Source organism: Rana temporaria, chromosome 7 (assembly GCF_905171775.1).
Source record: "Rana temporaria chromosome 7, aRanTem1.1, whole genome shotgun sequence".
NCBI classification, from domain to species: Eukaryota; Metazoa; Chordata; class Amphibia; order Anura; family Ranidae; genus Rana; species Rana temporaria.
This window is the reverse complement of record NC_053495.1, coordinates 60618243-60690331: the sequence shown is the minus strand read 5'-3', so window position 1 is coordinate 60690331 and position 72089 is coordinate 60618243. Positions and strand designations below refer to the sequence as shown.

At 44.4% G+C, this 72089-nt stretch overlaps 1 protein-coding gene across 1 annotated transcript; it reads left to right on the top strand.

Annotated features, from left to right (window-relative positions):
- Window positions 1-19511: 19511 nt before the first annotated feature.
- Window positions 19512-30667, top strand: LOC120946188 (neural Wiskott-Aldrich syndrome protein-like). Its single transcript, XM_040361009.1, has 6 exons — window positions 19512-19516; window positions 19809-19851; window positions 21709-21856; window positions 24574-25493; window positions 29882-29984; window positions 30506-30667. The coding sequence occupies exons 1-6, from the start codon at window positions 19512-19514 to the stop codon at window positions 30538-30540; spliced, it is 1254 nt and encodes a 417-aa protein (XP_040216943.1). The 3' UTR covers window positions 30541-30667.
- Window positions 30668-72089: the final 41422 nt, after the last annotated feature.

Here is a 72089-nt window from a genome sequence, read left to right as displayed (position 1 = left end):
TTCGGCGGTTAAGGACGTGACAATAGGGTCGATTACTTGGTCTGACCACGCTCCGATAACGATGGTGTATGCCTTGACGGAAGCACAGGCGACCCAAAAACGGCCCTGGCGACTTAATGAAAGTCTTCTGCAAGATGCGGATACCATGGCGGAGGTGATCAGCGAAGTAAGGCACTATTTTGAATCTAACAATACCCAAGACAGCGACGCGGGGGTGGTCTGGGAAGCTCATAAGGCGGAGGTGAGAGGGATCCTCATTAAACACGGGGCCCGACTGAAAAGAGCGAGAACGGAACAACTTAATAAACTGCTGGCCAAACTACAGATTTTAGAATCCCAACACAAACGATCCCAGACACCCCAAGTGAGCTCTGACTTGAACACCACTCGCACGCAGATTACAGACCTGCTACATTACAAGGCCAAAGCGGCGATGCAAATTTGCAGAAGACATGTATACGAATCGGGCAACAAATGCGGGAGAATGTTGGCGCAAGCACTCCGCACACAAAACGCGGCATCGTACATACCACATAGTTACGCGCGAGGGACATAAGGTCTCCACCCCCCAACAGATCTCTCAGGAATTCAAGGACTTCTACACTAACCTTTACAATCTCCCCTCCCCACATTCAAACATTGACTCAGACCGGGCAATTGAATACCTGACTACTTCCAACATGCCGACCTTAACGGCAGAAATGAGAGAGGAGTTAGAAGGGCCAATTACCCTCACGGAGATCCAGACGGCACTAAAAACTTCTAAACCCGGCAAGTCCCCGGGCCCAGACGGGCTTACAGCCACCTACTATAAAACTCTATTGCCGTCCCTGGGGAGCCACCTGGTGAACTTGTTCAATACTTTGGGGACGGAGGGCGCGTTTCACATATCCACCCTACAGGCGCAGATAGCGGTGATCCACAAGGACGGTAAAGATCCTAGTCAGTGTGGCAGCTATCGCCCCATCTCACTGTTAAACACTGACATCAAATTGTTTACGAAAGTGATTGCCTCAAGGATTCAACGGTATCTCCCTGGTCTCGTTCATCTGGACCAAGTGGGCTTTGTCCCGACCAGAGAGGCCAGGGACAATACGACCAAGGTATTGAACTTGCTTCATGTAGCTAACAAGACGAAAACATCCTGTGTCTTTGTAGGGACAGACGCCGAGAAGGCTTTTGACCGGGTGAGCTGGCAGTTCCTGTTCGCCACCTTGAGTCATGTGGGACTGGGACAGAGAATGATGCGGTGGATAACGGCAGCCTACACGAATCCAACAGCTAGAGTGAGAGCGAATGGGGTACTTTCGGCCCCATTCCCGATTACTAACGGGACTAGACAAGGTTGCCCGCTGTCACCCCTCCTGTTCGCACTGACTCTAGAGCCCTTCCTGCGACAAGTGAGGCGGAACCCGAACATCATGGGTTTAACGGTCGGAAACAGCCAATATAAAGTCTCGGCCTATGCGGACGACATGCTGTTCTCCCTGACGAACCCGACGTCGTCCCTCCCAAACTTGATGCGGGAATTCGACACCTACGGGAAAATCTCAAACTTGAAAATTAATCTATCGAAGTCAGAGGCCATGGGGGTGGGAATTCCTCACACACAACTGACCCGACTTAAACAAGGCTTTCATCTAAAATGGACGGACATAGCACTAACATACCTGGGCACACGAATCCCACCGCGTCTGTCTGGCATCTTTAAACTAAACTTCCCCCCACTAAAGACAGTCCAGCAGCTGTTAAGTCGTTGGACCGCCGGGCTACACTCCTGGTTCGGCAGATGCAACATCTTGAAGATGTCCATCCTGCCCAAGTTCATATACTTATTACAAGCTCTACCCATACATATTCCGGCGGAATATTTTAAACAAACGCAGACTATGTTCGGGTCATTCGTATGGGCGGGGAAGCGTTCTCGAGTAAATAAGGCAGTACTCTCCCTCCCCAAATTAAGCGGGGGCCTAGCCATGCCAAACGTGCGAACGTACTATCAGGCGGCGCAGTTGAACAGGCTTATAGACTGGTGCCGACACGGGACGATTAAACTTTGGCCACAATTGGAGCAGGCGCAATGTGATGTTATTCTGCAACGTGCCCCGTGGTGCCGCGATATACGACAGGAGGATGTACTCCACCACCCGCTGATCGGAAACACCATTAAGGTATGCGCTAGACTACTAGAACAGAACCACCTGATATCAGAGTCCTCACCGCTCCGCCCGATTTTGGGCAATCCACGCTTTGAACCAGGTCTTAGACATCAAATTTGTCGCCTTGCGCGAGTCGGGGACCTTTCAGGCCTCCCATTTCAGTGAGTCGGGCCGCTGGAAGACGTCAGCACAACTGATGGACCGAGAAGGCCAGTACCAACTGGACTTTATGAGGACCAGTCAGCTGGGCCACTTCCTCAGGACCATCACTCCCCCGCCCGCCGGTCATACCCCTACGGCTCTGGAGGAGCTATGTCTGGAGACGAGTGCGCTACCCCACGCCTTATCATTACTACACACACTCCTGGTGGCACCACCGGAGGGATATCGGATACCGAGCCTAGACAAATGGGAACGGGATCTGGGATACCAGCTTACCCCCGCTAAGAGACAGCGTATTCTCACATTCACGCATAAATCATCCATTTGCACAAGGGTCCAAGAGACCAACTATAAACTGCTGACAAGATGGTACATGACCCCAGCCCTACTGAATAAATTGTTTCCGGCAACTTCAGACCTTTGCTGGAGATGCCAATCAGACAAAGGTACGCTACTGCATATTTTTTGGTCCTGCCCACACCTTAAACCTTTTTGGGATGAGGTCAGACGAATCACACAATTTTACGGAGCGCAAGGTACCAGACGATCCGGCGTTCTGCCTTCTCCACGCAACCAACACCCCGACACATGTATACAAAAAGTCGATCGTAAGACACCTGTTGGATGCGGCCAAGGCCTGCATCCCGTTATGCTGGAAATCCCCACACCCGCCGACGGTAGCCATGTGGCTGCGGAAGGTGGATGAGGTGGGCTGGATGGAGGATTTGGTTCTATCCAAACAAGACAGGAGCGAGCTCTACTCTCAGACCTGGCAAATGTGGACAATGTTCCGATACTCAGAGGAGGGCCAGGCCCTCAGGGGACAGCTGCCACCCCCCCCCCTAGTCAATGTCCGCGCCCCCCCCCCCCTCCACTGGATGATTAGCCCTGATAACGGGGAATACCCGGAGGAAGAGAGCCGCTAGAAGGCGGTGAGGGTCCATGCTCGCGAACACCCCACACCCCTCCCCCAACACCCCATATATCTCCTCTTTAACCCACCTCTCCCCTCTTTTTTCCTCCCAGCTTTCTCCCCTTCTCTCTCTTACCGCGGGACTGCTCGCGGAGCAGTGCCCGGAGTCCTTCTTCTAATCTTTAAACTCACATACACTTAGAAAAGGGAAAATATGGGAGGCTGGGCTGCGGCACCATGAAACCCAGAGGCAGATGATGCCACAGGAATAAGGTCTGGGATGCTGACTTTGGAGATGGAGACGGGGGTGCGGGGCGGATGACAGTATGTAGTCTGTGACCCGCACTACCGTACCTACATGTAAGCTTAACCTGAATGCATTACTTTACGGCTCCGGCCGTACACTACATGTTACTGCCATTCCAATGTGTGTATCTACCTGTGACTACAGTTGTACTGTATTTTCTTGTACAGTGGTCCGTGTGGGCCAGTCTCCTGTTCTGTGTAAATAAACAATTTAAAAAAAAAAAAAAAAAAAAAAACATGCTGCAGCAAAAATTAAATTTCTAAAAGAGTCCAATCACATTTTGAATAGACTCGGTCGCTTTAAAAAAAAAAGCAAAAAAAATCCCAGTTTATACCAGCACCCACGGCTCTACCCCCCCCACCCCAAAGCATCACAACCCCCCTGCATGCCACCACAACCACCAGTCAGGGTAAGATGGGGAAATCCAGAATCTGAAGCCCCCAAAGTGTGTGTGTGTGTGTGTGTGTGTGTGTGTGTGTGTGTTTTCTGGCAGCTTATTTTTTTATTTAGCTCTCAGCGGGAAAGCCTATTGATGGCTGAAGACTCATCAGTTGTTATGGGTGCAGGCTTTTCAAGCCCCACTCTCTCATTGGGTGGCTGTGTCGGTTTCATTCGGGACACTGTATTGTCCTGGAATGAAGGTGCCTGAGACAGAACTGCAAAATGCGGGACTGTCCTGGGCAATCCAGGACACGTGGTCACCCTAGTTGGATGGGTATTGGCCTATAGGACATACCCCTCCTTCTTTTTTTTCATGCGTTTTTGGGGAGAGTAGCTTGAAGGATGTGGCCATGGATTCAGGCCACTGCAGGGTAAGTTATAGGGCCATATAAACTGTAGTATATTTGCTGTGCTCCATTTGATGTATTGCTAAATCCTGTTGGTACCGTAAAGTATCTTGCATATTTTTATTTCAAATAAAAGTGTGTGTGTGTGTGTGTGTGTGTGTGTGTGTGTGTGTGTGTATTTTTTTTTTTTTCAGTAAAAAGAATTATGACAGATGTAGAAGAGTAACTCGATAGCTAGTCAAGCCTATGCTGAACAAGGAACCACAAAACTTGTGTTTGTGGTGGTTTTTGTTAATTGGCTTTGCTTTTCTAAAACGGGAAATATCTGCTACCGAATTGAAAAGCAATTCTAGCAAAATAGCGGGTAAAATTATTGAACACGTCACCATTTTTCTAGGCAAATATATTTCTAAAGATGCTATTGCCATGACATTTTCACCACATGTTTGTAACAACCCTTGCAATCCACACAAACAAAGAAACCAAAACAATTACGTTCAGAAATGAAGGTGTGTGTAATAAAATGGCATGACACAGGGGAAAATATCCAAACGCATGAAGAAAAGGAGGTGCAAAAAATGCATTGAAGGGCAAGACACCAGCTAAAATCTATTGGTTTATAGAAGGCAATCCTGACCCTTGTCAGTGCAAATTAATATTTGCTGGTTCAGTCAACTGATGGCCTATAAATAGGTGTCCCCTTGTCAAGGTGTCGCACAAACCTCTTATGATGGGTAAAAGCAAAAGGCACTCAAGACCTCTGCAACCTTGTTGCAAAAAATACTGATGGCATTGGTTACAGAAGGATTTTTAAACTTCTGACTGTTCCAGTGAGCACTGTTGGGGCCATGAATGTTATGTGACAGGGGTTGTGGTGCTGTCCATTGATTGATAATGTAGGTTGCTGTGTCCAATCCTATATAGGTCATATGGCAAAGTGCAAATAAAATGTTGATGCTCCCACAGCTATATGATGAAAAATGTAATAAATTATGTCAGGTAGCCACTGGTGGGTGAGCTTATATAATGTATAAGTCCCCGTGGATGAACCTTAGGAGGTTGTGGAATAGGTATCTGCTGTCAGATGGTGTACCCTGTTGCTGAGCAGCAATAAATTGGCCAATCATTCTTTCCATGGTACATTTCTGTCAGATGGGGTGCTGTAAAAGTGAAGTGACTAATGTGGAAAAGATGATCCTCCTAGAAAGAGTGGAATTGGTATGGAGTATCAAACTCCTATATGAGTGAATGTGGTGAGACTTAAATCAAATGTGTTACCAGCTGCTGAACAGTGTTGTAAGGTTCTTATTAATCTGTGAATGCTATGATTGAGAACTGAATAATCAATTGGATCCTCCCAGCATAAACAAGAAAAGAATAAACAATCCTGGACAATGCACAGCCTGGAGGATAGGTAACCAATGTGCAAATGTGCTGTTAGTGCTATGTCCCAAAGATATAAAAAAAATTATTATGCTCAATAAAGAAAATTATTAGCTCAATAGAAAAAATTGTGACGTTATCCTAAAATGCAATAGTAGAGTGCCTCATGCTCATAGTAAATAACACAAAAAATTGATCTCAAGCTATATCAATATGTCCACACAGTGTAAGTAAAGAAGTGACTTCTGTGAGTTCAATTGCTAATCTTCTGATATGGTGACTTGCGTGCTCCCCCCTGTAGTTCCCAACTTGCCAGAACTGTATCCCCCTACAGGGGTGGTGGTCTCAAAAGGAGTGGGATAGATGAATGGATCTCCTCAACTGCTCTCCTGTTCCTCCACCGCTCAGCTTCCGAATAGGTTTTTTTCACCCAGAGCCGGAATTACACTTGGGCAGGTGAAGGAACGGAAGCCCACATGGTGTATTACCGTTTAAAAAATTAAAGCTTTATTCTATAAAAGGGTGTCTTGCTAAAATGCAAGATATAAATAAAAGTAAAAGTGAAACCAAATGATTCCGTCCACGCTGGGGATAACAAGTGCCGACTGCATGCGATTCCACAGCTGCCTGCGTGCGCTCCACAGCCGAACTAGAGATCAGGTTTCATGGAAGCTGTGCCGTTGATTCCCACTGAACTTGAACGTCAGGCCTAGCAATGTCCACATACGCATGAATGACATGACAAGAAGGGTCCCCGATCTACCTTAATTGGCTGTGGCCAACCGTCCGAAAAGAAAAAATAAAGTTGCTGCCAGTATTGAGTATATAACTGAACAGTGACAAATAAACTCATCCGAGGGCCAATCACTCACGTCAAAGCTGGCCATAAAGCCGACTGGCAGCGGCGTCTGAAAACACTCTGGAAGACCTGCTCATTGGTAGTGGAATGAACCTGACGACGCCATTACAGACCCACCTGAACCAGTCCCCAGGGGCATATCTAGTGGAAATGGCGCCTATGGCAAGCACCAAAAATGCCCCCCTGTCAAAACATTCATTCACCACAGTTGTGTAGTAGTGTATCCTCCTCTTCCCAATTCACCCCCCCACAGTAGTGTAGTGTTCTGACCTTTGTTGTGGGGGAGTGCCACTGCCTTAGAGCCGCCGAGACAGTCAGAGTACTTTGCCTCCATCACGCCATCCCTCCTGTCGCCATCCCTCTGGCCTCAATGATCCATCCCTCCTGTCACCATCACAACATCCCTCCTGTCACCATCACATCACACCATCCCTCCTGCCTCCATGATCCATCCCTCCTGTCGCCATCACACCATTCCTTTCCGCCTCCATGATCCATCCCTCCTGACACCATCCATCCTGTCACCATCCATCTTTCCTCCATGAGCCATCCCTTCTGTCACCATCACACCATCCCTCCCATGATCCATCCCTCCTGCCTCCAACACCTCCTTAAAGTGTGCCTGCCCTGCCTGGGCTGGTCCGTTTGTGCTGTGGATGCCTGGGCTGTCACGCTGTCCCCAACAATCTGGATCGTCAGGAAAATACTCAGACCACTACGATGGCTCCTATGTTCCGCCTGCACAGCTCGCCTACTCCTGCTGACTGATTTTCAATTCTGGCGCACCATGAGTGACATCACTCGCCTTGCCACCAGTAGTAGCGCCTCAGTCAGTTCTCCACCTCAGCGACTTCACGACGTGACTGTGACGTCACCGGCGCGCACAGGGAGAAGATGAAGCTGTGCTGCGAAGAGGGTAGGCGGAGCTTTAGGCTCCACCAGTTAGCCTAAAGACAGTCTGGTCGGTCACACTGAGACAAGCATGGGGGGCGCCCGCAACTGTCATGCTCCTACATTATACAGCCAAGGTACTTGCAAGTGAATTGCCGTGCCGCCATCAGCACTGGGGCTATAGAGGTGGCCGCAGGAAAATAGGTGGGAATTATTTTCATGCAGGGATTTTTTTTTTTTTGGCACCCCCCCCCCCCATGGCGCCCATGGCTGTCGTACCTTGGATACGCCACTGCCAGTTCCCCATGCTTTGATCAGCTTGTGCATTTGCTAGTGACCGGACAACCGAGTCAGGCTTGATGCAGGAAAAGGAGGGTCAGTAACCTAAAACAAAACTCTACCCCTAGTGGAATGCATCTCATGGCATGAGGCAAAATCGTAACGTTCACACCATGCCATTGCAGGAGGGCGGGACTGATGGGGAAATGGCTTGAACACATTGGATATCAGCTTGGATAGCCAAGACCCCCCTGCCTAATTGTAGAATGTGCTGGACAACCAGACCAACGGACGAGTATTGCAATTAACGTTCTTCCAAAGGAATGGGTAATTAAGGTTAGGAATGTGCGATTTGAATGAGGCGCAGATAAATGGCAAATAATTGCCACCCCCGATGGGCCTGATCCTCCACATGCAGAAAGATGGTGAAAGACCCAGACCAACCACGAATCCCTTGAAAACTTCTGGCCTTCAGTAAAATCGACAATGAAAGCTTGACTGACTACTGAAGCCCATCCACTATATTCAAAAGACTAACCGATGTGATGAGGCCCATGTGAAAGCCTACTGAAAATCCAAGTTGGGCTGATGACTGACAGTTGGGACACATGGATTTCTGGTTGGCAGAACAGTTGCATATCAAAGATTCTCCAAGATGTCACCACCTGGACTTATGCCCAAGTGGCCACCATCTTTGCAAAACCTATGATCCCATGGAAAATGAACCCACTGTGCATGTGTACCAAGTCCACCACTTAAGTGTAGAGTAAGTATGGATCTGGATCTGGATCTGGATCTGACTCTAACCTCTACCAGGACTGACAGAACAGACGATATCTCTGAAAATACTGAATGCTAGAATAAAATTCTGCCACACCAAGTTTGCAGCTAAGCCTGGGATCCTTGGCTTCAAGCACCACCGAGACCTCCCCGCAAGCAAAAAACTTTGCTCTCCGGAAGTGTCCTGACATGCTATAGGAAGAGACCAGAATGTCCTACCTGATATCGGCAGAGATGAAATGGGCCGAGGACCTTGACGGTTACACCGCTACAGCTGAAGGAGCTGCCATGGGTAAAGAAATTCAACATTGCCTGCAGACGCACTGAGAAGAGCTGGAGCTGGGGTGCTGCTGACACCTCGGCTAAAGCCGAGCGGGTTTTGATCACCTCCATACTGTCTAGCAATTGTAGCATGGGCGTTAAGAGCATATTAAGTACCGCATGAATCGAAGTTAAAGAATTGTGCACAGAAACATGCTCTGCGCTGGCGGATGGAATTGGGAAATGATGATCTATACGAGTACTACGTCACCTGCTGTGGCCAGGAAAGGGATGCCCCAGTGATTAATCTTGGCTATGAGCTTATAGTCCAACTCCTTAATGACAGTGCTAACACGCTCTGCCCCCCCCCCCCCATGCAGAGATGACAAGACCAACAGTGCGTGAATATGAACTGAATGACAACACCACCCTAGTGTATGCTGTAACTGAGCTTGAGTAACCTGAAGCGCAGAGACGGACAAACGAACACTCAGGGTAGTAGTAACTGGACCTACCTGTACACCCACCAACAATGGCAGCCGTAGGATGCTGATGACACCTCCCCTTCACGCCTAAAGGTAATTGAATAAAGCTGTGGGCCCCCACATCTCCTCAACCATGGGAAACACCTGCAACCCCCCCCCCCCCCCAAAACCACTGCGGTCCTGACAACCCTCAAGACTGCTGAATAACAAATCCAGCAGCTCCTGCGGGGGTAGTGCTACACCAATATTTTTCGCTATAATATCCCCAAAAGTCTTCCGTTAAGCCCCAGGCAGCACAATGTCTTGGGCAGGCCCCGATTGTAGTCCATTGTGTATCTAGCTGTTTTTTGCCTGGTGTTTCACTTTAAAATGGCATAAACAGAGGCCAGTCTTCATGCTATCTTGGTATACCCATGCTATGGACACTAACAGTAGTGCTATACATTTAATTCTAAACATATATTGGGGCTGCAGCTGTAAAGTAGGTTATTAGAAACCCTATTGTATTGATCCAAAGAACTACAATGCTGCCACTATCACCTATCTGTGTGCCAATAAAATGATTTATGTGTAAATAACATTGGTGCTTTAATACTTTCCCTTTAGAACTATAATGTGGGTAAATTCATCATTCTTAAACAAATTATTTAAAAGTCAAACGTCATATAGGTGAACAATAAATATAGCGGATGGTTGCTACTAGTTGCTAACATCCACCATGTCGCCCTGCTGCCAGACCTCATATCACTCTCAGACAAGTGTTTTTTTTTTTTTTTTTTTTTTTTTTTTTGGGCTTTTGTTTGTTTGGGGGATATGATTTGGTTGGGGGGGGAGGGTTATGGGGTGCCCATAGAACAGATCACTTTGCCATTGTGGTGGAATCAATTCTACTGTCAACAAATGATGGACATTAACATTTTACAGTCTCTCCTCTGCACCATTTCCTGCAGACTGTTGCTCCCAGGACTCTTCTTCTGCAAAAAACTTTACTGTAACCTGTTAGTCTCTCCGTCCCATCATCTTTACAATACACCAGGGGTCACTTGCTGAAAACTGATAGGCCAGGGGCCTGCAGTACCCCTTGGCGGCCTAGTAGTTTTAGCAGTTTGAGTGAGTTACCCATGCTATGCCCAACTTGCAAATCCTGTGCCAGCAGGCCACATCGATTTAACACAAAACCCCCCAGTCTCTCCTCTGGCCTTGCACCCAGTTCCCCTGGCATGCCTCCTCCAGATATCCGTGCCTCACTCGCCAAACTTCTCCTTCCCTGGGTCCTTGGTGAATTTACCCGGACTGCTTCTCTAGCTCCTGTTTCAGGACACATCCATGATGTGCGAGGATGAGGCTCCCGAGCTCCTCCACTGAGGCATGCACCCCCCCCCCAGATGGGGATGGGCCTCCTGCTGCAGTCTAAAACTCCATTCTTCACTTCTCCCAGCTGACAACTGCCCTCCTGTGGGCTGGACCTGAGGTCTGCCATCTGCCAATTGCAATTGGGGATTGGTTAGGGCTCCTCACATGAACTCCCTCTCACTCCAATTCCCAGCCCTGTCCCTCTTCCAGAACCTTCTCCCTGGAAGCAGGGGAGGCGCCCAAGAACTGAAGTTGCAGCATAGACCTGCCTAAATTTACTTGCCTGGCAGCTACCACAAACAAATTATCAATTCTGACACCTATAGTAGAGGGTGCTACATCAATGTTTAAAAATGAATCTGTATAAAGCAGTGTCCATCTCAGTTCATATAGTCCATGCACATCTAAAGTGCTCCGTGCAATATTCAAATGTGGGGGGTTCTTAATTCGGTAAGATTGCAGTGGTGTGCTCCTTTTTTGTTGCGCCCCCCAACTCGCCAAAAACAGATGACTTAGTCAAACAAGCACTCTCCTTATGCAATCTCCGATTCCATGCATGCTGCCATTGTATGCTATTCATAACATAGGGAAGGATGATGGAGATCTCCATAGTGTAGTATTAGACTTTGTAAGTGCAATTACTTAATATTTTAAAATTTTATTTAAATGTTTGCATATAAACTAAACCGCCATGTGAAAATATATACTGCAAATTATATATAAACAAGTGTTCATAAGTGGTCATCCATAACCCACACCTAGAAGTGTGGAAAAAAATCAAGTCCATAAATTGTAGTGTGTGTTCCAAGCGTTTCAAACTTTAAACATGCAATCTTATCAAAACAACTTGATATAATTTTTCCACCACACCATTGTGTTTCTGTGACTCTGCACCCTTAAAGATTTGCACTCACCGCAAGAATGTGCCTTGCATTCGCATGTTCGGCATTAAAGCTTGGTAAAACCCTCCAAGGTTTCCAGGCACTTCCAACAGTGTTCAGTAAACCAGTGTTCTCCACATTTTAAGAATAAATAAGGGATTCGAGGGAACCGGAACCGCAGAGTGTCTCCTCTTTCCTTCAACGGCGTCTCCAAGATTGGTGACTCCACAGCCAGGACCCAATATATATAATTTTTTTTATTTATTTCTGGAAAAGCTCTTTTGGTTTGGACATTTAACCCCGCCATATTGGGTCCTGGCTGTGCAGTCACCAATCTTGGAGGAGACACCGTTACTGGAAAGCGGAGACACTCTGCGTTTCCGGTTCCCTCGAATCCCTGATTGGGATCCACCACTGTAGGGTGAGTTGGATCCATACTGGAGGGTAAGGGTATTCATTTCTTTACCCCCACATCCCAAAGGTGAAGGCACTCCCCGGTGATATCTCAGAATAGCATACCATCTTGCTCACATATAGTCCGGTTAAAGTCTGCGATCATCTTTTTGCATAGACTTGGGAATTCCCATTTTTTGGATATCTATTGATGATCCTATGGTGACGGCTGTCACAGAATTTATTTTGGACTGTGTCTATACATTATAATTTATTTCAGTGACTATTCAATGATCATTTTGATTCACTTTATTGTGTTCACCATATATATTTTTTATTTACACAAAAAATTGTTTATGCTGTTCAGCAAATATTTGGGTTTCGCTAGTATTTGTTATTTACACACATATATAATATGTTTTAGTGTGCATACACTAACAACTTTCTTCAATGTTATAGAGCGGAGTATCCTATCTCTTTATATTTAGCGCTACTCTGTACTACCCTTACATTATTTACAATATTTCTCCTTTTGTTGTGTTAGCAGCTTATCACACTTTTTTTCACTTTTGGCGCAGTGTTACATATATTTTAAGAATAAATAAGTGCTTGCAATAGTAAAGTACTGTAAAAAAATTAACGGCACACAATCTCCAAATGTTGCACTCACATCCTTCTAAGATAATCAAGGCACTTCAAACAAAATCCTTTTTTCAGAAGCAAGAGACTAACAGCGGTGCATGCGATTATATAGCGGTCACGGCAGACACGGAGCTGAACCTACTGATCTCGCCCTCGCTTGCTTGTCTCTCTGCTCCTAGAATGATTTCACACACCGTGATCAGTAAATTCAGATGCTAAAACACCAGTTGATTGCCGTGTAGCTCAGCTCAGACGTGTTTCATCACTGATTTCTTCAATGTGATTGGCTACACGGCATAGCTGCATTTACTTTATACCCCGCCCACCACTTGAATGAATGAAAAACTTATATAGCGCGGCACATGCGAACTGAATCGCCTCTGGGCGCTGGTTGTTCGTGTCTCATGACATCAGAAGAGCAGAGTTTTGATCTGTCTTCTGAAAGTCAGGTGGTTTTCCTCCAACCGAATGCTGGTTGGTAAAGCATTCCACAGTCTAGGACCTTGAAAAGCAAACCACCTTTCTCCTTTGGACTTGTATTTTGGTTTTTGGAACCTTGACCAGATTTTGGTCGGTGGATCGCAGAATGCGGTTGGAATTGTGAGGTTCTATCTTGTCGCAAAGATATTGCGGAGCCTTCCCATGGATGCACTTATGTGTCAGACAGAGTGCTTTGAATGCAATTCTGTCCTTTACTGGCAGCCAGTGAAGGGTTCTCAGTGAAGGTGAGATTGATTCCCATGTTTTTTTCCCAGTCACAAGTCTGGCGGCCGTATTCTGTACGACTTGCAGACGAGCGATTTGGTACTTTGGGAGCCCGAGGTAAAGGGCATTTGCATAGTCCAGAATTCACGATTGTTCCCACCACGACTGCTATGTCTTCTTTGGGGATAAATGGAATAAGTCTGCGTAGTAGGCGCAACAGATGGTGCGATCCGCTGACTACTGACCCTATTTGTGCGTCCATTGTCATGAAGGTGTCAAAAGTGACTCCTAGACTTTTGACTTTGGAGCTAGGGGAGATGATTTGGCCCAGAATAGGCGGTGGTGTCCAAGTTGTTGCCAGTTGACTCTTTCGGCTGGCGTGAAACATAAGTTCTGTTTTGGAACTGTTGAGTTTAAGATAACTCTTAGTCATCCAGTTTTCTATTGAAGAGACATTTCTCTAAACTGAGATGATGATCCTTTTTGTTGCAGATAAGAAAATACAGTTGCGTGTCGTCTGCATAGGAGTGATAGAGTAGTTCTTGGCTACTGATAATATCAAAGAGAGGACGAAGATAGATGTTGAACAGCACTGGTGACAGGGGGGATTCTTGGGACTCCACATGGCACCGTGCGTTTTTCCGACGTGAAAGATCCCAGTTTCACTGTTTGTGATCGGTTTCCAAGAAAGGAGGAAAACCATGGTAAATCACCTTCTTGGTGTGGAATTCTTGAGACTGTGCCTGCGAGCGGGGTATAAAGGGGCGCGTATCCTTAACCAGAGTTTCACTATTCAGCTGTTTTAGTTACGACTCCAAAAATCAGCTGTATCTGCCAAGCGCAACCTGTATAGACATACATTTGGGGGTAGGGGAGAGAGAATGGGGACAGTATTGGGTGTGGGGAAGAGGGAAAGAAGAAAGAAGGTGAGAAACAGACATTGAAAGTTCAGGTGTACCTGCAGTCTTGTGGGGAGCTGCGTACTTCTCCACGCCGAGCCCGGCACGTCAGGGTCAATCCCTCCAGGTGTCTCATTCTCTTGTGTGTAGCCGACTATAGGGGAACGATGTTATCTCATAATTGTTCAGTAGTCTGCGGGCCTTAAGGGTGGGATCTGATAATTCTAGTAAAGCGACATCTAGGCTGGACGGGACAAAGGTAGGGTCAGAAGTGTAATCCGACCAGGGAGCCCATATGCTGTTGAATCGGTCTCTAGTGCCTCGACAGGTCGCTATCCAGTCCTCGGCTTCCCTGACTGCGTTCACCCCAATGATCCACTCTTCGAGTGGGGATTCTGGATTTTTTTCCAGTGGATTGGAAGTAGGCGTCTCGCCGCGTTGAGCAGGTGAGGCAGCACACTTTTCTTATAATATTGGAGGGGGATCGAGGGGATATGCAGCAGGAAATGCTTTGGAGACAAAGGAATCTCCACCCCGGTCACTACCTTAATTTGTTCACGTACGTCTTCCCAGAAAGGTTTGATTAGGGGGCAGTCCCACCATGTGTACCTCTAAGTTTGTAACCCCGCCAACACAGCGGTGACGCAGAGGGGTACATTTGGGCCATGTCTGCCGGGACCCTATACCAACGGGACAAGATTTTAAAATTTGTTTCCTGCGTTCTTGAGTCAATAGAGGACAAGTGGGTCAGTTGCGCGTCTGAACTCTGTCCCAAGGTCGGACATGGTTTTCGGCGAAGCCGAGTTAAGTCGGTACAGTTCTGACACTATGTGGGGAGTGGGGGTGTCGTCTGTGAACAAGCGTTCAAACGGGGTGAGGAATGAGGGGTCTGTGATCCTGCGACCATGAGTCTCAAAGAAGTGGTGTGTATTTGTCTATTTCCAAAAGTTCATGCGAGAGCCCTGGCGGCCAACTGGGAGAGCCTCATAGCTCAGGAGTCTACCATCTTTCATGAGTTTCCCACAGCTGGCGTTCCCATCATCAACCCATGATTCAAAGAAGGCCATTTACTCGCCTGGGGGAAACCATTGGAAGCCGCCCAAGGGAGCCAACGGGGACACAGAGGGAGCCAAGTTTAACTCGACATTGGTCTTGTCCCAAACAGACCGTGCATAGGACGTCAGAGGGGAGGTAGTTTCGGACAGTCCCCTTTGCTCTCGTGACAACCACGGTGCATAAGACAAGTTCCTACCCGCCAGGCTCTTCTCCAGGGGTACCCAGAGTTTTGAATGACTATGGAAACGCCAGTTGAGGATCCTCTGCAAAGCTATTGCTCGGTAGTATTGTCGAACATCTGGGACCCCCAATCTCTGACTTCGTTAAGTTAATTTTGATATTGGAAAAGGTCTCAAAGAGCTTCAATTCGTTCATCAAGTTGGGCAGTGATATCAGCAGGTTCGATAGGTGGAAAAGGACATCGTCGTCGTATGCCGGGAGCTTGTTCCGTATTTCCAACCCTCAGGCCCCTAATATCCTGATTGGCCTGCACGGTACAAAGCAGGGGCTCCAAAACTAGAGCAAACAGGGGTGTCCCCCATCACCGCTTTTGTCTCGTACCATTCCTAATGGGGAACCTAGAAGAGGGCACCATTCACCTTGACTTGTGCACAAGGTGTGGAATTTAGGGCCAGGATTGTCGCCATTATTCGCTGGCCCAGACCGATCGATTGCAGTACCTTCGTCATGTACGGCCAGTCCACGCGATCGAAGGCCTTTTCGGTGTCTGTTGAAAGGATAATGTAAGATGGGGGGGTTTGGGCAGGTACGGGCCCAGTGGATAAGCTGGGCCCTTGGCTTCTCTACCCACTATGAAGCCTGTTTGGTCAGGGTGCACAATCCCAGGTAGTAGGTGTTTAAGCCTTTTCGCTTAAATTTTCGCCAGAAGTTTTATGTCCAAGTTGAGAAGGGAGATGGGGCGATGGCTCTGGGGAACGGTGGGGTCCTTGCCCTCTTTAGGGATCACAGTAATGTGAGCCAGCAGGGCTTCCGTGGGGATGCTTTTGCCCCCTGCCAAAGAATTAAAGTATTTGCACATAGGAGCCGCCAGGTGACAAAGGAAGGTCTTGTAGTACGCCTTAGTGAGCCCATCAGGGCCAGGGCTCTTCCCATTAGGCAAGGATTCCACCGTGGCCCCAAGCTCGGTGGCAGTGATCAGGAGCTCTAGCGCCACGGACTGGTCATCTGTGAGAGGGGGGTAGGCCCACTGAATTAAGGTAGTCCCGGATCGCCTGTTGTCTGGCGTTGTGTACTAGGGGAGAGGTCTGAGCTCAAGTTATAGAGACCAGCGTAGTAGTCCCTAAACCCTGAGGCTATCTTGGAGTGCACTGTCAGTTCTCCCGAGGAGGAGCGCAATTTCTGAACGTGGGACAGGGCATGTTGCTTTCTAATTGCACGCATCCGTCCGCTTTTGTTCCTGTGTTCATAGAATTTGTGGGCCGTATAGCGGAATTGTTTACAGGTTTGGCGGTCTAATAAGCGCAGGAAAAGCTCTCGCAACTCTGTCGGCTCCCTCAGGGCCTCAGGAGTCCCGTTCGTCTTATGTTTTAACTCAGCCTTCCCCAGGGCGGTGTGTACCCTGAGAGTCTGCCCCGCGCTCCCGTTTAAGTCTAGCACCCTTGGATATCAGCTCCCCCCCCCCCCTCGGACTACTGCTTTGTGGGCCTCCCATATCAGGCCGTCCATTCCATCAACCGAGTTTTCAGCAAAGTAGTGGGACAGTGTGTCCGACACCCCCTTCACTGCTCCCAAATCGTCTAATAGATTGTTGTTTAGCCTCCACGTCCAAGCCTTACACAGGCCCGACTGCAGGTCTAGAGCAATCGTGACCGGGGCGTGGTCTGAGATAGAGATGTTGCCAATGGTTGCGGTCTGGAGACGGTCTAGTGTTTTTAGATCCACATATAGGTGATCTATGCGGGTATAAACATTGTGTACTTTGGAGTAGTAGCTAAAGTCGCGACCCGCGGGGTGCAGTGTTCGCCAGCAATCAGTGAGGAGGTGAGACTGAAACGTTTTACGAAAATGTTTGAGAAAAGCGTAAGAATGCAGGGATTTTGCATGGGAAGTATCGAGTAGGGGATCAGGGCTGACGTTTAAGTCTCCTCCCAAAATCAGGAGGCCCTCTCTAAAGTCTGCTAGTCAGTCTAGGGTGGAATCCATTAAAGTGAGTTGGTCTGTGTTTGGGACATAAATCGTCGCGAATGTATACATCTGGCCAGCAATACTACCCTTGAACACATACCTACCCCGGGGGTCTATGTCATTACCCGAGGGCTGGAAGGGACAGGATTTGTGTATTGCGATAGCTGTCCCCCTAGACTTGGATGTCGGAATTGCTGAGGAACCACTGGTTAAAGAGGTGAGTGGGCAGCTTGGGGAGGGACTGGGGCATAAAGTGGGTCTCCTGGAGAAAGAGCACCTGTGTTTTCAACCGCTTTAGTTTCCACCAAAATTTACTACGTTTGTGGGGGGGGCAAAGCCCCCTGACATATGTGCTTACCTGGAGCGTGGCCATAAGGAGGTTGGGGATGGACGGATCCTGCTGATTGGTGACGTGCTCTGCGCGGGAGGTCGGACAGCAAGGCACACCTGGGAGAAGCGAAAGGAGGGAGAGCAAGGGCAGAGTTGAGAGAAAAAGGTAGGGAGAGAGGGGGAGGGAAACACACAAGGTAAGTAAATAAGACATCAGGTAAAACAGTATGGCTAAAGCCACTATTTTCAAAACCACAACTAAAGGCCACGTCCAGGGCCCCACCCCCTATAGGGGGGGGGGGGGGGGGTCCCGAGCCTCGGCCTGTGATCCCAGCAGGGATCATCACCCCAAGAAGGGTGGCCTATTGGGGGTATGTGAACCAACATGGGGAAAAGACGGGAAGACTCCCAGCCCCGCCCACCCCACCTAACATGGTGCGATGGCAAGGGGGGTTGCCAACCAGGGGGACCAGCTTAAGGGGTAGTAGGGTTCGGCGTTTGTGGCCAAAGCCAGGGCAGCGGGCCGAGTCACACCCCACAATGTCCTTTATGGGAGCACATAAGGCTAATCAGGATGGCTGGGCAGAAGGGGGGGACAGGGCACATGTGGCCCTAGTGCAACAAAAATGGGAAAGTCTGTATCTCCTCAATCAGGGGAGCATCACAGTGGGCAGCATCAGCGTGGGCAGCATCAGCGTGGAGCAACAGTGCTGACAGTCATTCAGGGGGCCTGGTCTGCTGTAGGGTCAGTGGGACGGTGTCCGCGGTCTCCTACGGTTCCTGCGTGTGGTTGATTGCCACGGCTGAGATTGCGGCAATCTTGGTGCGAACAGGTCAGGCGAGCCCCTCCAGTCGGAAGTCCACCGGGTCCAGGGAGGACAGGAAGTTCGGGAGGTCATCCTTAGTGCGGAGTGTCACAGTCCTGCCTTCTTTAGTGACTTGAAGGTAGGGGAATCCCCAGTGATACGCCAGGCCTGCGTCCTGAATAGCCGCCAGGAGGGGGGCAGAGTGCCCTGCGCTGCATAAGAGTGCGCCTGGAAATATCCTGGTAGAAGGCCAGGTGTGCGCCATCAAAATCAAAAAAGGGCCTTCCGCGCATTTTCTGCATTATGCGATCTTTAAGTGTGTACTTATGAAGTTTGCAAATGATGTCCCTGGGGTTGTTCACATCTTGGGAGGGGGGGGGCTTCAGGGCCCTATGTGCCCAGTCTATCTCAATGGTGGCCGTCGCTGGCAGTCCCAAAATTTCCTTAGACACCTTCCAGGGTAGGGATAATGTCCCTTGCACCAGTAGCTTCTGGCAGGCCACGGACCCTTATGTTGGCCCTACGGCTGCGGTTCTCCATGTCATCAAGCTCTCGATCTGGTGGTCCTGGAGATGACAGGGAGGGAGTGCTCAAACCTCTGCTTCAGGGACTCCAACCTCCCCTCTAGATGTGTGGTGTCAGCTTTGAGCTGTGCTATGTCTTCCTTAAGGGCCTTCTCTACCCTTTCTGCAAAACGCTCCAGGTCAGCCTTAGTGGGGAGGGACCAGATATGGCGCCTAATGTCTATGTCCTCCAGGGGGTCGGATGCCGCCAGATCTTCCTCCCTGAGCACGAGGGAGTCCCGGGGGAGAGATTCACTCACCGACCCTGGTGATGGCATCTGGGACTCCTCCAGCGTCTGCGATCGGGTGTGCTGGGAGGCCTTTGGGGTTTTTGAGGCCTTCGTTGTCGGCGCCATCTTTGGAGCCTTGCGGCCGCGTGTGCTGCTCCCGGCGAAGAAATCCAGCTGTCCCTGCCTGGTCCGGTCAGTCCTCGGTGGCTGGGAGGTGGGACCGGGACATCGTAGGCGTTGGATGGGGTAAGATTGTCCCCTTCAGTTATGATAAAGTGCGGAGGTGAGACGGAGCTGAGGAGATGCACATTCTCGCTCCTCCATAGCCAGGACACACCCCCCCTCCATGGATTGCTTTTAATTTATGAAATGGTAGATGAGTAATCATAAGATTTGCTGCAAAGCCATCGACCTCTTCAATGCTTTTGGCCTTTTTTTTAACACTTCAATTTTTACTGTAATGCTGTAGGTAAGAAATGGGTTTTGCTGCAAGTGTTGTACTATAAATGTGTTTTTTATTTTATTTTTTTTTCTGCAGGCACATTACCCATGTTGGTTTTAGCTCTACGTCTGGTCTAAATGTAAGTTCAAATCTCAAATTATTAGTAACTTTGAAGCATGTAGCATTTTGTTTCATCTTTCACCAGTTACAGAACATTTGGTCATGGCTTTCCTCCTTTTCACTGAGAACTTTTTGATGTGCTAAACTCTGGTTTTTTTTTCGCCCCCTCCACCCATTTCTCACTGCTTGGCTAGGTGAGGGCAATGTACAGTCAGCCAAATGCTGTGCTGGTAATGGTTCTTCATTAATAGAACAGAGTCTGCCCAGCACAAGCCTAGGTCCTTGCACCAATAACTCTAGGTAATGTATTTTTGGAATTGCTTGAGGAACTTTAAACAGAGGGGTTAGGCCATGGAATACTCCAAAACCCTGCACAGTAACAAGAGGACACTCAAGGTTCCCATTCCAGGATTCTGTTGACTGGTAAATAGCCAATACTAAGAGCATTTTGTGCTGTCTCAGACAGGTGCACACCTTCCAGCTTCTTTGAGATAGTCTAGTGAGGTAGACCATCCTTCTCCAGACCCAATCTCTGTAGTCCCTTAACAGGCTCCACTGGAAAATAACTCCCAGGCCCTCGGCCCTGACACCTCGGCAGCCTCAAGAACAGTCCACAGGCTACCTCAGAGGGGCAGCAGTTCCCCCTAAAGGCTCGAAACCCTACTGGGGAGAGAGCAGTTTTAGGAGGCTTCAGACTATTTTGTACCTCCCTGCCACCTTCCGGACACTCTTTCAGGGATTGGCCAGGTCGTTATAATCCCTTTTACTATTGAAGGAACCAAAAACGACATTTTGCATAGCAGTCTAAACTATGGAGGTGTTACGAAGAAAATTTACATTACACCTCCTAAAGGGCTGCAAGTCATGTAAATGTCATGCATTACTAGGGCCTATAATTAACAAAAAACCTACCCCTATGGTTTCTGAAGCGAATGCAGTTCTTAGAACAGCAAATTCAGGATTTTCATATTCACCACACAAAGTCCTTTTAGTGGAGTTTGTGAAAGGTAAACATGGCAGACCACCTGAACCTCATAACACAAGTTACCTTTTTTTTTTTTTTTTTTTTTTTTTAAGTTATTGCTAATCTTTGAAAATCCATTTAAATATCTAGAAACACCCCCCCAGAGATGGGATCTTGTCCCAGGAGAAATGCTCAATTTCTACACTTAAACACTTTTTTTGCACATGAGCCTGTGGGTTCAAGAGTCAAACATTTACTCCCTGTTAGAGAACCTGTCCTCACTAGTATTGGCAAACTCTCAAACACTTTATGGAATTAATTCATCTTTTCGCCTTACCCCTATGATGGCTGTGCGACATTCTGTCCTTTTAAACCCTCTACTCTTCATAAAATGGGGAATTTTTAATGAAAGCCTAACTGCATTAGAATTAGAATATGCCCAAATTTCCATTCAACTGGCATCCTGGTGCTAAAAATCTAGAAAATCCGCTTTCCTTCTCAGCATAGAAGTTTAAAAAATTTGTCTTGCTAGGACCTATTAAAAAGTCACAGGATCAATTTTAACACTTTAACCAGCCATACAACTAGTATTTTCAGAAATTGTAGTCCCCATTCTAATACGGGTTTCCTTTAAGAAACAATGGAAGTTCTAGGCTGTTGGATTCAAGGTACAACTTTTGGATTTTTCAATTCCAGAAGTTTTAATATAAAAACGTTTTTTTTTTTTTTTTTTTTTTTTAATGTGAGTAGAAGTTCTTATTGATCCTATACCAACTAGACTGCTACTGTAGATGTCGAAAGGAAGCTTTTAATATGGAAAATATGTCTATACCCCTGTAGTAATTTTATTCTGTAGTTCACTGAGCATCACGTGTATTTTCTCCATGTCCTCACTTAATATTTTTTGTACAGCTGGACTCTGATGTAGACATGAAGGCACTAATCAGTCTGGCAGGTGTCCAGGAGGAGCATCTTGACAAGGAGAGTTCTCATACAATCTTCAATATACTAAAAAAGGAAGGTACCATGGAGCACGCCCAGAAAATGCCAGGAAAGATGAGTATGTCTATAGGATATTTAATTGGATTGCCACTGTCATGTTACCCTGAGGTGTGTGTCTGTATCTGGGGGGGGGGGGGGGGTTATCTGAATCTAACAACCAATTCATGGCCAGCCTAAAGGTGTTAACCCAGATAGGTAACTCAATGCCAGCTCCTCTATTAGAGCTAGGCATAGCACACTGTACCTGCTTACCTGCTTTTTATAAAAAAAAATGTAAATACCTGTTAAGCGTGATCTTCATGCCGGTCACATGACTCGTGGCCGCTGTATACCTCCTGGATGGCTTCTGCAGGAGGTGCAGCGAAGACCCAGACATGGAGCTGAACGGCGTTGAGAGCGTTGAGGGAGGGGCATGCACTGACCATGGTGGTTATGGCTCAGTAGCCTTTATTCTCGTGGTCAGCGCATAGGGGCATACAGGAAGTTGCAGGTACAGGGTTGTTGTTTTTTTTTCTTCACCCAGGCAGTGATTGGACAAAACTTATAACCAGTTTTTGGTTACTGCCTTAGAAGTAAAACAAGGCCTGAATGATTACAAAAGTTCCCTTGCAACTAGGGCGAACAGACCTGACTAGATGTATAACCTTTTTGGCAGTAATTACAGCCTCATGTCTTTTGGGGTATGACACAACAAGCTTTGCACACCTGGTTTGGGGCATTTTCTGCCATTCTTTGTGGATCCCCTCAAGCTGGCAGGTTTTCAATTTCTCCAGAGATGTTCAAGTCAGGGCTCTGGCTGGGCCACCCTAGGGCATTCAGGGTTGTGCCTAAGCCACTCCTGTGTCTTGGATGTGCTTAGGATCGATATCTTGGCTGGTGAACCTTTTTGGTCCAGTCTTTTTTTTTTTTCATTGAGGATATCTCTGTACTTTTTTCTCTATTTACCTTTCCGTCAACCTGGAGCAGTTTTCCAGTCCCTGCGGCTGAAAAACACCCCCACAGCATGATGCTGCCACCACCTTGCTTCACTGTTGGGATGATATTGAGTGGCGTCTGGTTTCCTCCAGACATAATGCTTAAAGTGAGGCCAAACCGTTCACGCTTGTTCAGTCTGAGTCCTTCAGGTCTTTTTTGCAAACTAAAAGCGGGCTTTCATGTTTGTGTTTAGCCACTCTGCAATAAAGACCTTATTGGTGAAGGCCTGCAGGGATTGTCCTTCTGGAATTTTGTCCCATCTCCACACAGGATTTGTAGAGCGCAGTCAGTGACCATAAAGTGTCACCTTACTAAGAACCTTCTCTCACTTGCTCAGTTTGACACAACCAGGACTCTTCCAAGAGCTGGTCATCCTGCCAAACTTCTTCTATTGGAGAATTATGGAGGCCACTGTGCTCCTGGAAACCTTTTAGTGCAGCAGATTTTTTATATATATATATATATATATATATATATATATATATATATATATATATATATATATATATTTTATTAGGTTTGTCACTTTCCAAATCATGTCCAATCTCACAGGTGGAAATGACAGATCGTGGTTCCTAGTTATTGGTCTCTTGATCCGTCTCTCCTCACAAAACAGGGATGCGTTTTGACCACTAGTCACGAGCGTGGGCACCCCCACAATGCAGCGCGCGCACGCCTGCTATCCCGCTTAGAGACAAACTTGCAGCTACGACGGTTCGATCTTGCCGACCTGCTGTAGTATGACGGCAGCTGGTCTGCGAGTGGTTGTAAACCCTAGATTAAGGCTTACCTGTAGGTGCTCGAAATATCGCCTAGACCTTCACAGTTTAGATCTTTACAATGACGCCGTAGACAACAGCGCACTTTAGAAATGGCAACGTGCAGTTTCTAAAGGAGGCTGTGCCGTGACTGGTGACTGGTGCGGGAGTGATGTCATTGCGGCTCTGGCCAATCGAGGAAGCAACTCCTGGGAGAGATGTCGGCCGCTGAGCGGTGTACGATGACTGCGGGGGCTTCGATCTGAGATGAGTATTGCATAGTGAGCTAGTATGCTATGCATACTAGCTAATTTTTTAAAAGTGGGGTTACAAACGCTTTAATTCTCGTGCTTGCCGATTTTAAATCGGCGTGCAGTGAGATTCGTTTTAGCCCTATGAGCAAGTCTGCTGAATGAAACCTGTCAGAGCGTAATCGCATGCAGACTGGAAGTGATGTAGGCTTTCTAGCCCAAATGTGATGTTGCTGCGAGGTGGTGAGACACATGTATTACAGCTCACTGACAGGGAGCAGGTCGATTGATGGGTACTGGACGGTCCTGGTGTGTGTGATATATATATATATATATATATATATATATATATATATATATATATATATATATTATATATATATTATACATATACACTATGTATGTATTTTTATTTATTTATTTCTCAGAAGTGAATTTATTTTTGTAAAGTTATCTTTTTTTGCAGATCATGTAATTGTGAGTCTGAGTGAGCCTTTGTCGCGCTTTTGGGAGTGGTGATAACTTGTGCACACACATTGTGTTTTTTTTTTTTAAATTGTGCATTTTGCGTTTTCACTTTGTTATTATGGGGTACGAAGTGTAGATTGAAGGGGGTGAAATGTTTTAAAACAATTGCATCGGGCTGCAACCTAAAAGTGGAAGGGGTCTGAATACTGTCTGAATACTGTATCTTGTATACAGTACTTTAAATATGCTTCAAACACAATACAGTATTTTTATATAGTCATTGATTGAATCTAAATCCTACATTTTTGTATTTTGCTTTCCAGCATCTGTGGAAAAGCCCAATGCACGCGCCAGACTCCGATCTTTGTCATCTTCTAGTATTACACCATCCAAAAAGAGGAAGAGTCCTAATAAACGGTTTCCACATGCAACTAAAATCGCAAAAGCACTACCGGACCATACACCTTTCAACTACATTCAGTCACTGAGCCAAGTCCCTCCATCCTCTTCTGCTCCATCTTCCAGCCACTTCTCATCAATGAGAAGCCTCCCATCTACGCCTACGCCTCCTTATCTAAAAGAGTTGTCCAAGACTTTTTCCTGTATACCTTCTGTTCATCCTCCATCTAAGGATAAACCTGTGTTACCACCTCATCCCCAATTTATTTATGGAATAAATTCCAAAAACCTTGGACTCCATCCTATGTCATCGAGTAACAAAAAAACTCCTGCAATGGCTGGTTATTCCTTGCCTCCTAATCCAAATGGCACTGCAACTGAAGAGGAGTCTTTGCTACATTATAAACATTCTTCCCCTCAGTTTGAGAGAGATTTTACTGCCTCCCTTTCTCATATACCCAGTAATGAGTCTTCTGTTGTAAAATATGAAAACATTCCACCTCTTCCTGATTCCCCTGTGTTTGTTAAAGGTGTCCATTCAGAAACAGTTGACACTCCTCTCTTGTCTTCAGAATCTCAACTGAGAATAGAGATTGCTCATAGAACTGTACCATCTGCTCCTTATATTCCATTTATGTTGCAATTTCACAATAACCAGACTCTACAGTCCTCCGAAGAACAATTATTGTGTAAGCGCTTGGACCCACCACTGAATCTTCAGGCTGAGAATCTCAACAATGGCTCTGCTTCAGGAGAACTGGTGGTTGCTAGTAAATATCTTGGTCAACAAAATGAACAAACATTCTTCTTGGACCAAATCAGACAGGGTGTACAGCTGAAATCAGTAAGGGTTTTAGTGTGTGTGTGTGTGTGTGTGTGTGTGTGTGTGTGTGTGTGTGTGTGTGTGTGTGTAAACTGCATCTATATTCATGTATATTCGAAAGTGTGTGCACAATCTGCTCTTCCTCCCCCCTGCCTAAAAAAAAAAAACTCCCCCTCAGCTTATACTTGAGTGAGCTGTACCTTTCATTACTAAAACAGCGTGTCTCCTGCTGTGTAATGCATTCTGTTGGTCCATTGTAACAAAGCCTCCTTGTCTGTGATAGGTGGCACCCCCACCTGTGATAGGCAGAACACTGATGCAGTTTCCCAGCATCGTATCAGTGTTACTCTATCACGGGCGAGGAGGAGGCGGGGCTTTGTTTCAATGGATGGCCGAACAGACTGCATTACACAGGAGACGCACGCTGTTTTAGAAATGAAAGGTACAGCTGCAAATGGCCACAGTGAGACTACACATGCATTACACAGCTGGAGACGCATGCTGTTTTGGTAATGAAAGGTAGGGCTGCAAGTGGGCACAGTGAGGCTGCAGATGGGCATGGTTTACCCAGTAGCTGCTGCATTTTCCCACCCTAGGCTTGTACTCTCGTCTGTTTTCCCAGTATTTTGTGGTAAAATTGGGTGCCTCGGCTTATATTTGGGTCGGCTTATACGTGTATATGTGTGTGTGTGTGTGTGTGTATATGTGTGTATATGTGTGTATATATGTGTATATATGTGTATATATATATATATATATATATATATATATATATATATATATATATATATATATATATATATATATATATATATATATATATATATATATATTAGTATTTTTGTTTAAAACAATTTGCAAAATGCAATATGAGGAAACCCCAAAAAAATCTAACGCAAATCAATATTTGGTGTAACACTTTGGCTTCAAACCAACATAATTTCTAGGTATACTTGCACACAATTTTTGAAGGCACTTGGCAAGTAGGTGGTTCAAACATCATGGAGAACTAATCACAAACTTCTGTGGATGTAGGCTGCCTCAAATATTTCACTTCATATAATCCAACATACTCTGTTGATCATGGCTCTTTTGGGGGGTCAAACATTTTAAGGACTCCTTGTTCATCATTGCGCTATAGTTCTTAATGACATTGGCTGTATGTTTGGGTCTATTGTCCTGCTGCAGTATACATTTGGGTCCCATTATGCGTCTCCCTGATAGTCATGGGCGTCCACTCCATAGGGCAAGGGGGGTCAATTGACTCCCCCCTGGAATCTTAAGAAGGTGTTTAATTGTAGCTGAGAAGCGTCACACTGCAGCAGCTCTTGCAGTGCTGACTGAACAGTATACTGAACTTTTCAGATGCTCCCTTGCTAACCCCTCCCATATAGGGAGTGTGGCCGGGAAAGTCTGCTTCAGGGCACTGTGTGGAAAGATTGTATTTCCATATGTCCCTCCTGCTGGGCGGGGGCTGGGGCTAGGACGAGCTATGCACGGGTCTCATGTGAGTGTGGTGGTGATGATGCTGCTGGCTCTGTGGCTCAGGACGCTGAGTGCAGAAAGTGTGCTATTGGGCATGAAACAGGGAAGGTAAGGGTAAAGAAAGCAACATGCCCATGCATTCTACTCATGGCACTGTGTACACTACACTACTGCACTGCCACAAACTCCTAATATTATAAATACTTAGTTGCTGCTCACCATCAAATGTGTTCTCACATTCTACAACTTGATATATAAAGATTAATGGTGTTGCACTACCCTTTAACCATGTGCAGAAACCTATTTTAAATAAATTGTATAAAAGAAAGTGATGATTAAATACACAATCCCAGTGCAATAAATATGCCAAAAAGTATTCTCCAAAATATTACCACATATGTTGAAATATTATAAATAAATTGCATAAAAAATGATAATTGAATACATAATAACAATGCTGCAAATCTACTGATTAGAATATACCAAGAAGTCACTTTTAACCCCCGCTAGTGGTCGACCGCGTTAAATGCGACGCGTGTATCGCTGCTGAAGCCCCCCCCCCCGAAAAAAATTCAGCGGACGCCCATGCTGATAGTATGGAACTATGGATAAATATCTGCATGCATTTCTCATCTTTGAAGACCATAGACAGTGGTTAGCCAAGGAAACAATGCAGCAGATGAAACCCTTCATGCTTGCTTCCCTCTTCAGAATATGTCCTGTGGTGCCATCAGGACAGAACTGGCAGAAACCAGTGGAACCTAGGTACACCCATCTGTCAGAAGTCTGGCCAGAAGTGGTCTTCATAGAAGAACTGCACCCAAAAGCCTTAACTTTTGCCATGGAAATGAGACTACCCAAGCGACTAAATTATGCACAAAAAGTTTGCAACTGGGGTGCAGGAAAATGGCAGCAGATGCTTGGACTGAGTCAAAACTTGAATTATTTGGCTGTAGCAGAAGGCAGTTTTATTGGCAAAGGGCTGGAGAGCGGTACAATAAGTGTATGCGGGCAAGAATGAAGCATGGTGGAGGTTCCTTGCAAGTTTGGGGCTGCATTTCTGCAAATTGGAGATTTGGTCAGGATCAATGATGTCCTCAATGTTGAAAAATACAGGCAGATACTTATCCATCATGCCATACCCTCAGGGAGTCATGGGATCGGCCCCCAATTTATCCTGCAGCAAAACGACTAACTCAATCATACAGCCAATGTCCTTAAGTGCCCTCTTCAGCACAAAGACTGGAAGTGATGGTTTGGCCCCAACAGGCCCCCACTCAACCTAAATTGTATCTGGGATTTCATGAAGGGGCAGCCTACATCCACAGAAGATCTGTGGTTAGTTCTCCAATGTTTGGAACAACCTGCCCGCGAGTTCCTTTAAAATGTGCCTTCAAACCAGCCTGATTTTCTTCTAAATACACTTGCAAAGGGTGGTCACACAATTTTTGATTTCAATTTCTCTTCTGTTAACTTTTCCATTTTGGTATATAATACGATTTCTTTGTGTTCTTAATTTGCAACACTGTTTTGTATTCTTTCACAAAAGTGAGTACACCCCACAATTTTTTTTGTAAATATTTTATAGCTTTTCATGTGAAAACACTGAAGAAATTACTTTTGCTACAATATAAAGTGGTGAGTGTACAGCTTGTATAACAAAGTAATTTCTTCAGTGTTTCGACATGAAAAGCTATAAAATATTTACAAAAATGTGTGGGGTGTACTCACTTTTGTTGCAAGCGATTTAGACATTAATGGCTGTGTCGAGTCATTTAAAGGGGACAGCAAATTTACACTGTTATACAAGCTGTACACTCACTACTTTACATTGTAGCAGTGTAAATTTGCTGTCCCCTTTTAAATGACTTGACACACAGCCATTAATGTCTAAACTGCTGGCAACAAAAGTGAGTACACCCTGAAGTGATCCTCAGTTATTTGCCATGAGGTGCCATGTTGAACTTCCAGCGACCAGTGTAAGAGTGGGCGATGACACCAAATTTCATACATGAGACCTTGTAACACTAATGAGTCACATGACACTAGGGAGAGAAAATGGCTAATTGGGCCCAATTTGGACATTTTCACTTGGGGCTGTACTCCCTTTTTGTTGTCAGCAATTTAGACATTCATGGCTGAGTCATTTTGCAGGGTTGGCAAATTTACACGGTTATACAAGCTGTACACTCACTAGTTTGTAGCAAAGTGTAATTTCTTCAATGTCACATGAAGATGTAATAAAAATATTTACAAAGTGTGAGGGGTGTACTCTTGTGGGATACTGTGTGTGTGTGTGTGTGTGTGTGTGTGTGTGTGTGTATATGTGTATGCTTTAGATAGATTTTACCAAATGTATGAAAATTACCATTCACTGGGGGTCCATCTGGGCTTGCCATCATTTGATACTAGTTCTGCTAACTGAAATGTTCAACCTCCAAAATGGAGAATGGGGTAAAATTGACTAATGTACTTGGAGTAGGCTCATCTTCACCCTTTTATTATTAATAATAATAATAATAATAATAATAATAATAATAATATTATGGTACTTGCATAGCGCCGTCAACTTACGCAGCGCTTTACATATACAATGTACATTCACATCAGTCCCTACCCTCAAGGAGCTTACAATCTAAGGTCCCTAACTCTCATTCATATACTAGGGCCAATTTAGGCACAAGACAATTAACCTACCAGCATGTCTTTGGAGTTTTCTAGACCTAATGACTGCTTCTATTAATGTGTGTGTGTGTGTGTGTGTGTGTGTGTGTGTGTGTGTGTTTTTTTTTTGTTCTCTTCCAAACTCCCAATTCTGCAAATGAGAACGTGTTTTCCCACCTGCATTGCAATTTTTTTTTGCGTCCTGGCTAAAACCCCCCCCCCCCCCATTTAAACTTTTTTTCTAATCTGCTTTGTCCTAGGTCGGCCAGAATCTAAAAGCAGAAGCGGAGTCGGAGTGCTCCAGCATTGTTGGTGCTTTAAGGGCAGTCATCCAGAGAAGGCACAAAGCTATACATTCCTCAGGTATGAATTTTGCTATGGATGATCCATAACCTCATTAGATTGGCTAAATGCTGTATCCTAATTATATACGGTTTGCCATAAGATTTTAACTTGGTGAGGAAACCATTGCAGCGTCTACAGCCAGATGTGCATGTTGTCTAAAGTGAAACAAAACGGAATAATGAACAAACTTTTTATGCCAGAATCTACGTTTACTTTGGATGAACTTCTTGCACTTGCCACAAGCCTAACAAGGAACTCGTCGAGGAAAACGATGAGTCTTTTTCCGACGAGTTCCTCGGTCGTGTGTACGAGGCCTGACTCTAAGAACATACAAATTATACACACACTTGATGGAAGTCAATAGTTTAGTAAATGTGGTAACTTCACTTTACAAAGGGACAATTTCTCTGCAAAGTGAACACTAGTTGCCCTTAATCAACCCTTATAATAATTTGCATAACTATACCTTAAAAAGGTTGGATATGGCTAAGTGTACTTATTGCTGTGTTTTTTTTTTTCTCCACCCTCTCCTATTCTAGATGAAGATGATGTGGAGGAAGAATGGGAGGACTAGGCATTCAGTATACTGTGAAATACATTGTGGCTGAAGTGTCTGTTTTATGTTGTATTCTTTTTATGTGGATTTTTTAATGTGCTAAAAAAAGAACAGTTTATAATAAAGATGACTAATGTACACTTTATTATTTTTGCATAAATATTTGGGTCTTTATCTGTTGCACTTGGCAAAGAATAGTGCCGTGTTTTATAAATGGTTGCCTTACTCGGTTTTAATAACCTTTTTTGCGAGCGCTCTACTTTCAGTTAGTGTCACAATAGTAAATATAGTGCGCTATATACAGTACTACATTCTGTGTTGAATGCAAATTGTCAGTGGTAAGTAATTTTTGTATTGATCCAACAATAGCTTTTTGGGTGTTGACTTTAAAGCACCAGAGTATACAATGTAAACCCCCCCTCCCCCACATTGGCTATTGCCATAGCTGCTACATCTCGAATTTCCATGATGTCTGGGGTGACTCTCATCCCTACAAAAAATAAAATTCTGTGTCTCTCCAACACCCAGTTAGAAGAACAAAATGCCCCATTCACAACTCAAGAAATAGAATCAGTTATAACTACACTACTAGAAAAATGTAAAATAATGCATTTGGGTGGCAAAAATATGGATGCAATCTATACACTGGTGGGAGAACCTATGGGGGAATCTAGGATGAAAAAGGACCTGGGAGTCCTAGTAGATGGGCAAAGCAAACAGAATATTGGCATGCATTAAAGGGATTAACTCAAGAGATAAAGCGATAATTCTCCTGCTCCACAAGACTCTGGTCTGGCCGCACCTGGAGTATGCTGTCCAGTTCTGGGCACCAGTCCTCAGGAAGGATGTACTGGAAATGGAGCGAGTACAAAGAAGGGCAACAAAGCTAATAAGTGTCTGGAGGATATTGGTTATGAGGAAAGGTTGCGAGTGCTGAACTTATTTTCTCTGGAGAGAGACGCTTGAGAGGGCATATGATTTAAAATTTACAAATACCATACCAGTGACCCCACAATAGGGATAAAACTTTTTTGCGGAAGGGAGTTTAACAAGACACGTGGTTTCTCAATAAAATTAGAAGAAAAGAGGTTTAACCTTGAACTACATAGAGGGTCCTGTTAGGGTGGCAAGGATGTGGAATTCCCTTCCCAGCAAGGGGCATCGATTGTTTCAAGAAACTATTAGATGAGTGAATGACCACAACATACAGGGATATACAAGGTAATACTGACATATAATCGCACACATAGGTTGGACTTGATGGACTAGAACTACCAAATGGAAAATCACCAGGATCAGACGGTTTATCTGACTACTTCAAGACATTCAAACCACTCATTCACTCATATCCTCATTCATTCAAACGGTCTTTACACAAGCAACATAAGCATCATCATTCCCTCAGATGCTGAGAGCACACATTGTAACCCTACCTAAACTGGGAAAAGAACATAACACACCGGCCAATTTCAGACCAATATCCTTTCTAAATACAGACATTAAAATATATGCAAAACTATTGGCCGTAAGACCAACAAATATCATCCCCTCCATTATTCAGTGTGACCAGATGGGTTTGTGAACCTCCGATGTTATGAGAAGAATTTATAAATGTTATGCATTTTGCGGAAACAAACTCCAATGCCTTCTCTGCTGTTATCCATGGACGTAGAGAAGGCCTTCGCTAGTGTCCATTGGACTTGTATGGAAATGGTACTGTCCAAATTTGGCTTCAAGGGATCTATTAACAGCTATCCTAGCTCTATACTCGTGCCCCTCAGCACAAGTGTACACTTCAGGTCTCTTGTCTACACCCTTTTAGCATAACAAATGGGACACGCCAGGGATGCCCCTTATTGCCAACCATATTTAACTTAACCACTTTAGGACTAGTCGCATGTTGGCTCCCCTGGGCAAAGCAACTAACTTGCATCGCTTCGCCTTTTGGCCACTAGGGGGTGCCGGGGCTGATGCAAGTGCCCACGGATGCGATCACTTGTGAGAACCGGGATTTGTGTGCGTAAACACACAGAACCTGGTTCTCTCAGAGGAGACTGATCGTATGTGCACACGAAGTATGAACACCAATTCTGTCATTTCTCCTAGTCGTTCCATCCCCCTCATAGTTAAAACACACTAGGAAACAGTTAACCCCTTGATTGCCCCCCTAGTGTTAGCCTTTTCACTGACAGTGACATTTATACAGTAATCGGTGCATTTTTTTTTTAGCACTAATCGCTGTATAATTGTCACTGGTCCCAAAAATGTGTCAAGTGTCCGACCTGTCCGCTACAATAAAAAAACTGCTGATCACCGCCATTACTTTAAAAAAATAAAAACAATAAAAATTACATAAATCTATTCTGTTTTTGTAGACCATATAACTTTTACGCAACCCAATCGATGTACGCTTATTGCAAATTTATTTTACCAAAAATATGCAGAAGAATACATGATTGACCTAAACTGAGAAAAAAAAATTGGGATATTATAGCAAAAAGTGTTTTAAAATTGTCGCTCTTTTGTTTATAGCGCAAAAAATAAAAACCTGCGGAGGTAATCCAAGCTCTATTTGTGGGGAAAAAAAGCTTCCAATTTGGTTCTCGCATGCACACCATAAACTTATTTGCGGATGATGTCATCCTTCTTTTGACAAACCTACTCTCATCTCTAGAACAGGCCCACAAAATTCGACAAAACGACTTTTGGAGATATTTACTATAACAAAGTAAACTTCGCTAATTCTCAACATGGGAGTACCGCCAAATACCCAATACATCTTGCAAAAAATATTCTTATACTTGGAGTACCAAAGGCATTGCATACCTAGGAATTACACTGACTAACACAACTGCATCACTAGCTGCTGCCAATATCAAACTACGAACAACCAAAATGGAAGACCAACTAAACAACGTTTTAAGGAAGGAACAATCCTGGCTAGGAAAACGGCGACCTTCAAAATGTCGATTCTACCACAAATACTATACATATTCCGCACCCTACAAATCCACATACCTCTCCATTATTTAAAAACACTTAAACCTCATCTGGAAATATATTTGGAATGGGGGGAAAAAAGCCAGATGTTCCAGAAATAACCTAATCCCACATAAAAAGGTTGAGAGCTGGCCTAGTGGACCTAAGTGACTACCTTTTGGGCAGTTAGATTAGACCATCTCAAATACTGGTTCTATGAAAACAACCACCCACTGTGGGTAGACATAGAAAAAACACCAATGAATGACCTAACGGTATTCCTCATGGGCGACACTTGGACTCCATGGGAAACCTAAAACCTCTCCCCCTCATGCAGGTGTGGGAAGTCTCCCAAGGCCGGGTTCACACTGGTATGACACTATTACTACCTTGGATCCAACTTTGCCCTGCGACTTGAATACAGAGACGTGTCCAACTTCAATGAACAGGGATCCGACTTGGATCCCCGCCGATACCAGGCACTGTGTTTGGTATGAATCTTGAGGGGGAACTCCACGCCCAAATTTTTATAAAAACTGGCATGGGTTCCCCCTCCAAGAGCATACCAGGCCCTTCGATCTGGTATGGGTTTTAAGGGGAACCTCCTAGACTGAAAAAACAGCGTGGGCGTCCCCCCCCCCAAAAACCATACCAGACCCTTATCAGAGCATGCAGCCTGGCCGGTCAGGAAAGGGGGTGGAGACGAGCGAGCGGTCCCCCCTCCTGAACCGTACCAGGCCGTGTGCCCTCAACATGAGGGGGGTGGGTGCTTTGAGGCTGGGGTGCAGCCCCCCACCCGAAGCACCCTGTTCCATGTTGAGGACAAGGGCCTCTTCCCGACAACCCTGGCCGTTGGTTGTCGGGGTGTGCAGGCGGGGGGCTTATCAGAATCTGGGAGCCCCTTTTCTGACCGGCCAGGCTGCGTGCTCGGATAAGGGTCTGGTATGGATTTTGGGGGGACACCCACACCTTTTTTTTCGGCGTAGGGGGTTCCCCTAAAAACCATACCAGACTCAAGGGCCTGGTATGCTCTTGGAAGGGGAACCCATGACGTTTTTTTATTTAAAATTTGGCGTGGAGTTCCCCCTTAAGATCATCGGAGCACAAGTCGCATGCCAAAGTCGGAGCATGCAAAATGGCAATCTGACTTCAATGATATTCGATGGGCTAAAGTAGGATCAAAGTCGGTCCAAAATAGTACAGGGAGCATTTTCAAAGTCAGACCGACTTGTGTCCGACCAGTTAAGATGGCTCCCACAGGGAAACATTGATTTTCACACGTCATGCGACATGAACTCCCAATGTCGGAGCGTTTCTCGCACCAGTGTAAACCCAGCCTAAACCAAAAATGCACAACACCTGTGAGATAGAATACAGACTACCCGTTAACCTCCTAGAAGCTAAAATTCCAATGGTATCAGTAAAATAACTCTCAAAACACGGTATTCTACATATACCAAAATTCTCCAATGAACTCAAACCTAAATCTGTAGAACAAATAATGAAAGAGTATAAACTGCCAAGCAACATTATTTTTTTTCTTGTATATGCATACTACATTTGCTGGTTAACAAAACAATAAAACGGTACAATAAAATAAGATGGTTCAATACACACATTACGTATTGTTGTACATTCATCAGAATTGATCATCAGTAGTCAAGGATGTTGTTGATATACATAGATACATTTTCTTGTGGGGGCTTTGTAGGTTACTATATTTCTCTGTCCAAATTGACCAATTTTTATCGAATGTCTTGCATTGCATAGAATTAATTGCAATGAGGCATTCAAAGGTATGGTTACGGTGGACAGATTTTATTACTTCAGATATATTTATGAATGTATTATCGTTCCATTTTCAAAGTATTAGGTGCGAGTCTCAAGTAGAATGTGGGTTATAACTGACCTAAATTAAGGTGGTTGTTTTTCTATTCCTATGTGGAGGATTGCAAGTGCTGGGTTAGTTTAAGTTCTAATTCCTGTGATCAAGCAAATTACCGTATTTATCGGCGTATAACACGCACAGGCGTATAACACGCACCCTAAGAGGAACGTTTCAGGAAAAAAACTTTCCACAGCCCCCTGCGTATAACACGCAGGCACAGTTTATCCTCTATTTTCAGGGTAAAAAAGTGAGTTATACGCCAATAAATACAGTAATTAGAAAATTTGGTTCCACAAGCTTTTTATACTCGGACAGTCCCAGAATGTATGTAGCAGATTGCCTGTTTGGCTGCAGTTTCTCCAGCATAGTGGTGATTTTTCTCGATAGTATTTAGCAAGTCTATATGGGGCAAGTGCCATCTGTTTATTATTTTAATCGTCAGTTCCCATTGTTTGACACAATGGGAGGCTTTCTGGATTTTCCTGAAGGCATATTGCCATTGAGCGTTTGAGAAAGTGGCACCTATTTTGTTTTTCTATTTTTAAATTATTGTGTTTTTTTATTTTATTTATTTTTTATACTTAGTTATCTCGGGAGAGATAATAGAATAGTGATTTTCCTTTTTACATGAGGCTTGGGGTTTGAGTAAAAGTGCCATGCTGTGGAATGCATGAAGGGCAAAAACCATGAGACTATACAATCCCTTTAATAATAGCATGCAATGCCAAGCTGCGATTTCCAAAGCGAGCACAATTTCTGTATGGACAGCAGAGAGAGATCATTTTGCCCCTGTACAAATCATTAGTAAGACCTTATCTGGAATATGCAGTTCAGTTTTGGGCACCAGTTCTCAACAAGGATATCGGGGAAATGGAGAAAGTGCAGAGAAGGGCAATCAAACTGATAAGAGGCATGGAGGAGCTCAGCCATGAGGAACAATTAGCTGAACTGAATTTATTCTCTCTTGAGAAGAGGAGCTTGAAGAGGGATTGATCAACATGTATAAATACATAAGGGGTCCATATAGTGAACTTGGTGTTTGAGTTATTCACTTTAAGGTCATCACAGCGAACAAGGGGACACTCTTTACATCTAGAGGAAAAGAGGTTTAATCTCCAAATATGGAAAGGTTTCTTCACCGTAGGAGCTGTGACAATGTGAAATAGACTCCCTCCAGAACTGGTTCTGTTCAGCTCAGTAGATTGCTTTAAAAAAAGAACTGGATTGTTTCCTAAATGTACATAATATAACTGCACACTAACATTTGTAGGGAAAGTTGGTCCACTTGCCTCTTGGGGGGCTAGAAAGGAATCTTCCCCCTGCTGGAGCAAATTAGATCATGCTTTTGCTGGGGTTTTTTGCGTTTAGGATTGTATGATTTTTTTTTTTTCAACCAGACCAACTATATAACAAGTCCTATTGCAATTTAATGTGTAGCAGTACCCCCATAGAGGCTGCTGAGTAATGTGGCCCACCTGTCACCCTGCCCAGCCTGGCATTAACTTTCAGTCACTCCAAGACAATGAACCAGTCCATCAACTTTGTTTTTTTTTGTATTTTATTGAAGGATTAGAACTTGGATAGGATTAAAGGAACACTAAAGTTTCTTTTGTTATTAGATCAATTGATTGCTGTAAGCTAGAGCATTTCCTTTTGACCTCCAAAATACAGTAATCCAGGTTTGAAAATGCCATTTCCTGTCACTCTTCTTGCTTTCCACCAGCATCTGAGCTGTTTTGCATGGTGGAAAGCAGAATGTGCTCACCCCCTCCCTATGACTACAGCTCTGCGTGAAGATGTTCGCTTATCCCTCACAGGCATGGAGGCGAAGCCTAATGGGAACTGTAGTTCCCATTAGGCTGTGATGTAGCAAGAATGAATGCGCACCGCAAACCAGGAAGTCTGTGAGAATAATGATTCAGGAGTGACGGAGGTGAATAAAACAGCTCGATTTCAACAGGTATCAAACTAGTTATAATGCAAACATTAATTTTTACTTTTTCAGCTACTGTCAGACTTTAATTTAAGAGGAAACTATTTTTGTCTTTACAACCCCTTTAAGGAATTCATGGGATGCTCAGAAAAATGATTCTTGCATGGTTTGGGACAATTCATATATTCCCCCTCCTGCACAACACTTGCTGCAGACTATCTTTTCTTCTCCCTCAAGAACAATTCGTCAGGCGCAGCTTGCACATGGCTAGGCCTAACTCTGGTTCCAGCCAGGCCTTTGCAGAAAGTACTTTATTACAGGCAGGGACCGTTGGCCCCTATGGTGTAGCAAATAAATTCTGGTGCTAGCTGCCCTCTTTGGTGGACTACTGATCCTAGTCAGCCCTTTGCAGGCCCTGACAGCCCTCCGGAATGCAGCGGCCTGGCTTCACTGTCAGTAACATCAGTCTCTCCCACTGGCTCTGCATTCATCTCTGATTGCACACTCCCAGTCCTCCCCGGCATGCCTTTCACAGCTTTCCCGACTGAGCCTGTCACTCACCGACACCTGATGGATCTCTCCTGGAGACTTTCCCGGCAGTATTCCCCGCTGTCTTCTCCTGCTCCTGTTCAGGACACCCCTGGGAGTTCCTGTTCATCTCTGAGCCCCATGGCCCAAGGTTACCCCCCCCCCCAGAATGGGGGGCTCCCTCCAAGGCCCGACAGCAACACTCCATCTCCAGTTCTTCCACCCAAACAACTCCACCCTAGCAGGCTGACTCCAGGTATTTAAGGAGGCCTTGTAATTTCCTGTTTGTGTGAAGAACCCTGTACTAAGTAACAAGTTAGGTTTTAGGTGTTCTCTGCAACGATGAAATACTATTTAAGGAACACAGAAACTACAGCTTTTCTCATCAGAGCACTCCAAGTGCACCAGCTGATTAATCACTTACCACCGGCCACACACATGACAGAAGAGAGAACTGCAGCAATTACACAAGTCGGAATTTACGACAACAAATGTTTGATGTAAGCTCGGAAAATCCGACCGTGTGTATGATTCATCGGACATTTGCTGTCGGATTTGTCGACAACAAACGTTTGAGAGCTGGTTCTCAATTTTTCCGACAACAAAAGTTCTTGTCAGAAATTCCGATCGTGTGTAGCCAATTCCGACGCACGAAAATCCACGCATGCTCGGAATCAAGCAGAAGAGCCGCACTGCCTATTGAACTTAATTTTTCTCGGCTTGTCTTAATGTTGTACGTCACCGCGTTCTTGACGTTCGGAATTTCCGACAACATTTGTGTGACCGTGTGTATGCAAGACACGTCTGAGCCAACATCCGTTGGAAAAAAATCCACGGGTTTGTTGTCGTAAATTCCGATCGTGTGTACGGGGCATTAGGGTGAAATCAATTGATCCCCTCACAATTGGCCAAGGCAACTATACCTGGCAGGTAAATTTAGGAGCAACCCTGCTTGGACATCAGGGAGCTACATAAATATTAATATAGGACAGCATGTATTCACAGCTACTTTACAATTCTGTACATTCATTATCTAGAGGGGATTGTTTTTTAAGTCACAAACCCAGAACAAGCATGTGGTGGGTCAGTGCCTGATACCTTATCGCTCTACATGTTGATATGTTATTCATGTTGATGACTCCCAAGTAATGTGGCCAACATATTGGTATGACAGCCATGGGCTAGCATTTTCAGAAAGCGGGTAGCAATGCCATATGTCTACATAATTCTTCCTAGAGAAGCCTTAAGTTTTTCTTTTAAGAACCTCACACATGAGCCTAAGAATAAGACCCAGCGAGGGGAAGACTAAAACAAATTTTGTGCTACAAAACCTGTATGTCAGAATTTCTACAACCACTGGAGGTCAGCAAAATTCCACAAGCATTTAAAAGACGGCCATTAACACAACATTTGGCTGCGCAAATGTTTTGGAGTGAATATGCAAGATACTTATTTTAATTTCTCATTTCATCTAAAGGATTTAAATTGCATATAATCTATCCCAAATCATACACCCCCAATAATATGTCATACGAGAAACTAGTCAATTTAGTTTCAAAACGTATGTACCTAAGAGCACGTAATATAATAATCTTCAATGTAAAGGACACCAGCACTGGCAGTGTATACTAGGTTAATTGGTCTTCCAAATGATATAATAAATCAAATACTGAACCCATACATTGCAATGAAATCATTCTTTATTGTTTTGTGGAAACACTAAGCTTGATTATTAGTATTTTTAAAGCGGTAGTAAACCCTGCTTGGTCATTTTTACGTACAGGTAAGCCTATAATAACGTAAAATGAATATCTCCTAAACGATGCACGCAGCCAGTGACATCACTGGCGCATGTGCTTTGAAGGTCCTGCATACCTTGCTGGAACTTCAGAGCTTTGTGCCAGAACCGAGGGAACCCACGCGCATGTGTGGGAGTAACGTCATTGTGGCTCCGGCCACTCCCCTAGTTGGAGCATGTGCACCCGGAAATGCAAACAAAGAAAAATACCGCGCTAAAGCCCTATACAAGCTGCAACTAAAAAGTGATATACACACCAAAGTACAAGAAGAAGAAATGTAGTTGCGCTATAAAAATTAAATAACATGTGAAAAAATGACAAAATCAGACAATAAAAATGTTCATTGATAAGGAAGTCCTATTAAGGGTGCAATGAATAACTCCAAAGTGAATCGTATGCTGATAAACCACCACCAATAAAGATCACCGTAAGGGATGCAAGCTTACCAGATGGCAAGCATAACCAGCTTGCGGCTGTAAACCCCAGCCCGGGCCTTGAGATGGAACTGCAACAAACACCGGTATGTGGGATCCTCCAGGTATGCGTGGGTAGCAGTATGAACCCAGAAAGAAATAATGCTCACAATAGTGATGTACCGTAAAATAAACATAAATTTAATAGAAAAATTGCACTTACAACATGGTTTCTTCATAAAAGCATGGGATAAAAGGTAAAGCCGGCTGGCTCTCACGAACGCCCGTCCACACAGGACTGTAATGCCACTGTGGCGTTACAGTCCTGTGTGGACGGGCGTTCGTATGTATTGTTAGATCAACTTCTGTTGAACGGAAGTGTTGTAAAACGTTTGTAGATCAGTGGCTGCAGACGCTAATTAGTGTAGCTGGACAGACAAGAGTGCCACTGTTAGAATACAATGTCCTGGTTGGGTGGATGGAGGAATCTGTTGTTTTCTTTTCCTTCAGCCTGTTGGGTGAAAACAAAGATCCTTCTAAAATGCAGAAGTGACAGAAACCTAGCAAACTAACTATATATAATATGTAGAACTATATACAATATGAGAAGCAAGGGTAATGCAAGAAAAAGGGGAAATCGGGACTGTGTACAGGAACAAGGTGAGCAGCAGAAAGGGGACAGGATACAAGGCTAGCTCAAGAGCTGGACATTCGCTCACTCTAGGTAGCCCAGGTCGACTCTGGTCAGTAGTGTAGCATGTCTGTACCCTGGAAGTGGCTCAGTCTTTTCCCCTCTGGTGGTGCTGGGCAGCGTGGGTCTCTCTCTGGTGGTGCTGAGGATAGTAGAAAATAAAATTGAAAATTACAAATATTTGAAAACATCAATTTGTGCACTTATATACAGTGATACATAGTAAATTTTTCACACTCCTAACTATCCTGCCCCATTCTGCGACAGTTTTTGATAGTTGGTCAACCACCTGTAAACCCCCCAAAAAAATGGAAAAGAGAAACATGTACAAATATACATTAATCAAGCATGTACTGTCACTGTGGTTGGAACTGAAGCTGCACCTTCTCCCAGTTAAAAGGCGAAACCCCTTTCCTTCCAAAGAGACACTTTTAAAGCCAGTGCTGAGATATATATTTTTTTCTCTGCTGCGGTAGATGTTGCAGAACACTGCCCCTAGCGGTTAGTGCGCTGGTACTACCATCATAAGGCAGTCTGTGCTTTATATGGAGCAAACAGTAGAAAAAGAGAAAATAAAAAAACTTTTTCCCTCTTCTTTTCTTTTTCTTGCTGATGATGAAGCCGTTGGGACCCTATCCTTACTAACTATTATCCCCCCAAAGTTCTGCACATATGTCTCAAATGTGGATCCGGCAAGGATAAAAACTAAACTGGAAAGGGTGACCACCCTCTCGGGACTTCTTCAAAGAAGCAGCTGACAACAAATAGCACTTGTAGGCAAATGTCCTATTTGTAGAACCTTGGGTCAGGCAAAGTGATAATGTCCCCTTGCTTATTTGTAGTGGTAATGGAGTAAACTTGATCCACTTTTCCGGGACATTTGAGGACCACCTTGTCACTGAAGATGTACCGACTGGGGCTCCAGTCCTTCAAGCAGCCCTAAAACTGCTGGCCAACACAAATGAACGCATATTCAGTATTGCGGTCAGTCTTTGGTACTCCCAAGTATTCCCAAATGGCATCCTTGTGCCAATCCTCTCATCTTTTCAATTAAGGGCATGAGAGCTGGAGGCACGTAGGGATATTCCCACCCATAGTCCATGGTCACCTTTTTCAAAAGGATGCGTTGCAGGCAGGCCAATTTTGGCAAGGTACGGGGGTGTCCAAGTCCCAACAGGACAATAGCGTCAGGCGCTTTCCTTAACACAAGCAAGTCAGCGGGTTTGGGGTTAAAGTCTGCAACAACACTGGTGCTTGGCACCTCAACTCCCCATGTTAACTGCGGGACATCCGCGGATGGTGCGGTATCCCTGGGGTGTCTCTTGTGTTTACAGGGTTTGAAAGCACGGGAGGTTCTGCCCTATTGTGACTCAGGCAGCTCCGGCTCAAACCACTTGTCATCCCCAACATTAGACGAAGAGTCAATATCAGAAGTGTCATACTCCTCAGCAGGCAAACACACATGTTCTCCAGCAAAGGTACTGACCTTGTCACATGTAATGGCAGGTGGGTCTCGACCACAGTGTGGGAGACTTTGACGGGGCCCATCTTTTCAGGGGCGAACCAGGCGGGGACCACCGTCATACATACAGTCTCAGTTGCAGCATCCACTTTCATGGTGGACACACTAGTTTTGTCTTCGGTATCGCTTACCTCCGGTGACATGATCGGCGTAGCAGCCGATGGCATGGTCAGCGTGGAGGAAACAGTCACTGTATCAGGATTGGCGTTAGAAACAGTGGAGTTGGGTTCAGGCCATGGGACCTCTTCCTCTGCGGTTACTGTTCCGGTGATCCAATCCACCTTATACTCCCGGGGAGATTCAGTTGGTGGCTCCACTTGGAATAAATAATCCCGGCATTTCTTGCATCGGGCAAAAGGCAAAATCCGGATGGCCAGCTCCGAACATCGGGGGCAGGACAGTCTGAGGGCCTCCACGCTACCGCTGGAAAACAGGACGAACTTCCCCTGGGTCTGCATTCGAATTCCGCTATCTGTCAGGGGGACTCCAGCAGTAGCAGGCATCGCGTTGACTCCCGGCACAGACATCGGGGGTCGCAGCCTTTCAAATGGTGCTGTTGGCACAGACATGTTTGCACGTCTCTCTCTCGTGGGAGGGCAATCACTCTGTCCTTTGGCGCCAAACTCGCCCTACGTCTCATGCAGGGGTGGGTGACTCCTCCCACCTGAGTTCTTTTTGGCGCCGTTAACTCCTTCCTCACCAGCACAGTCCAACACCACGACAATTCCTTGAAATAATGGCAGAATAAACTTCTCAATTCGGTTTTTTGAGGTAACAGCCTATCCCGAACGAGCCCCCACGTGTAGCACTACCCCTGGAGGAGCTGCTGATTTGTTTTGGGTGGCACATTTACCTCGTGGCTCTGAATGGTGCATATAGCAGTAGTAAAGGAATGTCCGCCACAAGTGTCTTTTGCTGTGCTCTTTATTACCCAGCCGGGTAAAAACAATAAAACTTGTGGTGAGGAAAGAGTTGAAGAAAGAAGGAGAATGGCAAATTCAGGCGTAGCAATAGGGAAACAGTCCTGCTCCCACGTATAACACTTCTCTGTGCCACTTCTGCTTGAGTGGGAGAAGCGTACCTGGACAGGCCTCTCTCACTGACCTGGCAGCCAGAGTATCGCTCGAACCTTTGAGGAAAAGTCTCTGCCACAGACCCTCCTGTAATGAACGTCAGGATTTCAGGAAAAGTCTCTGCCACAGACCCTCCTGGAATGAACTTCAGGGAGACACCTCTGGCACAGGCCCTCTCTGATTGCAATTGCGGAGGCAATCCTCCTTGGAAGAATTACGCCTGGATCTTGTTCTTAACGTCGCCCAGGTACCTAATGACAGGTGATCAATCCTTCAGTGTCCGGCTACCTTGATCCCCGGTGGATTGTCGAGACCCTATTGGATTGAATGCCTCTCATTGGCTCTCCTCAGATGGACTCCCCACCGAACAGCTATACCGATTGTGATCTTCAAAAGTGGGGACCCAGTCAATCACTGGGTCCCCGCTGCTGCTTAAATGTTCCGGACCAACATGGTCCCGGAACCAGGAACACTGCGTTGCACGCACGCCCTGGCCAGGTAGGCCATAACGCTGAGGCGCCGTGATGTGGTCACCCTTAAGGTGGGTGCCACACTGGACAAAGAAGACCCAGAAGCAATGGCGTCTGCCCCATAAATACTCCCCCCCAGCATGCACAGCGAGGCTCAACCCTCCTGATTGGCCGCTGGGGAAGAGCACTCCGGTACAACAGAATGAGCCCACAGCACAGGCATGCTGAGACAGAGACCCAATTTGAACATTTTAACCAGATCAGAGTTTAACTACACTCTGATCTCCCTCTAAATTTAAATAGCACCTGTACTTTGAAGTAACCAGGCGCTACACACGCAAATGCTGGACTCAGGGAGAGCACTTCTTCCAGGGGGTTTACCACTGCAAGGAGGAGCCACGAGAGCCACCGGGGGACCCCAGAAGATGATGATCGGAGCCACACTGTGCAAAACTAACTGCACAGTGGAGGTACTGTAAGTATGATATGTTTGTTATTTAAAAAAAAAAAAGAGGGTTTACAAACCCTTTACATCCCCTAAATAATAAAAATAAAAAAAACAAGTGAAGGGACTATTTCTTGACTGTTGCATGTCTGGGAATTCATGTGCCTGGCTGTGCAGGGTGGGGGACGGACCACAACTACCAGCAGCCCAACAGCTTCCTCCCAACAGGGGCGGATCCGCAGGGGGGGGAGGAGGCAACGGGGCAATTTCTCCCCCCGAGAAAATAATGAGCAGGTGAGCCTACGGGTGACCGAGCAAGCCGGCGGGTGAGCGAGCGGACAGGCAGGCTTGTGAGCAGGCCGGTGAGAGCAATAATGCCAGTGGGCGGTCAGGCTGGTAAGTGGGCTGGTGTGTGACTGAGCGAGCAGGCAGGTGTCAGGAAGCTGCTACCCATCTAAATATGCAAATTAAGTGCCGTTGCGTTGCGCCCCTCTTGTCCACAGTAAGCCTAGAGTTATAAGTTGGCAAGCGAACATCTTTATACACCCACCAGAGTCTTGCTTTTTACAGTTATTTTTAACAGTAAACTCAACTTACAGTTCACTAAATAAACTGAGTTTACTGTTAAAAATAACTGTGAAAAGCAAAACTCCGGTGGGTGTACAAAGATGTCCGCTTGCCCACTTCTAACTCTAGGCTTACTGTAGACAAGTGCGGGGTACAGTGGCGGCTGGTGCTCAACATTTTTTTTGGGGGGGGGGGGGGGCGCAAACAAACAAACAAAAAAATGTAAAAATAAAGTAATGCACTTACAGGTAGTTGAAGGAAATCAGGCCCAGTAAAATGCACCATGTGCGGTTAAAAAACTAGATCTCGGCGTCCTCTGTTGCTTTCCTTTCCTGGGGCAGTTCGTTCGGATTAGCGTGATGACGTCGGAAAGCAGGCCACGCCTACGCGTTTCGTCATATGTTGACGTCGTCTGGGATTGGCAGCCAACTGACCCAGGAAAGGAAAGCAATAGAGGACGCCGAGATCTCGTTTTTTAAGCGCACATGGTGCATTTTACTGGACCTGATTTCCTTCAACTACCTGTAAGTGCATTACTTTATTTTTACATTAAAACTGTTTTGCAAAGTTGCACTATGGCCCCCCCTCTCTTTTTTTGTATTTGAGTCATCCATCCGTCTTGGTCGATAGGATCTGGTTTGAAGCAGCTCCAGCATACAGCACATAGTCATTTGGGTGACTCTAAACATACCCGTGTTCAGTCTGACCGCCGCTGTGGTCAACATATCCGGTAAGGGGATTTACTTGTTACTCGGGTGTGCCCTTGGTGGAAGGTGGTGCCAGCCTCTTATTACCCTCTATCTGAAGACATTTCTGTAGAATTCATTTTTTCAAGAAATTTTCTCTAGACACTTGGGAATATATGGACTAACACTGCTTTTGGAGCCACTTTCTTGCACATACTGTTTATCTCTATAAACACACGGACAGTTTAAACCAATTTTCATTTTCATTTATATGTATTCACTTGAGATTTCTCATTTGTATTTTTTTTTTAGTTCAATATTTTTTCTTTTTTTTGATTTGTATACATTTCTTCACAGTCATTTGTTCACTTTCAGTGATACATAGTGGTTGGTTTTCATCATTCATTCAATTTTGTGTCACATCAGAATTTTTATTCATTAGTATTTTTTTGCGCTGTACCTCTCTTTTTTCTTATTCGTTCCAATATATGTATCTATATTTTTGGTACCAGCAGCATTCTCACGGTTCTTTTTTGGTTTAGCGCAGTGTTTTTTTCTTTTCTATAATTGTCACCACTGTGCCCAGCAATTCCCGCCAGGTTGCTTCCCTGCCCCCAGCACTTACCTTTCTCGGGTCAGCCACGCTCCCTCGATGTCTTCTCCCAAGTCCCGCCCTCGATGTGGCTTCAGCCGATCAGGTTACCGGTAACCAGACCCGGTGAACCGGTTAACTATTTGGAAGCCGATTAGAGCCAACAGGCTGTAATCAGAAAGCCTATCAGAGCCACTGGCCGCTGGCTCTGATAGGCACTTCCAAACACCAACAAACTACTGTTATTCAGATGGCCGGCGTTTACCAGGGGGCCGGCCATCTGAATAGTGGGCGGCAGCGGCGACAATACATAGGGATTCATACATTGCATGAATCTCTATGTATTGTACACCTGACTGCGAAGGGGAGAGAGGGGGCGGCGCTCCTGCCCCCACTATGGATGGACCACCACTGGTGGAGTACCAAGATGGCCGCAATGCAACATCACTTTGGTTGCATATTCTTATGGGTATTATAACCATGCCAAGTCCGGCAGCTGTGCATCTCTCTCCCAGCTTCATATAACAAGGCCTGTCCACATTCCTTTGTTGCTCGATCCAGATATGCACACTCAGCAGTTGGGAGACAATGTGCATCCTCAGTTAAAGGATGGAACCTCTTAGCTGCAAATAAATTCAAAGTAAGGGAAACTAAATAAGGAAAAGCTTCCACTCAAAGAATGTTTGACATCATCTCTCATCGCCCGCCCTGCATCACAGCAACTCAGCTTCTGACAGAACACTGCCATCACTGTGCAGGCGCAGCCAGCAGAGAGATTACATCATTTCTCACTGCCCGCCCTCACTCTAGGACAGAGCCACTGCCAAGTGACAATCTGCATTTTGTGGCAGGCGACATTGGCAAGTGACAATCCACATCTGGCGGCAGGAGATGTGGCAAGTGACAATCCGCATCTGGTGGCAGGCGATGGTGGCAAATGACACACTCAGGGCTCCCACTGATTCTGCATTATGGTGAGTTGAACTATTTAATTATATATTACAATGTAATAATATAAATAATGCGCTTCAATCACCCTGACACCATATCAACCATGGCGCCGTGATGATTGAAGCGCCAACACCAGCCATTGCCGACAAATTGCCCGCAAAATCTTCTGGCAGTGCCCCTCCCGAGACTAGACTCTGGATCCGCCCCTGCCTCCCAATCTTCTAAATTTGGGAGGCAATCCAGAAGCCTAATATATCACTAAGCTGATTGTTCAGAGCAGCTACTGCTAAGTTTGTTTCTCTTATTAGGCAGTTTTCTGTTATTCTGTTTCAGGTTAGTTTAGTTTGAGCTTCATAACTTGATTTGAAGAACAGATATTAATCTAGCATTTCACAGTCTTATAGCCTGTAATGGGCTGATACCCCACCTTGTACTGCACTTTCCGTATCATTCTCCCCTGCTCGTCCCAGCAGCAATGATCCAAATGTGTAATGCTCACATGACTGCAGGAAAGAAAACTATTTTTAAAGGTATTCATCGCATTTTTATTGCTAAAAATGGTGTGTTTTTGCCTCATAGCATAGGGCTAAGATTTCCTGGGTCAATATAGTAGACTTCCTATACAATGTAATATTTATATTTCATTCACATACTGATACATTGACATGGGAGCTGTAATGACCAGCTGCTAAGTTGGCATTGTTCCTGTTCGGAAGTGTTTTAACATGGGGTATATGCCAAGGAAAGAAGGTTTTGCAGGGACAGCCAGCAGTAATCACTCTCTTCTCTGCCGCTCAATGCCAGGCTGTTTGTAACTAACTTCATGACACATTGCTGTGCAGAAACACAGCTTTATAGCTCTAGAAAGCACACAACTATGTATTTCCTCTGTTTCTGAATTTAAAGTTGCATGCAGAGCTCTGTGTAAAGCGAAGACATTGGGATTAAAAAAAAAGGTGAGCTGATAAAATTTATTCTAGACAAATATACAAAAAGCACCAAGCTTTGAAACTGGCATGCTGATCCTTCCTGTACTATGCAGTGCGTCATTGACCTAGAACAAGCGGGCAACCAATCCAATCCAATCACCTGACTTGCATGCCAATGACTCACTAACAGGCAATCCAGTGCCCAGGGAAAAGATGCCAAACTGCGCCCCCCCTTCCCCCAGGGTTAGGGTCAGGGCATCCACATCCCTGTAATAAACCATTGCGCCCAGGGCAGCCATCCCTCCTGCCCACTCCTTGTCCCGGCCCTGCTCACTAATGATGTGAGGATAACACCCTAGGAACAATAAGAGTGATTTACTAAAGGAAAATACCTTGTTCACTTTGCAGGTGCAGTTGCTCAAGAGTTTATAAAATTAGGTGGAGCTTCATTTTATAAAGAACTCCCAATCCCATGCAAGGGGAAAGAAAAACAGCATTGTAATTGCATATGATTGGATAATGGAAGTCAGCAGAGCTTCCCCCATTTACTAAGCTCTGGGACAAATGCCCTTGCAGAGGGCAACTGCACTTGCAAAGTGCACAGTCTATTTGCCTTTAGTAAACCTCATAATTTATGTTCTGCATACAATGGGAGATATCTTGCCATAGTGATCACCTCCAGATAAGGACCTTGTGAAAATGGTAACAATCAGAATTCATGAAAATAATTATTACTGTCTGTAACCTGATTAGGCAATTATGATTCTATATTCAGGTATGTATTTTTATGAGCAAATAGGAAGTTGGATAAATATGTTAGTACCCAATCTGGGTATAATGGAGAGTTTTTGTATGCAGATTAGTCCTGTGTTTAATTTTGTGCAGGTATGCCCTATACAAGTCTTGCATTATGTACATCAAAATTTAAGTGCCTCCAGTTGTACTATAGTAAGCACATTTTCTTCCTAGACTGACGTTTAGGTTTATGCTGCAACAATCAGAGGTGTGTGCACAGGGATCCCCATTGCGACCCGGTCCCCTAATCCAGGGGGCACCTGCATCCCCCCTGTATGCCTGGATAGAAGGGCAGTGGGGGCAGCGGCATATAGAGGAATTGATCCGTCAATGCATCCGCTGAATGCCACCTTCTCCTCCCACAGACATTCAGCGGCTGCAGAAGGGAAATAGAGGGCATTGGCTACTCCACATGCCGCTCCCACCACCTCCCTATCCCTGTCCTGCTGCTCCAGTCCACTGTGTACTTCCCTACTGTATTTCCTCCTCCCACCTCCCTCCGGCTGCGGCGGGGAATACTGTCAGGATAGAGAGAATACTGTCAGGGGAAGGAGCCGGTAAATGACACATTCCTTGTCTTAATGACTAGAGTTTTTTTCATTCATATCTGGGGCATAGTAAACTATGTTTACCATGCTTCAGTTTATAAATGAACGGGAAGCTCTGTACAGAGCTATTCCTGTCCATTCATTCTATGCAACTGAGGCTACAGAGATAGAGACTGATGAATCTGTCCTCAGTCCCTTTCTCTGTCTCAAAAGTGAGACATCAGGGGTCTATGCTATTACTAAGCACTAGTTTCAGTGCGAAAGGCGTCAGCAGTCAGGTTTTATTTAATTTTGCTGTGACTTGTAGTGCTGTCCTTCTTTTAATAAAAGGCTGCAATTTGTTCAAAGTGCGGCTGTCCAGAGACAATCTTTGTTCCTGCTTTGCTAAGTGCATTGCCTGCACCTGAGCTGTCTGATATTTCACAAAGGAACCCCAAAGGGGATCCTAAAAAATATGTAAAAAATAATAAAAAATAAAATTGTTAAAAAAAGGTAAAAATAATGAAAGAAATAAAACAAAAATAAAATAAAAATAGTGCCACCAGTGGCGGAACTACCAGGGTCGCAAAGGTCTCACTTGTGACTGAGCTCTGGCATTCCGCCACTGTGGTGGGACCCCAAAACAGCAGGAAAGAAGCAGAATAAAGGGTCCCTTCGTGATTTCTTGCACCAGGGCCCTAAAGGTACTAGTTTCGGCTTTGGCAACCATACTTATTACCGGTGAGTGTACTGAATTTAGAGAAGCCAGGTATCACAAGGAGATTATCAATGGCATCCTCCATATTTCTTTTATTACAGACGTACTTGCAAGTGGAACTACAAGCAAACATAGTGAAACAACAAATATGATACAGTATGTCAATATCTTTAAGGCAGCTAATACATGAATCAGTTTTTTTGTTCAACCAGGACTGTACTGAGCTACTGTATTCTGACAGCGAGGAGACTCCCCCGTCATCAGAATACTCTGATTAACGTTACCCGCTATAGCCTGGATCGCTGATCAAGCGGCAAAAATCTGAAAGGGCAGTTATACAGAATCCGAGGGGGACATGCAAGGAAAAGAAAAACATAATTTTAGCTTCCACATGTTTGGAGGATAAAATCAGCAGAGCTTCCCCTCATTTCACATCACATCACATCAAAGCTTTCTTTTGGTTGTATTTGATAACCTCTGCGGTTTTATTTTTTGCGCTATAAACAAAAAAAGAGCAACAATTTTGAAAAATACGTATTCTTCTACATATTTTTGGCAAAAAAAATCACAATAAGCGTATATTCATTGGTTTGCGCAAAAGTTATAGTGTCTGCAAAATAGGGGATAGTTTTATGGCATTTTTATTTATATATATTTTTTTTTATTAGAAATGGCGGCGATCTGCGATTTTTATTGTGACTGCAACATTATGGCGGACACACTTTTGACGCTATTTTGGGACCATTATCATTTATACAGAGATCAATCAATGCTATAAAAATGCACTGATTACTGTGTAAATGACACTGGCAGTGAAGGGGTTAACCACTAGGGGGAAGGGATGGGGTTAAGTGTGTCCTAGGGAGTGATTCTAACTGTGGGGGGGCTGGGCTACATGTGACACAACACTAATCACTGCTCCTTATTACAGGGAGCAGTAGATCACTGCCCTGTCACAAGCCAGAACAGGGAAATGCCTTGTTTACACAGGCATCCCCCTGTTCTGCCTCTCCGTGACACGATCGCGGGACACCGGTGGACATCGAGTCTGCAGGTCCCGCGGGCATGGTCACGGAGCTTGCGGCGGGCGCGCCCGCACCGCGCATATTTTAAAGCAACGTACCTGTACGTTGGTTTGCGCACAGGTGCGATTCTGCCGACGTATATCTACTGACAGCGGTTGGCAAGTGGTTAAAGGGATCCTTCCATAAGAGAAATATATAGGCTGTCACCACAGATCATCTTCTGAAAATGATAGCTACCTGGTAGCAAGTGAAGTCCTTATCTGTATAATTGTTCCAAGTCAGTAACTCTAAAGCCAGCCATAGACAGTTCAAATCTCTGCCGGTTCAGCAGGGAAAAGCCAAGAGTCAAAGCATGTATGGGTAGGCTGATTACATCCAAGTCGATCCATTGATCAACTTGGGTACAACCAGCATGTTGGATTTTTAGGATACGATTATTGCCATGCTATATCTGCTAGCAATAATCACTGTGTTCTCTGGCAGGGAGGACTCCCCGTGCCCTCTACACAATAGCTCCGTGGGCGGGATTCCCCATCAACACTGACTGTGGGTGGGACTCCCCATCAACACTGACTGTGGGCGGGACTCCCCATCAACACTGACTGTGGGCGGGACTTCCCATCAACACTGACTGTGGGCGGGACTCCCTATCAACACTGACTGTGGGTGGGACTCCCCATCAACACTGACTGTGGGCGGGACTCCCCATCAACACTGACTGTGGGCGGGACTCCCCATCAACACTGACTGTGGGCGGGACTCCCTATCAACACTGACTGTGGGCGGGACTCCCTATCAACACTGACTGTGGGCGGGACTCCCTATCAACACTGACTGTGGGCGGGACTCCCTATCAACACTGACTGTGGGCGGGACTCCCTATCAACACTGACTGTGGGCGGGACTCCCTATCAACACTGACTGTGGGCGGGACTCCCTATCAACACTGACTGTGGGCGGGACTCCCCATCAACACTGACTGTGGGTGGGATTCCCCATCAACACTGACTGTGGGTGGGATTCCCCATCAACACTGACTGTGGGCGGGACTCCCTATCAACACTGACTGTGGGCGGGACTCCCTATCAACACTGACTGTGGGCGGGACTCCCTATCAACACTGACTGTGTTGATGGGGGAAATTAGGAAACCCGTGACATGCAGGTAATAGCATTTTTAGGATGTCGGTCTTCAATGGGATTCTACCTATTTATGTAATTGTATGTTTCCTTTGGGGTATGCCGGCTTATACAGATGAGGGGACTGAGTGGTCTATAGCCGGCAAATCCCTGCAGGCAGCCCTATACCATACATGCTTACCAATGGAAGCGCTAAGCCCAGCAGATGTACCTGCTAGCATCAGATGTAAAAAGTTTTTTTTGTGTGATTAACAAAAATGACTTGGATGGTATTGCACTACGGGAGCTTTTTTCTTGGTATACATATCCAGAGGGATCGGTAGATTAATGGTGGAAAGAAGCTGGAGTGAACAGGGGATACTGGCTTGAATGTTGTAATGGAAAGCTTCTCCTATAAGCAAATAATTTCATGCGCTAATAAGCACAATCCACAATCATAGCTCTCCTGTATGTATAATGCCGGGAAAGTGCGCTTGTTTATCTCCAAGTAACACAGACAGACGCTGGTATCAAGTGTAGCTTAGCAGGAGGAGCAGCTGTTTTTATACTTGTCCTGAGAGTGCATTCCTATAGTCTTGTGCAGTGCCGATCCTGACCTCCCTGGGCCCTAAGCAAAATGACATGTCACATTAAAGTTGAGAAGGGGGGGAGCGGGGGGGGGGGGTTTTGCACTGCCGACAGTGACATGTCACATTAAAGATTACAGTTGAGAAGCGGGGGGAGGGGGTGTTCTGCTGTCGGAAATTACATCTTACATTAAAGGTGAGAAGTGGGGGGTGAGGGGGTGAAGACGTCTTACCTCTTCTCCCATGCAGCCAGCGAGTTGAGATGAGAAGCGGGGTGAGGGGCCTTCTCACCAGGCGGGGGCCTCTAGTAATTTGGGGGGCCCTAAGCAGCTTGCATAGTGAGCCTATAGGGCGGATCGCCCCTGGTCTTGTGGAAGAAGCACAGTGGTGTTAGGAGATTTTTTTTTGGAAGAGTTAACAGGGTGGAGGAAAATTTTGGACCATAAAAATACCATTATTATATTTTCACTGATTAAATATTGAATTTTATTGGACTCGCAGAGGAAAATTTCAGGTTATACACTATTGGGCATTGTTATGTTCTTATGCCGCGTACACACAACCGTTTTTCGGGTTGTAAAAAATGACATTTTTAATGGTCTAGAAAAAACAAAGGGGCAGATCCACAAAAGAATTACGCCGGCGTATCTCTTGATACGCCGCGTAATTTAACATTTTGCGCGTCGTATCTTTGTTTTGTATCCACAAAACAAGATACGACTGCATCTCGGATCGATCCGACAGGCGTACGTCATAGTACGCCGTCGGACCTTAGGTGCATTTTTTCGGCGGCCGCTAGGTGGCGTTTCCATCGATTTCCGTGTCGAGTATGCAAATTAGCTAGTTACGGCGATCCACGAACGTACGTCCGGCCGGCGCATTTTTTTATGTCGTTTGCGTTCGGCTTTTTCCGGCGTATAGTTACCCCTGCTATATGGTGGCGTACTCAATGTTAAGTATGGCCGTCGTTCCCGCCTCGCATTTTGAATTTTTTACGTCGTTTGCGTAAGTCGTTCGCGAATAGGGATTTGCGTAGAATGACGTCACCGTCGTAAGCATTGGCTTGTTCCGGTTTAATTTCGAGCATGTGCACTGGGATACCCCCACGGACGGCTCATGCGCCGTGTTAAAAAAAAAGTTGTTTACGTCGGGTCACGATTTATTTACATAAAACACGCCCCCATCACATCCATTTGAATTCCGCGCCCTTACGCCGCCAAAGATACACTACGCCGCCGTAACTTACGGCGCAAATTCTTTGAGGATTCCATAAAAGTAAGTTACGGCGGCGTAGTGTATCTTAGATACGTTACGCCCGGCGGAATAATGCACCGCTGTACGTGGATCTGGCCCAAAGTTTTTTTCAACCCGATCGTTAAAACGACCTTGCCTACACACGATCGTGAAAGAAAAAATGCTCTAGCAAAGCGCGGTGACGTACAACACGTACGACGGTACTATAAAGGGGAAGTTCCATTCGGATGGCGCCACCCTTTGGGCTGCTTTTGCTGATTTTGTGTTAGTAAAAGATGATTCGTGCTTTTCAGTCTGTTACAGCGTGATGAATGTGCTTACTCCATTACGAACGCTAGTTTTACCAGAACGAGCGCTCCCGTCTCATAACTTGCTTCTGAGCATGCACGTTTTTTTCACGTCATTAAAGCCCACACACGACCATTTTTTACAACGTTAAAAACGACATTGTTAAAAACGACGTGAAAAATTAGAGCATGTTCTAAATTTTTAAAGCCCATTTTTTACGATCGTTTTTAATGACATAAAAAAAATAATTTTTACAACCTGAATAACGGTCGTGTGTACGCGGAATTACACTGATTGATATGGGATTGTATATGGGTTTTCTATTGATGTATATATTTATTTATGTTGAATTTGTATGGCACTATTGTATTAGTTTTTGGATTTATATATATAGGCCCGGATTCAGAAAGCACTTACGCCGACGTATCTTTCTATACGCCGCGTAAGTGCACTGATGCGCTGTCGTATCTATGCGCCTGATTCTTAAAGCTAGATACGCCTGAATTTTGGCTCCATCCAACCGATGTAAGTCTCCTACGCCGTCGTATCTTGGGCGCATATTTACGCTGGCCGCAAGGGGCGCTTCCATTGATTTACGCGTTGAATATGCAAATGAACGAGATACGCCGATTCACGAACGTACTTGCGCCCGTCGCTGTAATCTACGCCTTTTATGTAAGGCGTACGTCCGGCGTAAAGTTAAGCCTCATAAAGCAGGGGTAAGTCATGTTAGGGTATGGACCAGGGAACAGCCGTCTTATTTTACGTCGTTTACGTAAGTCGTACGTGAATGGGGCTGGGCGTAGGTTACGTTCACATCGTAGGCATTGAGCCGTCGTATCTTAGGGAGTATATGCAACATGATTCTGAGCATGCGCGCGCATGCGCCGTTCGTTTGGCCCATCATTTGCATGGGGTCAAGCTTCATTTAAATGGATCACGCCAACTTCCTTCCTATTTTGAATTAGGCAAGCTTACGCCGGCCAATTTACATTACGCCGGCGCAAGTTTGGGAGCGAGTGCTTTGTAAATACTGTTCTTGCTTCACTGATTTACGTCGGCGTAGCACATATGAGATGCGCTACGCCGGTCTAAAGATGCGCCGCTCTATGTGAATCCGGGCCACAATGTTTTTCAGCTCTGTATAAGATTTACATTTATTTTATTCAGTTTTTTTATACACACGTATAGTTGAGCAAAGCAGAAGGGATCAGTGGCCAGAGACTGCCCTATGGTCTACAACTATGGGGTCTTAGACATTCCGACCATCCTCTGCTACCTCCAGAAAGCTGCTATTGAGAGACTAGAAAAAAGTCTACCCTGTGTATCTGAATGTTGTGAAGTATCCTCTGACTTCAAACCCCTTCCTTCTGTTAAGGTTTTGCTGCAATACATTCAGAAAAGAAATCTCCTAGATTGAGACTGCATTGTCAGGGTGCTGGTGTGATTGGTGGTCTTTGTACTTCTAGTGAGAGCCTGTCATTTTCCAGCAGCCCCTTTAGGAGTAAGCACTATACATAGATCACATTTAATTCATAGAAACTGTAGTGCTGGCTTTTTTGAATGGATTAGTTTGGCGAAAAAGGTGAGCGTATTCGGGCACTCTTGATGAGTGCCTGTCGTAGCCCCCTCAATTCTATTAACCCTAGAAGATCATGGGGGGGGGGGGGGAGGCAGCAGAACAAGAGACACATAACATTGAAGGAAGATTGTATTATCCCTTGTGCTGATTTTTTTTTTTTAGGTAAACTTATGCCCTGTACACACGATCGGTTCGTCTGATGAAAACGAACCAATGGATTTTTTCATCAGATATCCGATGAAGCAGACTTTCATCAGTCTTGCCTACACACCATCGGATAAAAATCCAATCGTGTCCAACGCGGTGACGTAAAACACAACGACGTGCAGAGAAAAACGAAGTTCAATGCTTCCGAGCATGCGTCGACTTGATTTTGAGCATGCATGGATTTTTGACCGATGGATTTTCCCACAGACGACCGTTTTTTTCTATTGGTTTTTAAACCATACCAAAATTTTAAAACAGGTTCTATTTTTTTCCCCCGATGGGGGAAAAAAACTGATGGGGCCCACACACGATCGGTTCGTCCGATGAAAACTGTCCATCGGTCTGTTTTCATCAGACGAACCAATCGTGTGTACAAGGCATTAGGCTTTATGTATTTTTTTTTTTCCCTTTTTCACTTTTTAATGTAATTTATTTTACAGTTGATAAATGTCTGTTTTGTAATGTCTTTTCTGTAACTACTCTCTTACACTGTTTTTCTTTTCTTTTCTTTCATTTAACGCAGCATTAAACCTAAAAGCAAACATTTATTATATTGCAGCTTACTAATTCTTAGATGTGATGGCTACATTGTTTTTTTTTTTAGGCTTTCTTTCTTTTATTTTCACCTGAGGCTCCAGGCAGTAATTCTCTTGTTTTTTAAAAGAACAAGCTCTGCTGCAAATGTAGCAATTAGTGTTGAGACAAACTATTTATTAATGTAAAACCTTTATCCCAAAAGAAAAAAGAAACAGACTAATGCTGCTGTATAAGGTTTGTCTGTGTTCATTCACCCAGAGTGGGGGCACTCTACAGGCAGTGTGCTACTGGCAAGATCACCAGGTTAAAACACAGAGAAAACAAATGGATATCAGTACGCTCTGTGCTGAATCCACAGCGTAGCAAGTTCTGTGTTCACCATGGAATGTGGAAACTTGATTGGATTATTTGTTTCTATATTTTAATATTTCGTAGAAAGCTACATGATACATATCACATGTACATGGAATAAATACACATTTTGCACTCCCTAAATTACACTCCCTTAGGCACATCTAGATTTATCTGATTATCATCCTATTATTACTTTAATAGATTTAATTTATATTATCCAACTTTTTTACTAGCTTGTGATTTGAAAGTGTTATGAGAAAAATGTACCCTTTGTTGCTTCTGCCATAATGTTGGATATTCCTAATAATTAGGCTGCCTAATAACATCTTCTTAACCACTTAAGCCCCGGACCTTTAGGCAGCTAAATGCCCAGGCCAGGTTTTGCGATTCGGCACTGCGTCGCTTTAACAGACAATTGCGTGGTCGTGCGACGTGGCTCCCAAACAAAATTGACATATTTTTTTCCCCACAAATAGAGCTTTCTTTTGCTGGTATTTGATCACCTCTGCGGTTTTTATTTTTTTTTGCACTATAAACAAAAATACAGCGACAATTTTGAAAAAAATTCAATATTTTTTACTTTTTGCTATAATAAATATCCCCCAAAAACATATATAAAACATTTTTTTTCCTCAGTTTAGGCCGATACGTATTCTTCTACCTATTTTTGGTAAAAAAAAATCGCAATAAGCGTTTATCGATTGGTTTGCGCAAAATTTATAGCGTTTACAAAATAGGCGATAGTTTTATTTTTTTATTTTTTTTACTACTAATGGCGGCGATCAGCGATTTTTTTCGAGACTGCGAAATTATGGCGGACACTTCGGACAATTTTGACACATTTTTGGGACCATTGTCATTTTCACAGCAAAAAATGCATTTAAATTGCATTGTTTATTGTGAAAATGACAGTTGCAGTTTGGGAGTTAACCACAGGGGGCGCTGTAGGAGTTAGGGTTCACCTAGTGTGTGTTTACAACTGTAGGAGGTGTGGCTGTAGGTCTGACGTCATCGATCGAGTCTCCCTATAAAGGGGATCACTCGATCGATGCAGCCACCACAGTGAAGCACGGGGAAGCCGTGTTTACATACGGCTCTCCCCGTTCTTCAGCTCCGGGGAGCGATCGCGAGGGGGCGGCTAGAAACGAATAGCCTCGCCCTTGTCCCGGATCGCTCCCCGCGGGTTTCCGACCGCCGCGTGTACCGGGGGGGGGGTCCCGATCGGACCCCCGACCCGCGGAAAGGCAGGGACGTACATGTACGCCCATATACCTGTACATGCCATTCTGTGGACGTACATATACATGCGGCGGGCGTTAACGGGTTAAACAGAAAGGCAGAAAATTGATGGAAGCCAGAGGGAAAATAACTGGATTAGATGAAGGTTTATTACAGCAGGACAGGACAGGGCTCATCATGATGATCTTATTAAAGGATTTTCAGTAAAGCAGCTGAGTGTTTTCAGATTTGTTTTAAAGACTGAATACATGCAGAAAATACAGGCTGCATGAAATATGCAAACCAGGATGCTTATACTGCCCTACCTAAAAAAGCACCGCTTAGCGCTCAGGAATAAAGCAAATCAGGTTTATAAGCAACAAATGGTGTTAAAAATTATCATATACACTATTACTCGTAAAATGATAAAATAGCAGCTACTTAAAAAAAGCATAAAATGTAAACAGACAATATCAAAAACACTCAAAGTTCATAGAGTCCTTAAAAATATTGTAGCAGCGCTTTAGTCAAACCACAAATTTGACATAGCTTCCTTATAAAGTTCATATAGGGATAATGGTGATGTGAAGGAGTGAAATTGCAATAGATTTTACAATAGATCTTGATCCATGCACCTTCCACCAATACACCGCGTGAGGGGGTCTCCCCTTGTGGGGAAGCACTCATCACAGTTAAGGATAGAGTATGCCTTCAATCCCACAGAGCCTCCACCGCTCAAACCGTAACTTCACCCAATTTTAAGTACACTTTGCAAGGGACCTTTTTTTTCCCCTTTTTTCCTTGTCAAAATATTTTATTGAATAGTACAGACGTAGTGTACAAATTGCATAAAGTAAATACAATATCATACAGTCAGGGGTGAGAAGCTCAATGTTAATTAATTGAGAATGTAATAATAACTATTAAATAATATTGAAACAAGATCGATTAAAACTTTAGAAGGTATTTACAGTTCTTCAAAAGGTGTCAAGCCTAGAGGTATTGTAAGAGTAACCTTCTTATTTGCGTTCTTGAGTAATTCAGATTATCATATAATTAAAAAAACAGGAGCTTCAAATCAAATTCTAATTATTACCAGAAAATAAAAAATAAGTAAAAAAATAAAGAAAAGGTAAAGAAAATGGAAGGAGAGAAGAATGGAATGGAAGGGGTCCACAAGGTCAGGCCGAGAGCCCCCACCACAACTAGAGAGAGATGTATTTGTTCCTATTGTTCTAGTCACCATGGCAAGAGTACCGTATTATCAAAAGATGATGGCATAGCATATGCGATCCAGGGTTTCCACATTTTCTCAAACTGAGGGATCATGTCTGTATCTATAGCTAGCATCTTGGCATGGGTCATAGTGTTGTTCATTTTAGTCACTGCTTCATTTACCACTAACTTTGAAGATCTCCATGCTTTTGCCAAAGTCTGTTTAGCTGCTGTGAAAAGCTGCAATAGCAATTTAAATTGAGAATGCAAAATACCTTCTGGTTTCAAGTTGAGAAGTGCCGTGGCAGGATCTAAAGGAATATTCTTTCCACTTAGTATTGATGCAATCTTGAATATCCCTATCCAAAATATCTGAGCTTTCGGACATGACCACCAAGTATGGAAATGTGAACCTATGTCAGAACAACCCCTGAAACATTGTGCAGAGTAATTCTTTGCGTATTTAGCTATCCTAGCAGGTACCAAGTACCATCTCGTTAATACTTTATAGTTTGCCTCTACCGCCTGTATGTTGGGTGAAGCTGTTTTTGTGGTATTCCATATCTGATTCCAATCTGAGTTGTCTAGTTCCCGCCCTAGATCCTCCTCCCATTTCCAGGCATAAGGTGGTTTATCTATTGATAGATTGGACTAATGCATGAGAATATAAGGTAGATATTATGCCTCTCGCATAGGGGTCTTTCTTACAAAACTGTTCAAAACTAGTCAAATGAGTGAAAGATATTTTGGTATCCAGTAAGGGTGTGTAAAAGTTTTTTATTTGAAGATATCTAAATAACTCCGATTGTGGTAGGCCGTATGTTTCTCTTATGCCGCGTACACACCATCGTTTTCTGCGATGGAAAAAAACGTCATTTTCAAAAACGTCAATTTAATTGACCGTGTGTGGGCAAAAACGTCGTTTTATGTCTTCTAAAAAACGACAGAAAAAAATTGAAGCATGCTTCAATTTTATGTGTCGTTTTTGGCCGACGTCGTTTTCTGTGTTCTAAACATTGACCGTGTGTACGTAAAAACGTCGATTTAAGCCCGCGCATGCTCAGAAGCAAGTTAGGAGACGGCAGCGCTCATTCATGTAAAACGACTGTTCAGAATGGAATCAGCACATTCGTTAAGGTGTTTTTCAGCTTATAGACAAGAAAATAAACCGCATCTTTAACCCCTGCTTTTAACTGCTACCCAGAAATGGACGTTTGTTGCGGCTGATCTTGTTGCATAGTTATGACAAGCTTTTAATTAGTTTCTTTCTTGTTTGATAATGTTTATGTTTGTGTTCTGTTATTTAGTTGTATCTTCCATCTTAAACATTTTAAATATATATATTGGTCCACCTTTTATTTTTTTTTAAAATTTTTCTCACCAATTTGATTAGTAATCTCTATTATTTTTTTATTTAGGAGTGTGTGAAGTGTATGCAACAACCTAATTTTTTAGTTTACTCACCCACAAGCATGTTTTTTTACCTTGTTAATGTTTTCATTATTTTTTTTGTCATGGGTCTGCCCACTCAATACTGATCTCTCAAATCTACAATAAAGAAACATGTTTAAATTTGGCTGAAAATTAAATTTTTATTTTAGTCTTCATAAAAATTTAGAAAAAAAAAAAGTGGCAAACCAAAAACACAACATAATAAAAACAAAGATGCCAGGGTAGGCAGCACTTTAGAGCATGCTTGTTTTTTTCTGAAAACAAGGGTCCCCGAAGCCACAAATACAGCCTGTGAGTCCACATAAAAATTCCATCAGGGGCACCGTATTATTTCTTCGCCCTTTTCTTCCCAGCAGCCTTCCCTGCAGTCTTCCCTGCAGCCTTCCCGGAAGCCCGAGTCCTTGGGGGCTGGGTTCCTGGAGGAGATGAGGTGGCAGGAGCCATAGCAGCCTCATGAGGTGGAGAAGCAGGAGCAGGAGCAGGTGCAGGAGCAGGAGCAGGAGCAGGAGCAGGAGCAGGAGCAGGAGCAGGAGGAGCAGCAAGGACAGGAGGAGCAATCCGCACAATGTGGGTGTCGTCATCGAGCTGCCCCAGGGATGCCATGGTTATGGCTTCGAACATGAGGAGTTCGCAGCGCACACGCTGGCTCTGCTCCAGATTGTACAGCTTGGCTGCAATGAGCGCTGCGAACCCCTCAACTTCACTGGGTGGCTCTCGGATGGCTGCAGTAGCTTGGCGAAGCAGGCCCTGGGTCTCCTCCTCCATCTGTCGCATACTCCTGAGCCGTTTATTGGGATTGCGGAATGGAGGGATCCGGGAGATGGTATCCCGCCGGCGTGCCTCCTGGGTCCCACTGGGGCCTGCCACCTCCTGGCTCCCAGTGGGCTCTGCCACCTCCTGCCTTGCAGTTGGCCCTGGCTCCTCCTGGCTCCCTGTGGGCCCTGTCTCTTCCTGGCTCACTGTGGGCCCTGGCTGTTCCTGGCTCCCTGTGTGCCCTGGCTGTTCCTGGCTTGGGTCTGCCTGTGTATGAAAAAAAGGAACATATGTTATTTGTGTTTGTCATTAATCACACACATTTTTACAATCATGAGTGATGCAAATTGAATGTCAATATATATTACACACAGGGTCGCCATCCTTAATTATGTGGCCCCTTAAACACCTTCAGACATGGTCCCCCTGGAATTATGTGGGTTGTTGCATGCCTAATTTAGTAAATAAGTGGCCTTTTACCCAAAAATTAGGTTAATCAATTTAGTGTCAACTAGATAGTACTCAAAAAGGGTGTCTTCCATCTGGGACCCCTTGCAGGTGTATTGCGTTACTCCCCCCCTACTGGCCTATCTGAAAATGCCACCCACTCCTTCATCAACATTATTAATTTGCCCATTTTGACCCCATCATGTTTTCCCACTACTGACTATTGATCCTATCCCTAAACTTTACGAGATTCACATAGAATTTAGAACAATAGTAACATACATTTACCATTATTACTATACTTGTCATATACTAACTAAATTCAAACAAAAAACACATACCATTCTCCACGGCTCACAATTGGGGTCCTCCAGGAACTCTTCCTCTTCCTCCGAGCTTGTCTGCTCTTGTCTGCAGGGAAGACTGGAGGATTGGCTGCTGGGAAGCTGGGAGCTACCTCTTGGGGGAAGGGTAGACAGGGATGGCCTGGTCTCTATGTGGTCGTCCAGGAACTGCAGCTGACTGTAGTACCACAGGGTTGGTTTGTAGATGGAGTCAGCTGCAGCCCCAGACCTCATTGAGGCCAGGACTTGGACCCGTTGGGCCCTGTAGGTGCCCCTGATGGAATTGATTTTATTTTTCACAGTGGCTGTTGTGGCGTTGGGGACCCTTGTTTTCACAAAAACAAGCATGCTCTGTCTAGCTTTCTCCCTGGCATCTTTGTTTTTATTTAGTGTGCTTTTGGTTTGCCACAGAACTGGATGTTCTTTCCATTTTTGGATGAAGTCTGTGAGGAAGTCCGCATCCTTGAAGGCATCCATTCTTTCTGCACATGAAACAGAAGCCAAAACATAATGTAATTAAAGGCACTAGCTTACTTCCCCTAACTAGCCCACAAACTCATTCCCTATTCACTATAATAAAGTCGGAATTAAAAACTTACGTCTCGTCGTTATTAGGAAAGATCGGGAATTACGACTTCTTCCACAGACTATGCAGGCCGTTTCCAAACACGTCCCATCCCTTTTACACTACGCACGCGTGACGCTCCGCACGACACCCCGCCCCTGACGTTCGGTATCGTCCTTTCCACGCCCCTTCTCTGTCGTTTGGTGAGGGAGAAAAGATGGACAACATGGAGGTGTATTCCAGCTCAAGCCAGGAGGCAGGCCAGGCCCAACCACGCCGCAGATTCCGCTGCAGAGCCTCCAACATGTCATTTAATGAAATGGTGGAGATGGTCACCATATTGAGGAGGGAGGACTATGATGCCAAGCATGGCCCCTACATGCATCCCAATAAAGTAAAAGCACAAATTATGGAGAAGGTCATCCGTAGGCTCCAGCGGAAGTTTGGTAAAACCAGGAGCAGAGAGCACCTGCGCAAAAGGTGGTCGGATTTGAAAAAAAGGGAACCCCACCAACTTTACCGAATTAATAAGGTGATTCGAAGAAGAAGTAAGTTTTTTCCATGTGTATTTAATTATTTTTGTGTGTTCTTTGTGCCCTTTTTTTTTTGTGCCAGGTTGACCATAAAATGAATATTATGAATGTGGACGCATGATGCAGTCGTCGTAGTCGTCGTTCATTCGGTGACTTTCAATAATCCAAGACCATATTAACGAGAAATGGCATCATGCCTAGTTGGCATGTGCAAAGGGGAGTTGAAGCACTGTATCTGATCAAAAATCGTAAATTGAGGAATTGTGGGCGAATGAACGACGACTCCTATGACCAATTAGTCGACACAAATATGAAAGTTGTGACATTTTTGGGGCTTAAAAAAAAGGTGTATTCAATTCTGGACTAGATGGAAATGTGTTTCAGCTTATTTTAGAAGAAACGTAAATACCTTGAGATTCACAAAAAGGAGCGTTTGCTACTCCTTTTTTTATTGAACATGTGTACTCAGTAGCACAATTGTTTGTCACAATCACAACCTATGTTGGGTCACACACAGGGGTGAGCAGATCCAGGGGAGACTTGTTTAGCTTACATATCTAAACGTAAAAATTGTGTTAACTGATTTGAGATTACTTTGTGAATGGATTAAATATTGGTCTATTTTATTGATAATTGTTTAAAAATCAACAATAGTGACCTTTTGTTTAGCATTTTTTAATTTTTGGGTGTCATTTCAGGCCGCTCTTAATGGTTGAACCTCATGTTTTCCCTTTCTTCAATCTTGTAGGGCACAATGAAGCACAAAGGCAGGAGGCACAAGCCAATCAAGCCACACCCCCGAGGGATGTAGAGGAAGAGGAACCTGCCTCAACATCCGGTAAAGTAACATCTACCACATTTTCTGTGAATATAGATATAGGCATACAATCTTTTAACACATGTTTTGGTTCCACATTTCAGGAGGAAATCGGGCTGGTCAGGGACTGGACACGTATAGTGCCCAGCTCCTCATCGGCGAGGTTCTCACCTGCAGGGCCCAAGTTGAGGACATACGTCTGGCCTGCCGTGAAATACGCCACAAAGCCAAGACGCTGGAACGGCAGCTAAAAAATTTTATTAATGTTTTGGGGAGGGTTTAATTTTTGGTGTATTTTCTTTTTTCCTTGAATTTAAAAAAAAAAAAAAAAAAAAAAAAAAAAATATATTTTCTAATAATCAAAAAAGACCAAAAAAAATAAAATAAATATTATATTTTGTAATAATCAAAAAAGACCAAAAAAATAAAGAAAATATATTATATTTTGAAATAATCAAAAAAGACCAAAAAAAAAAAAAAAAAATTATATTTTGTAATAATCAAAAAAGACCAAAAAAATTAAGAAAATATATTATATTTTTAAATCATCAAAAAAGACCAAAAAAAAAAAAAAAAAAAATTATATTTTGTAATAATCAAAAAAGACCAAAAAAATTAAGAAAATATATTATATTTTTAAATCATCAAAAAAGACCAAAAAAAAAAAAAAATATTTTATATTTTGAAATAATCAAAAAAGACCAAAAAAAAAAATAAAATGATTTGTTGTACTAATCAAAACTAAAAAAGTAACAAATAAATAACATTTTGGACTCCAAACAATTTGTGTGTAGTTATTGGTATCAATGCAGACTCATTAAATTAATCAGGCATATTTGTAGAGTTATTAAGATTTAACACTCATGGGAATTTATTACATCCCAAACACATGGCTGGATGAGAACCTACGAAAAAGAAACATTACCCCCCAAAACTTACAAATAACTAAAATCAAACAAATAAACACTGTTTCATCAAACAAAAAGTAAATTTATTTTTTTAAACAAGATCAGGCATTGCAATGGCCCCCCTCCCCATAAAATAGTCCACATAGGATTGACGCACTGCACGTGCGGTTTGGGGGGCCAAGCCTCTATGGCTAGCCTGATGTCCCGGCTCCGGAGCCACAAGATCAGCCTCATCAGGCAATACCGTCAGGTACGTTTGAGAATTTCTTTTCAAAAAATTGTGCAAAATGCAACAAGATAGTATAATATAATTCCACTTGTATTCCGCCATGTTTATTGCTGTTAAAAACAATCTGAATCGGCTGGCCATGATTCCAAAGGCATTCTCTACCACACGTCTTGCCCTGGCCAGCCGATAATTAAAAACCCTCCTCTCATGGGTGAGGGTGCGTACGGGAAATGGCCTCATGAGGTGGGGACCCAAACCAAAAGCCTCATCTGCTACAAACACGAAGGGCAGACCCTCTTCGTTCTCCTCCGCAGGTGGCAATCCTAGGTCCTCCAACCGAAGCCGTTGTGCGAACTCCGTCTCCGCAAAGACACCGCCGTCCGACATCCGGCCATTTTTCCCAACATCCACGTACAAAAACTCGTAATTTGCTGAGACCACCGCCATCAAAACAACACTGTGGAATCCCTTATAATTGAAGAAATGGGATCCACTATGGGGTGGGGGCACAATGCGGATGTGCTTGCCATCAATGGCTCCTCCACAGTTCGGAAAGTTCCAACGCTGGGAGAAGTCCGCTGCCACAGTCTGCCATTCCTGTGGCGTGGTGGGGAACTGGATAGAAAGAAAAAATAAAAAACATTAGAACAAAGATTTTAAACAGAATATAGCTAAAATTACAAGGGATCCCACCAACAATTCAACAAAAAAGGTTAGTATTAAAAAAAAAAATGTGAACAATTAAGCATATTAATCACCCCCCTCTGATGTTTAAAAAATATATTTAGGGGGAGTGGGGCTCAAGATGAGATGAGAAACAACCCCCCAAAAAATATCTAAATAAGAAAAATAATTATTAGTATGTATTTCAAAAATCTAGGGGGGGGGGTTTGGACAATGGAGGCCACAAATAAACGGGGATATAGGGACACACAAAATGCAGCACTACAATGGAGGCCACAAATAAACGGGGATATAGGGACACACAAAATGCAGCACTACAATGGAGGCCACAAATAAACGGGAAGATAGGGACACACAAAATGCAGCACTACAATGGAGGCCACAAATAAACGGGAAGATAGGGACTATGCTAGGTGGGTTTGCCCACAACATAGAATGATGGACAGGTTGGCTAAATTAAATAAACATGTAGGGCTTTACTAATTGTGTAGAACAGCATACATAGAGACAAAGTGAGCATTCTGAGCATATTAGAAAATTATTACTTATTTTTTTTTTTTTTTGGGAATTAGTTTGACCATTGAAAGAACACCACTTACCTTAACATAGTCCTCCTGAAGAACCTGAATGATGGCCGAACAGGTCTCAGGGATTATGAGGCCCAGAGCCTGGGGGGAGATGCCCGTCGAGAACTTCAAGTCCTGCAGACTTCTCCCTGTTGCAAGGTAGCGCAACGTAGCAACTAGCCTCTGCTCAGCAGTGATGGCTTCCCGCATAACGGTGTCCTGCCTGGTGATATATGGCGACACCAAAGCCAAAAGCTGCTGAAATACGGGGTCAGACATCCTAAGAAAATTCCTGAAATCATCAGGGTTATTTTCTCGGATCTCCCGCAGCAGAGGCATATGAGAGAACTGGTCCCTGCGTAGCAACCAGTTCTTGGTCCACAACCTCCTCCTCACCCTGTTCATGGACCGTCGCTGGGATGCAGCACACATCCTAACAACAAGCACAGCACGATCTCGGCGACGAGTTCGTACCCGCAACATGGCTAGAAAACGGTCGTCAAATCAGATCAGACTAAAAATTACGCCCTGAAGTAAAGAATGGCCTTTGAAGAACGACCTGCTAAACAGCACCGTGCACACCAAACGTAATGCCTAAACAAATACGTCCTTAGTACAAGCACTGTATCACAGATCCGACAACAAATAGACAAACTGTACGACAGAAAACGAAATTTAAAGCACAGTCACTGAAAATCACGAATCGTATCTCACCAAACTTTTACTAACACGCAGCAACACGATATCAGCAAAAGAGGCCGTCTTCCGCATGGAAACGACCCTTTATAGTGACGTAGTGCGTGATTGACGGAACTGCGCTGTGCTAGAGCGTTGTGAAAAAGCGATGGTGTGTATGCTACGTCGTTGTTCAAATTGAAGTTTGAAAAATGACGTTTTTTTAAAGCACATAAAGCGTCGCTTTTTTCCATCGCAGAAAACGATGGTGTGTACGCGGCATTAGGGTTGGGAACGGAATAAATGAGGATGCGTTTACAAATTTATACAAATATAGGACATCCCGCAAAGCCCATTCTTTAAAGGATCTAGGGGAGACCCATGCAGGATAAAAGGCAGGGTTTTTGTAAAATGATAATAAAGCATTATGGAGAGATTGGAATTGGTTTCTAAATTTTGAATCTATCCCAAAGGAAAAGAAAATGCTTAATAATGGGGTTTTGTAGCCCTTTACGATCTTTTGGGGAAGTCCAAAGTAAGTTGGAAATTGGGATCGGGTCACATTCAGTTGCTTCTATTGACACCCATAGTGAGGTTTCAATTTGCGCATGGTATTTGGTGAGAGTTGCTATGTGTGCCGCCCTGTAATAGTATGCAAAATTAGGACATCCAAGACCTCCATTTAATTTAGGGAGATATAGAGTATGTAACTTTATTCTCGGTTTAGAAGTACCCCAGATAAATGACGATACTTTCCTTTGTAATATTCTTAAATAATATGCTGGAATTTGGATAGGTAATACTCTGAATAAATATAGTAGCTTAGGTAGTATCGTCATTTTGACTGCATTGATTCTTCCAAATCATGATAGTGGGAGTTGAGACCATGAATTCATTAGATTCGATACTTGTTTTAGAATTGGAGGATAGTTGTATAAGAATAGTTCTGTCCATGATGCTGTTAGATGTATCCCTAAGTAAAGGATAGATCTATCAGTCCATGTAAAGGGTAAACCTATTTTAGCAGAGCTCAGTTCCGTCCTAGTAAGAGATACATTTTTTAGGATTAATGTATAGTCCAGAAAGTGTCGTGAAGTTATTGAGGATTGGGATGAGATTAGGACCTGATACTTGAGGGGATAAAATAAATAGGAGGATATCATCTGCAAATAGACATATCTTGTGCTGGTGTCCTCCTATTTAAATTCCAGTAATTTTGGGGTCGGATCTAATTGTTTGTGCAATCAGTTCCATTAGGAGAGAAAATAATAATTGAGAGAGTGGGCATCCTTTCCTAGTCCCTCTCTCAATATTAAATGGGTCAGACTTATATCCTGCATATTTGACATATGCTTTTGGTTTATTGTATAAAGCCATTATCCAATTTGTGAAGTTTGGACCAAAACCCCATTTTTGTAAGGTGTATGTCAAATAAGGCCAAGAAATAGAATCAAAGGTTTTTTTGATGTCCAATGAGAGAAGACATGAGGGGATACGACGTGTTTTAGCAATTTGCGTTAAAAGGACCGCTCTACGTACATTGTCCCCATGCCTGGCGAGAGGGCATGAAGCCAACTTGGTCCCGGTGAATGAGAGTACCAATGATTTTATTGAGGCGGCTTGCTAAAAATTTTGCTAATAGTTTGATATCCGTATTTAACATGGAAATAGGGTGGTAATTTATACTAAAGGTATCATCTGTATCCGGTTTTGGAATCATGCATATGATAGCCATCAATGATTCTTGCCTACAGGATTTATTTTCCAGTAAGTCATTAAATGCTTCTGTTAGTAAGGGGGAGATTATGTCCTTAAAAGTCCGGTAATAAAGGGCCGAGTATCCGTCTGGGCCTGGTCTCTTATTTTCTTTTAAGCTCTTTAATGGCTGCTGCTACTTCTTCTCCTGTAATGGGTTTTTCTAATATAATTTTTTGCTTATTGCAGGCACCTCCAAACACCATTTTGCTTTTAAAATGTCCCCCTCGCCTCTCAGGCTTGTGGTATCACGAATTGTGACTTTTTGGTTCCGACGGGCTGTCTCTATATCGCGGTTATCTCTCCTCACAGAGCAGAGCTCTAGCCTGACATGTCAGCCACTCTAGCCTCCGCGCATGCACCCCTCTTTCCCCTTTTTTCAAAAGTGATCACATCCCCTCTGTTCTCAGCTGCATAAGAGCAAAAACACCTTTTGCTGGCTGTGACTCATCTGTGCACCATATGTTTTCGGATAGGATTGATCCTTTTTACAGAGATCAAACTTGCTTTGTGGATATGACCACTAACATGTAAATGATTCTCCTAATTAGCCAAGATCCAAATGCATGGAACGCCTTCCATTTGGGTAGGAAATTTAAAAGTGGTAAAAAAAAAGCCAAAATCGTCATTGTATAAAAACAAAAAATGCTTCTCTGACTTTAAAAGCCCATGTTTTAGCATTAAAGTGGTTGTAAACCTATGACCTTATAACAAAGCACATCCCTCTATAGCAGTGGTTCTCAACCTTACTAGTGCCGTGACCCCTAGATAAAATTTCCCAAGTTGTGGGGACCCCTAACAGTAAAATAATTTTCGTATCGTGGGTTGTCAGCACCCAAGACAAGACAAGTAATTTGCGCCCCTAACCCACGGACATTTAGCGCTCCCTGGGTCCCTTCCACTCGTACGGTATTAAAACCCCTTATGGTACATTTTAGGATGTACCATTCTTTCTCTTTAGCCAAAACATTACTTATTATTTCTCTCCATTTTTCTTTGTTCCTCTCCATGTACTGTATTCTCTATTTTTATTCCTTTTCTTACTCCTTGGTGGGGGGGGGGGGGGAACGGGAACAGTGGCAGTGCTGGGGGGAGTTCTGATCAGCCAACTTAGGTGCTCTTGATCAAGGTCATCTGCTGATCTGAGAACTGTAGTGTGACTTTTAATGGCAACTATAATCACAGGTAGCGTTACTCACTGTGTCTCCGACTTCACTGTGTCTCCGACTTTGTGGTGTCTAGTAGCAGTGACACCTATGCCGAAATCAGGAGATAGGGTCTCCCCCAGCCCCTCCCACTTCACATTCCTCACCAGTCAGCTGACCTCTAGTCTCCGCCTCCCAGCCATGCCGTGAACTGAATGGGTGGCTGCGAAGAGGCTAAGTGGGTGGCCGCGGAGTCCAGAGACAGCCCTTCTGGGCGGCCGCAAAAAGACTGGGAGAGCAGCGCGGGCTTCAGGAACAGCCCAGGATTTGGTGACCCCTGGCAAATCAACATTCGACCCCCAAGGGGGTTCTGACCCTCAGGTTGAGAACCACTGCTCTATAGCATGTATTTGTCTTGATCCAAAGCACTAATTGTAATTACTGTTTGCTGCTTTATTCCTCTGCTATCTGCATGAATCACTTCTGACAGGTGTTCCTGACACCAAGAGAACAAAGGTGGCAGAGAGGGAGCTCCAATATACAGCCTGTGATTGACAGCCCCAGCTCTGTTCCTGTGTGCTGTGTGAAGTGGTGTGTCCCTTCCCTTTAATCAGCTCTCGGGTCTCCTTACTGAGATCAGCAGAGTGAAACTTCAGCTCCTCGCCACCTTCTTTCTGAACGCCCAGACAAGCTGTAAAAATTCTGGACTTTGAACAAATGTAGAGAAGAGAGGACTGCAGATAAACAAATATAACTTATGTAGGAGGATCTCTCTTATCTCTAGTAAACCAATAAATAACCTTAACCACTTCTGGACGGCCCGTCGTCGTTTTACGTTGGTACTTTGAAGAGGAAAACTGTTGTTATGGCAGAAGCCAGCTACCATAACCGCAGTATCTTCTTCTTCCGCAGGCGATCCACTTAAAGATAAAAGTGGTCTCTGCAGTGGATTTGCCGCAAGATCACTTTTATCGGCAGTTGGAAAGGGCCTCCCCCGCCGCTCTCCAGTGCCCTCTACCGCTTACCTGAGCCACTGGCAGCGGCGGAGGCAATTGTGTCTGCTGCCTGGCTTGGAATGGAGACGTGTGAGGGGAAGATGGCCCCCGCCCATCTCCATATCATTGCAGGGCGGAAGCAACGTCAAAACGTCACTTCCGCTCTTTTCAAATGTCATATTTAAGAGGACCTGTCATGCTTTTTTTTTTTTACAAGGGATGTTTACATTCCTTGTCATAGGAAGAAAAGTAACACAATTTTTTTTTTAAAAGAACAGTGTAAAAATGTAAAATAAAAGGTAAAATAAAAGAGAAAGAGAACGCATACGTGAGTAGAGCCCGCATATGAAAATGGTGTTCAAACCACACATGTGAGGTATCGCCACGATCGTTAGAGCGAGAGCAATAATTTTAGCCCTAGACCTCTGTAACTCAAAACATGCAACCTGTAGAATTTTTTTAAATGTCGCCTATGGAGATTTTTACTGGTAAAAGTTTGTCGCCATTCCATGAGCGGGTGCAACTTTGAAGTGTGACATGTTGGGTATCAATTTGTCTTATTTTTTAATCCCAAAAACGTGCGCTTGTAAGACCACTGTGCAAATACGGTGTGACAAAAAGTATTGCAACAACCGCCATTTTATTCTCTAGCGTGTTAGAAATTGATTGTAGATGCTATAACTTTTGCGGAAACCAACCAATATATGCTTATTTTTTTTAACAAAAATATGTAGAAGAATACATATTGGCCTAAACTGATGAATACATTTTTTCATACATATTTTTGGGGGGGATATGTATTATAGTA

Excerpts from the sequence above, each read along its gene's own strand:
- LOC120946188 (XM_040361009.1), top strand. Across the intron at positions 19,852-21,708 it reads GCTCTACGTCTGGTCTAAAT|CTGGACTCTGATGTAGACAT; the intron begins GTAAGTTCAAAT and ends TTTTTTGTACAG. Across the intron at positions 21,857-24,573 it reads GAAAATGCCAGGAAAGATGA|CATCTGTGGAAAAGCCCAAT; the intron begins GTATGTCTATAG and ends TTTGCTTTCCAG.